Genomic DNA, 64,431 nt, shown 5'->3' on the forward strand with positions numbered 1-64,431 from the left:
ATTAAAACATTACAAATAACAATTAAAATATTTCTTTTACACTGATAAAATAATAAAAAAAAAAAAACATCTTGGTTATCTGAACATAAATAAAGTGCAGAGAATACAAATACTTATTCTATGCAGCATTAGAGTATGCATAAATTTTAACTGCCAACAATACTAGATTCAACATGAAATTTTTAATTATGTTTAATGAATTTGAAAGTTTAATAATTAATATAATACATTTATTATATGAGTAATTTGTTCGAAAGAAGTTAAATACAAAAAAAAAAAAAAAATTGTTCGCTTAGACAATATTTATACTATGTTAAACATATTAGTTAATTTAAATACAAATATGAAATAAAATACTGAATTGGGGCACAAATTTTAACATTAAATAAATAGAACAATTTGATCGATACTGATTTTTTTAATAAAGTCCATTAAATAGTCGTTTGTGATTAATAATTATACAATTTATATTTATTCGATTCATTTAATGTCTTATTAGTACACAGATTTTGAATAAAATGAATTATTAAGCATGCTAATGAGTTTATATAATGAATATTTTTGTAAAACAAAAAATTAAGACAAAATAAAGATTATTTAAGAATTTAACAAAAAAAAAAAAAAATTAGAATAAATACAAAATTAAAAGTAAGTTTTGTGATGATTTTGATTTTTATACATTTATCTAAAACGATAATACTAATATACTGTTATTCATAATTATATTTTTTGATGGCTAACTATTATGTAAATAACTTTTATCACAGGTATACTTAATTTTAAAATATATAAACTATAATACACAAATTGAATAATTCAACAGTAAACATTTTCCTTGGGCAAAAATAAAATAAGATTTCTTGATACTGGTGAACAAACTTATTCTTTCAATAAGTGATGGGTTCATATAGCATCACATAGAGTAGAAGCAGCTTCTTCCACATTCCAGTTACAGTTGTTCAAAGCAGTAACACAAGCTTCTCTGGATGCCATTCCTAACCTGAAAATACCAGTTATAATATAATTCAATAACATTAATTTATTAAACTGTATGCTTAAATGTGTGTCACCATTTTTATAATTAATTTACTTACCTTAAAAGATTATTTATTTTTAGATATTTTATACTCTCTTGGAAATTCCAACATGTAGCTTCTAAAGCATCTAAACATTCTTCTTCGGTTACTGTGTGATTAAAATAACTACAAAGCTGAGATACAGAAGAATCCGACTAAAATATAGTTATTAATAACAACAGAACAATAATTTTTTTTTTTACATGTGATGCCTGCATATGCTATCCCTGTCTAGCAAAGTATGAATTACAAAGTAAATCTACATTAAATAGAATTTATTTAGTATTGTTGGTTTTAATATTGTAGAAAATGTATCTATAATAAAAGTTTATAATATAGTAAGAATATTATCTATTTTCTTATTGATTATATTTTATATTTTAATAACAAGCAAATTTTAAATATGTAAAATAATAAAATTTAAAAACATTTAAAATAAAAAAATAAAATATAATCTACAATAGATGACAAATAAATATGATAACTTTATTTATAAGTCAATTTATTGTTATAGTAAAACTAATATATAATAAATTTAACTGAATAAAAATTATTTTGTTGCAAGTTTGTAAGTTAGAAACAATACAAGCATCACTTCCTTTAATTATTATATTACTATTTACCGTATTTTGCTCTGGAACAATTTGATACATGTTGGGAGTTTGACTATAGTACCTTGACAGATCTACTGGTGGACTATAGTATGGCGAACTATAATTTGAGGCAATAGTTATATTATCAGTCTTGACATTAGAATATACATCATTTCTATGATAATTGGAAGCTAAATTATTTGTATTTTTATGCGATGTTATATCGCTTATACACAACTCTTTGACTTTATTTTCGGCCATATTCAGGTTGGCTGCATACATTGGATCTGAATCATACTTAGAAACGAATAATGACATATCAAGTCCTGTTGTCGAATAATAACTAGATGCATTTGAACCATTAGTGGGATTATTTATGGAGCTTGAAGGTCGAGGAATAGCTGAATTTAAAAGTTCTGTATTTAATTTTTTTGGAGCTGCATAAGGAGGGGCCAACACAATTTGACTGTTAGTGTTGGCAAGTGCTTCTTTTTTACCTAAACTTTTTTCAAGTTCAGCAATAAAGTTCATATCAAGTTTGGGTGTATCAGTCAAAACAGGCTCATTGGATTGTAAAATGTGTGTATCAGAATAAGAAGGACATTTTTGAACAGCATCAGTGGTAGTCTCAAAAATAGAAGTATCAAATGGATCAATAGGTTGTTCAATGGATTTTTCGGAAGAAAATAATCCACTGACATTTGAGTATGTGTGATTATAGTTAAAAGATTCAGAATTATCAGCTGAAAAAAAACCATTCAAATAATTAGACAACAGCTTTGATTTTACTTAAATAATTTAAGAAATACTAACTTTCTGCAACATCAATTGGTTGATCGAGAATAGATAAATTTGAATTGATGGATGAAGAATTACTGGTATTATGGTTTATTGGTGGAGGTGTACATCCGTCTAAATCAACCAAAACATGGTCACCATTAGGAAGTTGAGGAAATGGACCAGGAGGTCTACCAGGAGCTGGTCGTAAACTTCTTTTACGACCATCTGTAAGCTTGGAGTAGTTAAATTGTTTGTTTGATGGAAGTATAGATGTAAGCACAGTGTTTTTAGATTTTTCTGCTTTGGATCGTACATTTTTTTCAACTAGATCTGAATTTTTTCGACTTGGTAGTATAGGAGGACCATTTTCGATAACTTTTAGACGACCTCCTAATAAATCTGGTGGCTCCATAGGGTTGTTCAAATAAACTTGATCAATTTTATCATGAAATCCCCAATTTTTTCCACTGGCATCACCATGATGACCAGTATGAATGAAAGAATTTCGAAGAGGTTTGCTGATATCGTCTGATGCTTTTCGTCTCATTGGATCAACTGATCGTCTATATAAATGTATCAATTTAATGTGAATAAAAATCACTTGTTACTACAAAGATATATTAGATAATAATATAAATTATACTTTACCTAGCAAAGTTCCCAATTTGAAAAGTTCTTAAATTTTGTCCTTTCCACCAGTAATGATCAGGTTGACCATCAATTACAATAATTCTATCACCTACTTCTATTTCTAATTTACTTGAGTCATCACAAATTTCAGTGGATACTGAAGCTGATGTAGCTTTAACAATGTTTGGTGAGTTACTCTTTAAATAATTTCTAATACTTTTAAAACTTGGGCGTTCACCTGGATCCAGAATCCAACACTACAGGTAAAAATGAAAATATTTTATATAAATTTAAAGAAATAATTTAATATTGTCAACTTACCTGCTGCATTAATCTATATAAATTTATTGGACATGCTTCTGGTTGCTCTAAACGCTGACGTTCTCTAACAAGTTTGGATAGTACTTGAGAGGCATCAAGACCAGCCCAAGGTTCTTCACCACCAGTAAACATTTCCCAAAGCACAACACCATACATCCATGTATCAGAAGCATGTGAAAATTGTCTAGTACGTAAACTTTCTGGTGCACACCAAGGAAAAGGTACTCTGCGCCGTTCAGTCATAACATAACAATCTTCTTCCATTGGTAATAATCGCATAAGTCCAAAATCACCAATTTTTACCTAGGTTATACAAAAATGTTATTTGTTAATAGGATTATAATGTTCAAGGTATAAACTATAGTAATAATAAATAAAGAGTACCTGGTGAGGTGTAGTAAGCAGTATATTTCGACATGCTAAGTCTCTATGTATACATCTTTTTTTCTCGAGATATTCCATACCAGTAGCAACTTGTAGAGCATAATCCCATAGATCAGTAATCATAATATGGCCACATTGTTTTCTTAAATAGTCTCTAAGACTACCTAGAGGAGCTAATTCAGTTACCATCATCATTGGCTGAGTTAAAACAATTCCATACAACCTAAACATACAAATTAGATTTAACATTTCATAATGAAATCATACATAAGAATAAATGTATAAAAAAATTAATTATAAAAATAAATATTTATAAATAAATCAGTACAAAATATCAATTAAAATCCATTAAATATAGTTTAAATCAATAAAAGATATTATAAAACAATTTAAATAACAAAGACTCATTGCAGATTTCTTACAATTTTAAACAAACAATTAATGTTAGACACAAAAAGTTCATTGAAATAAATAAAGATAACATTAAATATCAAAAACGAAGAATAATAATTGTCTGTTTTTACAATAATACTCAAACTTTACAGATTATTTAAAAACTGATAATTTATTATTGTGTTACTATTATAGTACTATTGTAACTGAATGAACTATTGCTATACAAGATAAGTATCTATAATATTTTGTGTTCTAGTTACAGTTGCAATAATATTGAAAGTAAAATTATCATCTTAATAGTGGTTTCTATTCAAATATTGTTTATCTGATAAATGCTAATCTAAATCGCAGTGAGTCAACAAGTTAACATTATATCTTTTAGTTAATAGCAACAATTTTAAAAATGTATAATAAGAGGGAACATTTTACTTATATAAAATAATTTTAAATGTATACTATATTGTTATCTAAAAACAAGAACAATTTTGTGGAGTGTAACAAAAATTGTAATGCAAAACAATACACATCAGCGGAGAATATTGGTTTTTAAAAAACAAATGATTGGATAAATCATGAACCAAATAGTATTCAAACATTAAATAAACCAAAAATAAATAACTCTGTACAAAGGAAATAAATTATCATTTTCAGAAAGATAATTTATTAACAAGTGAAGAAAAATGTTAATACTTTGAATAATTTTACAGATAAAGATGTGATACACATAGGTAAATAAATAAAATTATTTCTTATTCAATGAGCTTATAATTTATCATAATTCATAAATAATATAATATATTAATTGTTAATTTTAAAATATATAAAATGCCAATAAAATAACAAAAAAATATTATATAATATATTAAAATGCCTATTTTAATGTCAAACTACTCATTTTAAGGCAAAAATATTAATTGTATTGAATTAGAAAGATTTACACTACATTTTTGGATTAACTTTTCTCCCTCTAGATGAAGTGAAAAATTTGTTTTTGAAATTTATTGTTGTAAAATTTATGAATTCAATAGTTACTGAATTAGTTACTATTAAGTTAATAAGTATATTGACTATGATATTTTTCCAACCTCACACTTGGTAGCTTTTGACAATAATGTTTGAAAAAAGAAAAATGGAAGTGAAGCTTTCAATTCTAAATTTAAAACTGAAAACCAATTATCACACCCCAACATATTTGTATTTTTTTAATGTGTCAGAAAAAAAAACAAACAATATTAACACATTCAAAAATAAATTTAGTAGTCTTGAAAATTAATAAAATCATTTAAAGTATTAGAAAATTGTTAAAAATAATATCTACAGTGGCGAGGCGTGAGTTTTTGGCTTGGGAGACATTGAAAAAAAATGAAACTAATACGCTTGAACTTAATAATAGAAAATAATAAATATATAAATTACTTCTAACTTGACTACCAATAAATCTTTTATATTTTGAATACCACATAAATTGAAATTTTCGAATTGATTTTTTCTCAACTCACAGCTGCCGTTAAATTTAATAAGGAACATGGTCTTTTATTTTTTTAATTCAATTTTTTTTTTTTTTGTATGAGTAATTATAATTCCGTTGTTTAAAGTGTCATTAATTAAATCATAGGCCATGAGGACAAATTACTATATAAAAACAACAAATGTTAGGAAACATGTACCTATCGGCTATCACGATTTGCAGGGTATAATGGCGACGTCTATAATTGAGAAAATAAGAACGGCGAGACAAGTCTCATAGCATTCATAGTAATGTGAGTGGTCACATTAAAATCCCCCCTGTACCCGCTCGCCCATAATTGAGAGACATTGCACTGTAACGTCTCTTTGGTATAATACCTTTTATAACATTTGGAATGACCTGTATAAATACCCGTATCGCGCTCAACTAATTAATTTTAAAAATTCTATAAGATTATAACGTCTATAACATATACAAAGAAAACCGATTTTAACAAATAATAAAACATACATCATATTTATAATATAAATAACGTTCAAATTAGCAAACATTTTATAAAACAAAATTATTTGTCTTGTGTCCTAATTTCTTAGTAGGGAGATAATGTATCATTGTCTCCTATGACGCTTCGCCACTGAATATCTAACAATATTTAAAAAAAGAATTTGATTTAGTTTAAGTGTTTTATAAAATCAGTATAGTTATAAATATTTTATTTTTATTTGTTGAATGTGTGGCTATCAATTTGTATTTTAAATGTAACTATCAATATTTAAAACATAATAATTGTATTTTCAACTGACATTTTGATTTTAATTTTTACATGTTTTGATCCTGATCGCAAATCAGTATCAACTCCAATATATGTTATCTATATTTTTCCCTAATAGTTTACCTCTTAATATAAATAAAAATTAATTTTCACTAAATACAAATTTATTTATAAATTGTAATTCAAGTACTTTATAAGATGCACATGATCTAATGTGTGCATAGCCTGAACTTCTTTGACAAAATCTTCAAACATTTGTGGCAATGATGGTACGTCTTGTTTTAACATCTTGACAGCAACTTGTACAATACGACCAGTTGAAGTGGTCCATTCTCCACGGCTCACAATTCCAAATGAACCATCTCCAATTTTTTCAGATAACCTACACATGATCATTATAATTAATATGTAATAATTCATAGTTAAATAATAAGATAAAATAATATTTATTTACTTTATATCCTTTTCTAAGATTAAACAAGTAAGTGATAGGGCTGTTGGTTGAGTAGATTCAGTTGTAGATGTATTTTTTTTTAGTGTCCCTGTTGAATGTTTGTTAGCTTGTGTTCCACCCAAAATTGATAAAATTTTATGTCTTCGCTCGGCACCTTTACGTTTTTTTACAGCTTCCAATAACCTTCGAGCTGCTGGTTTACTAATACCAATATTTTCCAAATCTTCTGGTTTAACATACTCAAAGTGAGTTAATCTGGTTATCTAAACAGATATTAAAAATACAATAAATATCAACATTATTTAAATAACAATATCCAAAAAATTATTAATATTTTGAAACTTACTTGAAGTTCTTCAATGATTCGATTAAAAAAATGTTCAAGTTGAACATCTAACAAAAGGCTATGAAGCCATTCTTTATCATCTCCATCATCGGTTAGTGCCATTTTTATATACAGTTAATGTCCTTTAAATAAGAAAAAAAATGTTAATTAAATAGTAAATTTTTAATACAACCATAATCTACCAATAATCTTAATGCATGACATGTTTGAGGAAAACACAATCTACAATTAATATGATTGTCATGTTACAAATTTTCTAGGACTGTACAGGCTTTGGATATAATATTTCATCATCCCAATAAAATTATATAGGACAATTAATTATTCCAGTCAAACTTCGATAATTTGTTAAAATGTAGTCTTTTACTGAACATTTCTAGTAGAAAAGTAATATTATTTTGATAGATGATAAAAAATCAAGTTAATTTAATGATAAACTCTAATTTAAACTTAATTTTATAGCTTGGTAACAATAATTATTGACAAATACTTTTTACTTCTGTCATCACTTATCGCTAATTGATTATTTTGTTGGTTACTCATTTTAACTAGTAACATTGAGTAAGTTTTTTTGCATAAACATATGTTGTAGAATGCTGACTATAGAGTGTAGTATTCCAGTAACAAAATAGAATATTAAAACTGGTGGTTGACCCTGGAGAAGTGGTAAGATTCTTTCCATGAAAACAAAACAAAAATGTTCATCCCGGTTTGAGTAAAATAAAATATTACAATACTAACAAGGAGAAAACAATACAAAAAGTATTACACTGTTAGCAACCTGTCATACTACTATTATGGAAACTGGACCATATCTAGCACTTTCCTGCATCTTAATACTAAGCTTTTATATATATATATATAAAAAAAAAAATATTAACTAGAAAGCAATTGCAAGTGTTGTCCATTAATAAGATATGAATTTCAAGTAAAAACCTGAAGTCACCGCTTTGAAATATTTAAAATATAATTTTTGATATCACAACTTAATAATACAAATCAATCATTACCTATTATTAATAATACAGTATAGAATCTTAATAAAATTTATTTTTCTTGGTTCTAGATAGTCAGTACAATATTAAAATAAATTTAATAATATTATGTTTATATAGTAACAAATATGAGGTACCGCATTGAAATTTATTATGTATTAGTAATTTATGAGTTTTTAAAAGAGGATTTTTGGACAAATTGACATATGGCCAACTTCAAAACATTTTTGAAAACCACCTGGTATAGTATTAAATAAAAATATTTTTATTAAAACTACTAATGTATTATTATAAGGTATATACATAATTGTGTCTAAAATGATCATATTAATTATCAATATAACTATATGAAATTGGTAATAATTAAAATAAATAGATCTATTATAAGCTTCTAATTAATACATATAAAATAATTAGAGTTTAGAATTTTGAACTACCTACTTAAATGGTAAAAATATACAAAAAATATAGATATATACTTAAAAATGTAAAACAAATTTAAATAAATATTAATTGAAATGAAATAGTATCCAAGTCTTGTATTTGTATGCTGCACCTAACGTTTAATATGAATTTTAACTATTTCAAAAAAAAAAATGTAATTAAAAGTAAAGCTGCCTTAACTATTTTGTCTACTATTATAACAAATATTTGACCTTGGTATTAAATGACTGATTAATAACTAAATTATATTGTTATGTAAAGAAGTAATTTGATAGTAATGTAAAAAAATAATGTTAAATTTAGATGACATAGCAATTACTAAAAATTCTATAAGACCTATTAGGTATGACTATACATTAAATATTTTTTCCAATAAACTTAGAATCTAACTATATAAAATAAACGGTGATATCAGCAAGGTATGGGTATAATACAAGGAAATGTTTATTAAATAAGCAATATTCCAACAAATAAAAATTAGAATAATCATACCTACATACATTTCATTAAAATTACTTTAATATAAGTAGGTATGATACAAAATGTACCCTATATAAGATAACAATAATACGCTTTAAACATAGGCATCAAATTTAGGGAAGACGGGGCATCGCCCACATATTTAAATTATAACTAAAGGTAAAACATAAAAATAGTATTTTAATTTTGAGTATAAAAATTATTTGAATATTATTAAGGCATTTATAGCTAATGAGTTTTAACATGGAAATGTTCATCAAAACAATTTATTGCCTAAATACGGCTAGAGATAAATACCATCACAATTATAACTTTATAATATAAAAATATAATTAAATTATGTACCTATATAACTAGTAGTTATTGAAATATTGATGATAGTTTTTCCTAGCTTTTCAATATTCAATGCTAATCTATTTGGTAAAAACTGTACATACTTAATCATTTTATTGGAAAAAATTGGAATAAAATCCTTGTACAGTAATTTTTTATTACCTTCGTGCTAAAATCTAAAAGTCGGTGCTTATGCCTTTAAATACTTTAAGATACACAAATACAACAGTTTTTATAATTTATTAGCTTATTTGAATGAATTTTGTATAATATGTATGTAACCATTTATTAAATACTTAGAAAAATACAGTGGTAAGCAATTAAAATAGATACCTTATATAACTCATTTAACAAAATGTATATGGTTACCTTGATGAATAAATTTATCAAAGATTAATACAATAATTTTAAATATTATATTATGTACAATTCTGTGATAAATAATAAGATAACATAAGCAAAACTAAGCTTTTTGATTTTCATTATAAACATGTTCTTTATTTATTATACTATACCAGAAAGTTATTGCTACCTATGATATTCTAATTCAATAACTCAACACTTAAAACGTCAAAACATCAAAAAATCAAAAATATGAAAATAATAATTATTAGGTTTATAGTGTAACATACATAACATTGATAACCCCATTCTAAGTACCAATGATATAGTATGTATTTTTTATTAATATTGTTAAACAATAATTTCCAGAAATAAAACTTATTTATACTTACCAAAAATGTCTAAAAAATATTTGCTCTCAAATATATTGATGTCAGTAGATACCTTAATCAATAACACAAATCTATTCTACAATTCATTTTCAGAATTTCATACAATATTTGTGAACATTAAATATAGTGCTCCGTTAAGTAATTTATATTATAATTGCGTTACTTAACTTAAATTTTTTTTAACTACTTTGAAATGCTAGATCTTTTACATATATGATAATATCAAACATGCTACTTCTATATACATTATTTTCTTTTTAACTATAGTCAGAAAGAACATCTATTAATGTAGATATTATAATTAACGACAACTTAATTTATAACTAATTTTTATAAACTCATAGATTGTAAATTAGATTTGTAATAAACATTTTTTTTTTATTATTATTAATATGGTATAATCCAATTAATCCATGTCACTCGTCTATCTATTTTTTTTCCTGTTTCAAGTGTCCAAAAAGTGCCTTATCTATATAGTTAGTTAGTAAGGTATTTTTTTATTTGTTATAATTTTAATTAGATATACACATGTACTAACCTAAGATATTATAAATTTAATTAATATCCAATTACATAGTTATCTACAGAGGTTTTTCTTTATTGTTTAGATAAATTTAATTTGAAAATAGGTACAAGTAATTTATAAGTAATGATTATGCAATAGGTACCTATAATACCTATAGATAATCTATGCAGACTGTGCTGTTGAGTAAATTAATTTCAATACTTTTACATAGTGTATCTGATGAAAGTACAAATTATTTGTTTAACTAAGACAAAAGACAAAATTTGACGAAAACAAATTAAGAATGATCACAAGCATACACCAACATGATATCATATTATGTATAAAGCCAATACGTACCAGTTTTAGACAATTATTTTTACAGCTATCGGATCATCGTAACAACTTGGATCTGATGAGTCAAACATCCTCAATAGTATTAGTTAAATAACATCATCACAGGACTTTTATTCATATAACTAACAAAAATCGGTAATATTATTACGAAACGGTCACTGACGACGAGAGTATTATTATTGTTGTGGACAGTGATGGAATAGCGGAGTCCGCGTCACGGTCAACGGACAACTCGATTAAAATTAAAATATTATTGTCGATACAGTTATACGGCGTATTTTAGTATCGGTTACTGGAGTCCGCGATAGGTACAATAATAATAATGTTATTGGTATACAATAGGACTTGGACACCAGGAGCAGCAGTAGCAGCAGTTGTAATATCGTGAGCCTGTTGCGAGTGGTATCGGCCGATGGTTGATAGTCGCAGCCTTGCAGGCGACTACTACAACCGATACTGATTAACAATCGAGCGATTTCGATGTTTACTATCGATAGGCGATGGATTACAAACTGTACTGGAATCACGATCTTGGATATCTATACTTTATTCTCCGCTCTATTCTATAATCTATACGGAAGAATAAATAGGACAAGGATAGTCCTCAAGTCGCGCTCGGTAATTGGGAACCTAGAATTAGCCCAAATAATTAATTGTTCGTGTGTTATACACTTATACAATTATATACGAATATTCAGAGTATCAGAGTATACGGCTACGTATTACGTGATAAGTTATTTTCTTTCAATGCGGATGTGCGATGTTGACAAACAGGAAATCGATTATGTGAAGGACGAATTATACTGTTTCGTTTACGCGTATAAACTGTAATATAAACGATAAACACTATAAAACTAACCAGCAGTTGAGAATTTAAGATTATTGAGTGATCAACTGCTACCAGCTGTCAAACGATACGAATATATGATTTACTTTGTTAAATTACGGTTGAAGTTTCAAATAATTAATATGTTTGTGAATAAAAGAAACACACGATTCTTATAAAAATTTCCGCTTAAATTCAAAACGGTGGTTAAAAAACAAAGAAAGAAAGACGCGTAAACACCTGTACGATTGTCGGCTGCATAACTAAATTAATTGTCGTTTGTAAATGGTGAGTAATGTCAAATGTGTACTGCCCGAGTTGTCCTATCGACCTAGCACCCGTAAATTTATATTATCATTTCTACATCAGACCCACTTAAATGTTTTTACCAGATAGGCGATTTATTTCAATTGTCATTAATTGTGCTCAACACTCGTTAAACCAAAATGCCATCCATTTCTCTTTGACACAAAATTAAACTATGAATCGTACCTGATTTGTTTATATTTCGGATTTCCTTACAGAAAATTGTATCCATTTTAAAATTACATAGGAATTCGGGGACTGTTTAAAATAGCATACATATGCAGAATAAATTATGTTTAAACTTCATAAATCATAACTCATAAGTTACAAATATTAAAACATTTTATAAATGCTTTGATATTGTGTTTATCAAAGGGGTAAACATTTTATGTTTTATACTTTTATGCTTTCATTTTGTGATTACCAGTTGGCAGTTACCACATGTTAGAAAGTTAGTGTTATAAAAAAAAAAAAACTGAAACAAATACAATTTTACAGATATCTAAAAAAAAATGGCTTATGGTCACTTAAACTTATTATTTTCTAGAGAAAAGACATATTACAATATGTGTATTCAACTACTACGTTAGAAAAGGTTTGAAAGTCTTCACACAATTTGACATTGGAAGTTACACAAAAACACTAAAAAATAATAAGTTTGTTTATTAAAAAAACTGAGAATTATAAATTATAATTTTAAAAACTATTTTCTTAATTTTCTTAATAATAAGTATTATTTTTTTTTTAGTTATTTATTACCTATTATGTCATAAGTCATGAAAATAAACCATACCGAAGAGGAGGTAAAAATAATAGAGATGTAAAATTTACGTAAATTTTTTTTTGGGGGTAATTTACCGGGAAAAATTTACGTAAATTTACCAAAAATTCTGTAAATTTGGTAAATTTTGATAATTTTAGTATGAAACATCCCTAGGAACTTCTCACTCTTCTTTTCCATGAACTTATAATTATTGTAACGGTTATTTTTATTATTTACTGGATAGTAGGGTGTTTATGTTGTTATAAATTTAATATATAACTTTATACAAGTACCTAAAGTTGTGTATTATTGACTTTTATACCTATATATTTTAAATATTTTTATATGAATATAAATAATAAATATTGAAAATGTACTAGAATAAATTGTAAATTTATCAAATCAGTTTCATCAGATACTTATAATACCAAAAAAAAAAAAAAAAACAGTTTATTTTCTAATCTTTTAATTTTATCTTTTATTTGTCTTCTTCTCTAGTAACAAATAATTAAAATTATAATTTAATAATAAATATAAAAATTAAAATATTAAAATAGATAATAGACCCATGATACTGTGTTATAGACATGGTCATAGTATGGGATCGCGATGTCAATAAAATCAAATTTATTAATAGCACGATTGTAAATAAATATTATATAAAATTATGTCTACAACCGTGCTATTAATATCGATAATATTGGTATGATATGAATATTCGCCTTGTTAAGGCGTTTAATTTAAGGTGCCAGATGCTAATTTTTTCGGTAAAATAATATTTACTTGTAAAAAAATAATTGGTAAATTTACGCGGTAAAAATTTACCGAGCTTACATCTCTAAAAAATAACAATACGTCATAAGTTAATAGCAATTTTTAACTTTCAAAAAATTGCGTTATTCAAAATTAGTTTGAAAAATAAGTATTATTTTATATTAAAGATACTAAATAAATAAATAACTTTTTTACATTTAAATATAATATATTATAGGCAGGGCTTGTAAACGTTATAATAACGTTATACTTGACAAAAACCGATTGAAATTTGTAAACGTAATTATAACGGAAAACGTTAAACATAAATAATTAAATAACACAAAACAAAACATAACAATTAACAAAAAAACATTATATATAGTATATCATAAAAAGAAATAATTAATTTCCAATTGTTTAATAATAGTTATAAATCATAAAATATACTTAACATTTTAACTCTGAATAACGTTAAACGCAAAAATTGAATAACGTTTTAATTCTGAATAACGATAAACTAAAAATGTGTATAACGTTTTAATTGTAAATAATAAATAACGAATAACAAAATATTTTTTTTCAAATTCAAGTCCTGATTATAGGTATATTCAATTAAAACTAGTCTCATTTGTCAAGATTATTTTTGAAAAACAACCTATATGTGAAATAGCGTTACTAAAAAATAATTTTAGCTTCAATAATAAACCTCTATTTGTATCAGGTCAAGATAAAGTTTTATTAAGTAATACATCATGTTATGCAAACTTGTTATTGTCTGTGTTATCTTTTGTTGCGGCAGAAAGTAAACACTATATACATCAATTTTCAATCAATACAACAAAAAGAACTGCTAAATTTTTATTATTTTAGTATCATGATTGATACCTAATAGACTCACTAAAGAGACCTACATAAATATAATTTATTTTTTGACTCTACATTTTGTAAATTAAATAAAACTGTTACATATAATACAGTAGCTTCATTGTGTCAAAAATTGTCTTCATTTCAACAGTTTGATCGGTCGCTGTAAAAAACAATTTATATTTTAATTCGAAAACAAAATCTGAAGGAACTATAATTGTATTTGTTTTCCAGTCATTGATGGGCAAATTGACCTATAACAAGAAATCGAAAGTTTTATGCCTCTAATAAATGTTTATATACTATTATCTATAAGTGGTAATCATGAAAAAAAGAGTAATACTAAAAATAACCAATCATATAACTACAGAATTCTTATTATTACCTAAAGCTTAAAAGTTAATAATTAAAAAAAAAAAAAATTGTCATATGTTCTTGTAGGAACACGTAATAAAAAAATCAATATGGATAAAGATAAAGATAACAACACTAAATTTTATCTAAGTTACAGATAAAAAATAAACAAATCAAATTTATCTAACTAAAAGATAAAAAATATAAATAATTAAGCAATGATCAAAAATCAAAATATATATTATATACATTTATGATCATGCCTGTATTATACGTTTGTTTTTGTCTTAATTTATTACCTACCAATTCTGTATCAGTGAACATCAACTTCAACACATTATATAGGTAAGCAACCAATATGTGACTTACAATTAGCTTTCGACCAAAGAGTAAACACTATAACAATTAACAATGATATAACTTTACTCCGTAGTTCCGAGTTCATATTACGACATCGCGTTCATTGAATTTTAGAAAAAATTAATTCAATAAGATAACGATTGGGGAAAATATTTAATTTAAATATAATATTCCTAAGAATAGATTCTAAAATAACACAAACGCACTTTAAAACTATTGATTAACAACATTGAAAAAATACTTGCGATTGCGAATATTGTGTATACTGGCTATACCAAGGCTTGTGCTAATGTGCAGTAGGTACATCACAAATTGTGCAATTCTAAAATAAAATGTGCAGTTATAAAACGCTAATTGTGCAGTACCTTTGCTATCTTATTCTAGGATTATAAAAAAAATAACTAATATACTTAATACTAGGTAGTAGGTATACCAAAACAATTTGTATTAAAGTTACAATTCATAATAATCAAATATTATATTATCATGATATTATGATACAATCACAGATTATTTAACCTGTGATACAACCAAGTACCAATCTGCATTTTAATATGTTTTCCATGATGTGGATTGATCCATAATAATGATAATAACAAAATGTGTAAACAAGCCAAGTTCAGGTACCTACTTGTGCAGTTCTGAAATGTTCTTAGCACAAACACTGGTCTTTAATATACGTCTATACAGCTGTATATCATGAAATAATGCTTAATATTTTTATAGGTGTACACTGTACACTGTACGTATTAAAAATAGTCTACTAATAGTTCATAAATCCATATTATATATTATTTATAAAACCTGAAATACGTTAATAGCATGTCATGCAATTATAATTTGTTATTTATTTTTATTAATTGGATTTTAATTATAGTTTTTGAATATTAATAAAATTATGGGAAATAACTCAGGTCGTGACAAACAACAGTAATATAAATTAACTAGTTGCATTTTTAACTTTTAAAACATAGATGTCTAGACTCTAGAAATTAGCACATTAATGTTGTGTGTACATACAACTTGATTCTATTTACATAACTTTTAATTTACAATTAATATGTACATTAATCTATTGAAAAAAATAAATAGGAGCACTGTCCTAGTATTGGAGCATTAATTGTTCCAGGCTCGACCAGAAATTAAAGTCTGCAGCGCATGCCTATATTGTTGTTACTGTTATTCATATGGAGTATGGATATGATATAATGTACGTGGATTTTTGATAAAATCTGTAGGTTATAATGAAAAAACTAAAAAAAATCAAATTTAATCAAATTTTAAAACTATATAAACTGCACGTATAGTATTTTATGTTAAATGTTGCAACTACCTGGTGTGCATAGTGTACACTATACATGGGATCCCATTGTGTTTTACATTTTATAATTTTTGTCTCACTTTAAGATACCTATTGTCAATTTATTGTGTCTTTATTGATTGGGAAAAAGAATAATATTATTCATAATAATAGTTGTTGGCAGTAGTCGACAGCTCAGTTTTTCTAAGAAGCAGAAGTATTCAAACGAAAGAATTGTACCTATATTATCATCATGACTATAAATGTTTAGCAAAAAACCGCAATTATTTTCAATATTATGGTTACTGTTACTACTTATTCATTGATACGAGTTAGGATATAAATTCCATTTTATTGTTAATTGAATATTAGGGACCGGTCCTATGTGTGATCTACCGATAAACGGCTGGTCAAATGTGTGATTAACTATTAACTATATATTATATTCATACCACAAAAGTATTTTTTAAATCTGATAAAAAATCATCAAATATTTGAGTTTATACCAGGTGGCATGACCGCCACCATTCTTCTTTAAGTTGGTGGTCTAATAGTAAAGATGCACCATTAACTTTAATATTATACTCAGTCTTGACTAACAATTTTTTTTAAAGTACCATCAGAATGTCTTTTTTTACTGGTCCTTGTTGTTTCACGTAATTGTCTACTACATTCGGTGTTATCAATATTTTTTTTTTGAACAAACTAAACGGTTGTTACTTAAAAGGTTTTTACTTTTTAAATATTCAACGCATTTCAATTCATCAATAATTATATTTCTATTTAAGTATTCCATTGTTGTAGTAGAATTCATTTTAAAATTTAAATCGTTACAAAACTAGTTAAAAAAAAAAAATTGAAAAAATTGACCAACAAACGAAATGACACGAATGAACGCTAAATGGTAACTGAATGTTTAAATGATGTATTTTAAAAATACAATAGTCGTAAAATCCATATCATATCGATAATTATATAGGTATAGCACAATAGTGTAAAATATAGATATTTTTTCAGTAGATCACACATTGGACCGCTCCCGAATATTATTGTCATAATACGAGTATGAATTCTAAAAAAGGCAAAATAAAAACCTAACATTTAATTTGTAATTATTAATATTAGGGCAAGCAATTTTAAATTAAAATATCGTTTTTAAAAAATAAATGTAATTTTATTTTCATTAACCTCATTATGATCTTAATAATTTTTAGTTTCTAGAAATATCGTAAAAAAACTATTTTTGTCTTGTTGATACTATTCTCAATACGGGATACTCGAATTAAAATAATTTAGTTATCTATTATTTATTTAATGAAATTATTGAAATTTAAATATAAAAGTGATAAAAATCTATTTTCATAGTTTATAACTACTGGACTTATAGAAATTCAATTAGTGAATTAAAGATTCTTAGAGTTTAAGAAAACTTTAAAAAAAAAAATGTGTGATTATTTTCAAATAAAAAAAATAAAAGTTACTTTTTTTCACAATATCATATATGTTGGTCATTTTTTCCACTTTTTAATAAACAATAATCAGTGTCAGTACTGTATATAATATAAGTAGGTACAGTTCAGAAGTTAATTTATAAATTAAAATGACTTGTTAGTGGGTTAATAAATCCCTGTTTTACTCTTTCTCTTGCACACTAAGTTAGGGCACTGATACTATGGAAAATAAACATAGAGTAATTAGTATTCTAATTTATCTAACCTTGTAACCAGTAACCAGTACGGCAGTACCACAATTATAATTTTGAGTAGTAAAAAAATATTGAGTATTATTTGTTTAGGCTTTTGCAGTTTTTTCTTGTAGACATAAGCAAAAAATAATTGAAATTTTTTTTATTAACAATTACTAATATAATAATTTATATTTTATAGTATATAAATATAGTCTTCCCACCTAACCTAACCTATACTTAATATATAGTTTTATTCGGTAAAAAAAAAACAAATTGTAATTCTGAATTAGATACGCAATACTTATTTTTATAGGCAGTTCGAACTTTGAATTTTAAAGTACTACTATAACTAATTATTCATTAAAATTTTCATTTATATACATCTACAGTGAATCAAAAATTAATTTTTTTTTTTTATTGGGATAATGAATAAAAAAAACTAAATTATAATCGTAATAGCAATTACATCATTTTTGTAAAGTTAAATAACAATTTTCAATTTTCCAAAATCTATAAATTGTACCCTTAATAGTTAATATTGAAATATTTGAAATTAAATATCTACTAGAAAATTTTATTTTAGTATATTTAAAATCTTAACTACAAAAAAAAAAAAAAAAAAAAATGGATCAGAATAAATGTAATATATTAAGGCATTAAGCTCGTAGTAAGTTGAATGTAGACTACAAAACGTACGCACAATGCCATTATTTTTACTTGGTACGCCTTAGGAAAGAAAATAACACGATAAAACGAGCGCTCATCGTAATAATAGGTTGTAAACTTAGTGATAATGGCATAGAAAAAGACAATATAATATACTATATACAAATGTAGTTCAATTAAAAATTAGAGCCATAATAAGGTCTGGTGGCACCAATGCACCATTAAGAAATAATTAAAATTACGCCATCCTCTTAAAAAATTTATTTTTAATACTTTTTTACACATATTAGTAGAACAATTTATGTGGGATATTTTATTATATTTTCAAGAATTTTGATCTAGCGAAGAAATTTTTATCAAAATATATATAAAAAAAACTTAAAAGTTAAAATATAAAATCAAAAATTTTCTATACTTAATAAATAGCAAAAAAAAAAAATCATTTAAAAAGTAAAATTTACTATTTAGGTATAGAAAATGATACATACGACATTTATAAAAAAAAGATTAAAAGAAAAATATTGAAAACTCCAATTATTTATCAATAGCTTAAAATTAATTATTGATTATTATTTATATTTAAAAACTTTACCACACATAGAAAATGATAATAATACATTCGAAAACATTTAGTGAAAACTTTAAGTTTTTACGATTATTGGTTTTTGAATAATAATAAAATAAAGAAATTTATTTGGTCGAAAATTGGTTATATATAAAAATTCCTGTTTTTTCTTAATTTTAGATCTGAATGGAGTGATTATAAATGTATTGATTTAAAAACGTATTTTTATTTTTATTTATTTTTTTTTTTTATTTGAGGAAAAATACATCATAATTTCGTTATTTTACATAATTCGAAAACGAATTGTAGATACTCGAAATTTTCACCAAACGTTTAAATTATTGTTTTTTATTAACCATAAAATTTCAAAATATTTTAATTTTTTTTTTTTATAAATTTCATTTAAAAATTATTTGCTAGGTAGAAATTCTTGAGAATTTAATACAAATTCTTACAAAAGTTATTCTTATAGTTATATAAAAATATTAAAAATATATAGGCACAATTTTTTTTTTTATGTGAATTTTTACTTAAAATTTTAATGTTATTTGTCAAAATTATAAAAAATTACAAACTATTTTCAATTTTGTAGTTAAAAAATAATTAGAACTTTTTTTTTTGTAACTATAAGTATTGAAAAGTTAATAAAAGATTCTTAATACGTAGATATAAGCTGAAAATTTAGTAACAATAATATAATATGGTACTCGTATATAATATATATTATATATATATATAAGTATATATATAGTTAAATATATTATTGTATTAACAATTAAATTCAAATAATATAATAAATTACTAATAATACTACTATTACTCTAGTTAAATAAAAAAAAAGACTTAAATTCTAGTTTAACACATCCATTGCAGTGATCTTTCTAGACGTCAAACCGTCATGATACTTCACTTGAAACTTATCGTACAATAGAAAAATACTAGTGGATCTCTAAATTTTTTTTTAGGTAGAAACATTAACCATTTCAACTCAATCAATGAAACATGTAAGAAATAAGTTAATGTAATACGAATAAAAAATGAATAAATTAAAAATACGAAATAATATGTTATTTATATTATATTGTATATTTGTATGTGATAACATGATAGCCATAATATAATACAAAAGTAAACAAATAGATATTAATAAACTAAAAACAATATTAAAAATATTTAAAAGCTATAGTAACAGAATTGATAGACAAAAAATGGAGAAGAGAACTGATGGCGTTTGTAAGACTTGAACTATTATGGTCGTTGGTTATCCTATGACCTATATTCACATTATTGCAGTCGCGGTCCAGGGCGGTCGAGTGGCAATGTTGGACATAGGGTTGCAGGAGCTCGACGACCTTGACCGACTGATAGTGACGGCGCGATTGCAACGAACTGCGAGAGCGTCCAGTGCGGTATCTTGCACTTGGATGGCAGCGACGGCGGCGGACGATGACGGTAACTTAGGTGAGTGCGAGTGCACTTTTTGCAATAGAGTGCAACGGTTGGAATGGATGACGGATTCTGGTGAGAAAATCCGGTGGACCATTACACTGGTTTGTATCCGATACGTTGTTTTCGCCCCGGTGCCGTGCACTGATACGCCCAAAAACGCTGCAGCCGGCGGCAAGCACGTCTTACAACCGGTCGTAACGTCACTTGCGTTACAACGTGCCGCGGACATCCGTTCCGCTACCGCACTTACCCGAATCTGTGTCACTGCAACTGCTACCGCCGTCATTGCCAAACATCCGGTATCTGTGGCGCTGTCCGATCCTCGTGTCTGTCTCATCGGCAATCGAAGCGGACTAGTCGGTCAGACGATCTCTATTTTTAATTCTGTCGTCCTGCACCCGCAACCGACGTCCGCAACAACACGTCCGCGTAATACGTGATATAGCTAGATTACACAGTTGTGCATTCTCGGTCTCCTTACCCTTTTTTTATCCACCTCGTCATCTGTCAAGCTCGACTTCTCTAAGCCCGATCTCGGTAGTACGACGTTGCTTAATTGCGACATATGGTCCTGAAGACCCTTCTTAGACTCTTTCGGTGGACCGACAAAAATCAGCGTCTATCTGCTGCGGTTGTATATGCATAAAGATAAATGGCACCATTCGTGATGGTGACCATAAAAATAACGGACATCTCCTTATCGTCCTCAATTATTGTAGACTCGGGTACCATTGTTTCTTAAGTCATCCTGGTCGGCCATCATGTCTATTGTCGGAGGTTCGGTCCGCGCACAGGAATCGATTTTCATGTAGCCAAAGATCTTCATCGTCGTTGTCCATCCCTATGTGTAATCCGTTTACTCATTTGATGTTTTGGTGACCGTTTCCTTTGTTAGGTATATAATCTATCAGACTTTAATTTTTATTTCTTCTTTATTTTTCGCTTGAGGTGTTTGCCGAAACGTTTTTCAAAACGGTTTTATTGACGTTAGGAATGGACATAAAACTTTTGACCATCCGTCTGTAACAGAGTACCTATAAAAAGTTAATAATGGATTAAAGATTGTCTCTATGATATATAAATTGTAATTTAAAGACGAAGAACTGTAGATATTTGAAAATTTTTAAATATTTATATCTCACTATTCATTTTTTATTCATGGTTTAGTTTTCAAAATATTTTGAATTTGTTTGGGTTATTTAAGGCATAAGCATTTTTCAATTTTTTTTTTATTTTTTTATATACCTATGTTGATAAAAAATTATTTAGTAGACAAAACTCTTTAAAATTTAAATAAAGTTCACGATTAATGTTATTCTTCTAGTTGTATAAAAATACTAAAAATATATAATATATTTTATGCATATATTTTTTTTATAAACATTTTAAGTTAAGGCTTTGACGAAATTACTTAAGTTAATAATAATAAACAAAAATAATAATTATTTTAATTTAAAAACATTTGTATGAACTTAAAACTATAAATATTATTTTATTATGTAATTTACTATACGCAATGAAGTTTTTTATTAATTTTAAAATATTATCTATTTATAGTATTTATACTATAAATATTCTTTTCTTTTGCTGTTTTATGGTTTTTACAGAAACATGTTTTTACATTTTAATTTAGATATCTATAGAATATATACCTATATATTATATATTCATATTTAATATTGTCTGTGGTTCATTCGGCTATTGAATTCAGTATCATTGGTTGAGTGACGGAGTGTAGATTCAAGGCCCGTCGGTCGTCATGGAAGATAAAAACAACTGTTCGCCGTTGATCCTTTTCAGAAAATCTACCTATACGGAACGTAAGTTCTTGTAAAAATTGAAAACGAAGTACGATAAATCATGACTTTATTATATATTTAACTTAAAACTCTAAAAGACTGACGAGTTTGACAAACATCACAAATTTACAAAGTCGTGGAGAAAACTACGAGTACATGACGTCCAGTATATCTAGCCATAAATGTTATCAAATTTCTTATCAATCGATAGTTTTCATTCATCCGAAGCTCGTATAAAACACTCGAGACGTACAGCACGTTTTCGAGTTCCGTCTGTCGTGAAGTCACTACCTAGTATTGACTAGTTAATATTAATTCTGTCTACCGTAGTTTGTCACTTGTCAGTCATCACTGTCGCTGTCCGTTTCTTTTTTGGTTCAATAGTCGTCCAGGCCATACGTTCTGTTTGGTGTTTTTTTAATTAAATTTTGGTTTCTAATTTAAACATAACAGTTATTACACTGTTGATTTAGGAGAAATTGTTTTTTAATTGTTTGTTTTGTTTTTATTTTGTTTATAATCGGTTCCTGTTTGAATTTTTTTATTTTATAAATATTTCACATTTCCACGTATTATAATTTAGTAATATACATCATAAATATAGCTCCATATACTTACGTTACTAAGCACTTAATGAAGTAATGGCCGTTTGCAGTTCAGTAGTGAAGACTGTTGTACCTGATTACAGTAATGGTGACTGCATCAAATTGTGCAGTGAACATTATTGGCCACCCAAAGATGAAAACAATCAAGTTTATAGACATTTACCTCCAACTACAGACACAGTGCTGACAAAACCGTTTCCAATTAGAGGTAAATTATCTTTACATATATTTTGTCTTATGATAGCTTTTATCTGTTAAATAGAATTTTACTTAAGTTAATAATTAGGTAATAGGTTAACAAGGTACCTTGTTAGAAAGAACTCTCATATTGATTAATTTGTCTTAAGAACTGATTACATTTTTTGAATTTTAATAAATCCAGGTAAGTAGTTATTATATTGTATTTACTATTTAGGTACCTATGATGGGAAAATTGCTGTTTTAACATTTTTTTTTTTTTATTGATTTATTTAGGTAGGTACTTTAATTATAGTGATAAAGAATATAATATGAAAACAATTTAAAACATAATATTTTACTTAAAATTCAATTTCTCAATGTACCTATAGGTAGTTGGATATCAATAATTTTTTTCTTATTGTTTTTTTTTAATTATCTTTGTAAACTTGAAAAAGTGAAATAAAACTCAAAATAAGAATTTAGTTTGATAGATACTCACTTAAAAATTAAGTCTGGTACATTCTTTTTGTTACCACAAAACATAGTAATTTTTAATAATATTATTTTTACTTTAATGCAGGTTTATAATGTGTATAATTATTTCTTAATATTTCTTATTAGGTTAGTATATAGAACTTCTAATATAAGAAGTCAAAAAGTAATCCAAAATAATAAATACATTTTTTTTTTAAATTTATTACTTAATTTTTTGGAAATTTCTTTCTATGAATTGCTTAACATTTAACTAGATATATGCATTATTTTTTTTTCAATTATTGGTATATTTTACTCACCAATTTACTATATACAGAAATCAATATAGTGTTGTGTATATACCTAATTGTCTTTATTTAGGTAGGTACTTCAAAAAGAACAAAATGCTTCTTAATTTTGTTTTAAGTTTAATTATAAAAATTTATAATAAAAGAAAAATTATCTTGCATTTCCTATGTTAAAATTGATAAAAGTATTACATGCATAGTATTCACAAACATAAAAATAATTTAGGTATTAATGAACTTGTTTATGCTGCTACAAACATGAAAAGACAACTGGAATTTATTTCTATTGTAATTATTATGTTTCATAAGGAAAGGTTAGATTAGAAAAATAACTGAAAACAATTATGAACTATAATAGAATAAGATAAATAGAAAGTTTGGTATACAAAATACACTACCGATTATAGTTAAGGGTTTAAATATTTCCATTCAGTTGAGATGCGTTATCATAACCTAACCATTTGTAACTGTCATTTAATAATAAACCTTTTAATGTCCCTAATGAAAATGGTAAAAAGTCTTCATACATATTCTAGTGTACAACTGTAACAACAACAAGAAAGTAGAATTTCTCGTATACTTATAAGTTATATTACAATCTATGTATGTATAATAAATACATATTGTCTACATATATGTATGTAATGTATATTTATAAATTAATTAAAATTTCTTTTTTAATAATGGTTATTATAAATAAATATTGAATACAGTGTTAGATATTATTAACAATTAGATTGAGTATATACAGAATAATAATAATGTACCAAAGTTTAAATTAATTTAATATTTGCCAAAGAATTTTTATAGTTATATTTTTATACATTATATTGACTGGCATTTCCGAAGTCCAAGCTTATAATAAATATAATTTTTTTTAATAAAATCATTATATAAAATGAATATTGATTATCAAGAAATAAGGAATATTAATCTATGTGAGCCATGCCATTTGTAAAATAACTTAACATATAACTATAATTAATTAGGTTGGCTGGCAATTGAATAATAATATTTTAAATTTTAAATTGAAATTTAATTTGTCATGTTAAAAATTACTATGAAATAAAAGTGGTTTGTGATAGAACTTAGTTAAAATTAGCTTAACTTTTTAATTCATTATTTTTCAGCCTTGAAATTAAATTAAAATTAAAACAATATAATATATACTACGATAAGTTAATAATGACAAAAGTTTAAATTTAAACAAATAAATTGTATTTTCTATCAGAGTAAGTTACCTGTACAATCAATAACCAATAAATTATCTTAGTAGTTAGTGAAATACAAAAATACACTTATGCTTTGTTGACTTCAAGCAAGCAAATTATGGTATTATATTAGAAAAGTTATGGTTAATAATTTTATTGATAATTTGTTAATGTTTACTGTTCATTTTATTTATATTTTTCTTTGATATTTAAAATGTTTTAGTTTATTTTGTGGTTTACTATTATATTTGGTGAACATAAAAACTTAAATATTTTTATAATTGGCAGGTACAAGAAATTTTTAATTAAGCATCTACATAGTAAACTGTTTATAAATACAAGTATACTTATTTATCTTAAATTAATAAATAATAAATTTAACATTATAATATTTACTTAATTCTTAGTGCATTTATTAGAAAACTTTCATAGAACAAAAATTAAATAGTATTTTAAATTTCCCAATATATAATTTAATTTAAGTTAATTTTTATTAAAATATAATACCTGTTTATGTTAAGTAACTATTCCTTTTATTATTACTTATTAGTTATTATCTGTATAACTATATATTTAGTGTAGGTTTCATACGGTTTTTGTTTTTATGTTGTTACAATTTTAAATTTATACTGTATTAACTATTCAGTGCACTTTGATGCCCATACAAAATTCATCCATGTTAAATTTGGTTACCTTTTGCTAATATTAAGCATAACATATGTGGAATGTGTGGATTATTAATATTTTTTATTTTCTGACTTAGTGATAGATGATATTTCTGACTTATCCACTTTACATAGTTTTCCCATTCAGTGTTGTTTTTTTGACCATTTAACAGCAAAATTTTTTTAAATGACCTAAATTTGGTTTTTCTTTAATTCTAAACCCACAACCAATAGCTCGTAAAGTTTCAATAGTGTGAACCAAAAACAACGAAAAAGTTTTGTAGTATTATACTACATCAACTATTCATTAAAATACTAATTTCTAATAATAACTAATAATTGATAATTCGGATTAAAAAAAATAATCTTTATATGTTTATTTTCCAATTATTTATAAAAATTAATAACTCAATTTTTCATTAACTTTAACATCAGAAATAGGTTTAAAACCTATTTCTAAAGTAAATAAAATCAAGATATTTAGATGAATAGTTTCGGAGAACATGTGTTATTAAGATTTCCATTTTCACATGTATATATAGTTAGATAGTTCCTCGGATAGTTCTACCTTCGGTATAGCTTCCTTTTAATAGAAATATCTAAATATTCTCATGTCTTAAATAATTTTAATATATATATATATATATATATATATATATATATTATATACGTTTATTATCAAAAAATAATATTTTACATAAAGATAACAAAACTAAAATAAAACAATATTTTATTGTTAATTAAAAATGACTATTTATTGTTTATTAAAAATATTTTAATGACGCCGCAGCATAGCTGGTGGGTGTAGCAAGTTCAATTAAATATTAACATATAGAGCTAAATAATTTTAAAAATTAATCTTGAGCATTATTTTCATTCTAAATTTCATAGAAATAATCTAAAATATACTTAATTATAATATACTAATAGATACTAAATTGTATAGAAAACCCCCAAAAATGTATTTGTTTTTATTTTACATGTTTCATATGATCTTGAACTATTTAGTTTATTTTAAGTATAATTCTTGACTTATAAAAAGTTATTAAAATTATATTTTTTCAATTGAAATATTTTAAATTAAGATGCTTAATAATATAATAGTTAATTTTTTCACTTGGTATGTATTAATTATATGCTCTCAGTATATTATATTATGTGTGATTTCATTTATTTAATCATAATTATTTTTAAAGTATTTAAAATGTATTTTAATTACTAATATAAGATACCTTATTATTACTATAATTAACTTTATTTTAGCGATTAAAAATGATGTGTGTCAATAATTGTAAATATTATATTTAATATCTGTAATTAAAATTAGTTCACTTAATACTTAAAAATAGTTATTTTCTCTTATATATATTTTTTTTCTTCAACTACTGAGCATTAATGACGTTTTAAATTAAATTAGTAATAGAATTGATTCACGATAAGTAGGCACTATATGCAAATATGTTTGTTAATGTAAATCTTAGAAGATGAATAAATTATGATTTTAAATTTAACATTCCTTTGTATATAGTTTGCAAATTTTAGTACTGAACACTAAGAATACTTTATTTTATGTTCCTATACTGTATAGTCAATATTACAGACTAAACACTTTTGTTCAATTTAAACAAATTTAATTATTTTAATGAATAAATAAATAATGGTTAGAATGTATTTGGTATGTTTTTATTGAAATTCACTATTTTTGATCATGAAAACCATCTAAATGAATATTTTGTAATAATGATTATAGTTATATTTTATGAGTTGAACTAATAAATTAAATAAATCCTTTTGTAGTTTTAAAGTTAATTTTTTTGTAAACTATGTTACATTTTTATTTTATATTTTAATATACATTAAGGGTCGTGAGCACCACCCAAACCCCAAAAAAAAATTTAAGCTGCAAAGCCAGTCATGCATATTTTGTTAATTGCAGTTATAGAAAGTTAGTAAAATTACATAAATTAAGATTTTTTTTTCATAATTAATTAATATTCATTTAATGTATATCAATACGTTTATTGTAAGGTCTTTATTTTCTTGTCTATTATAACACCATGTTCAAAAAAAAATGTAAAAAATATATTTGTGTAAGTAAAATTATTTAAGGAACAAAATGTAGAATTTTAATAATTATCACTTAGAAAACTATAATATACCCACCATAAATCAAACAATAAAAACAAGTAATTCAATTCAAGTACCCATTATTTATTAATTTACTAATATTTTAATGTAAAATGTTTTCTAATTGAATTATCATTATTCTCAGAATACATGAAATTATCTTTCATGTCTGTAAACATTTAGCTTTCTACAATTATCACTGTAGTAGGTAGCGTGTCTATAACTTATTGCGAAATCATTTTTTTCCAATAAGCTAACCTCAAAGTTAACCTATGTTACGTATATAATATCAGATAGATAAAATAGACAGATGTGTAGTGTGCTTGTTAGTATATACAAGTGTTATAGAAAAGTAAAAAATAATTTATTATTACAAAATTATGGTTTATTACAAATTAAATATTTAAACTTATAAATTAATAATGGGAGGTTTAGATTTTATTAAACAGTAAAAAAAAAATAGATAATATAAAAAACACTGCCCCAGTAGGTAGTAGTGCTCTTGTTATTTTTAAGAAGATAAATTAAATACAAGTTATATGTGTACTCACTTTTGATATATTAATTATAAATAATAAACATTAATTTTAGGTGATTTTTTTTGCTGAAGTCCTTGTTTTAAACAACATTATAATATCATATTTTTATGTAATTATATTAATTCATATTACTTTTGAATACATTTTACTGAACTTATGTGATTAAAATTAAACATACAATCTAAGTATTTATTAATACATCTCTTAATATATAATTTATTTTTAATATCTTGTAATATAGTAAGTAATAATTAATAATTAAAGCTTGGTAATTTAATTTTAATTTACAGAAAAAAAGTGATTCTCATTTAAAAATAATGCGTTTGTTTCACTGTTGAATACTCTTAAAATAATTTAAAAATCTAATTGAAAATTTCATATGATCTTTCAGTATACTTACAATTTGAATACATTTATTATTAAAGAAAAAAATTGAGGCAATTATGAATTATTATGTATATAATCAAATCATTTTATTAAGGTAAAGTAAGAAGCGATTCTAAAATACTGTAATTCTACTTAAAATTCAATTTTATGTACTCCTATGATATTAGGGTACTGGACATTTTCTACTTTTGGCATCTTAAAAATTAAAGTACCAATTACATTAAATTTGCTACCAGAAATCATCCTCAATATTAAAGAATTAAATCTAAGACGAAAAACAAATGAAAATTATAAATAAATATTAATATTTTAAAAAGTATCGTGGTGTTAGTACTTTTTGAAGTATTTAAATAAGAGTAAAGGTTAGAGGAACGAGAGTTCTCTATTATATACTACTTCACACATCTTACTGTTCTCATCTCTTATCTTTTTAAATTACAAAGATTTCAAATACACCGGCTCATTTAATCATATGATACATCATAGTTGTTCAATGTTATTGTATTTACAACTTGATTATATTATTTTTATTTTTTATTTAATTACGCAGTTTTTATCAAGGTCATAAAACATATATTACATTACTGCTAAATATTAAATACTAATACAAATCAAATATAAAATTGTATCTAGGTAGGTATATAATTATATTATATTTATAAAATGTAGTTTATATGTTTGTATTGAATTTGAATTAATATTATTTATTAAAAAACGAGTCAAACGCAATTAGAATTTTTAAATATCTGTATGATTAAGGTTTTCACGGACGTTTTTTTTTCTTGACTCATATAGGCTAAATGAAAGATTATAGTTTAATATAAATGACGCAATTAAATAACTCATCGTATATGACGTTTATGCTATTGCGTCTGTATTAGCGTATACTTGTGATTATTTCGGAACTTTTGAATTTGTATAACTGTTGTAAACGTTATTCAAATAATACTTAAAATAATTGCGAATGAATGCTATTTAAGCATAGTTAAATTAACGTATATTTTAAACTACTTCAAAATTAATTTATGAAAAATACCTCATTGAATTTTTTTGTATTTTTAAATAAATTTATTTCGTATGACAAGTTAGAGCAATAGAATAAATTGTATAGAATACAATTTAACTTGAAATAAATATTAATAAATAAATTAACTAAATAAAAATTACAACAATTAAGTAAATAATTAGGATAGTATTTAAGACTTGCATGATCTATATATGTATAACTACTATAGCTTGGAGATGTATGAAACTAAATTAATGTCTAGGTTCGAAAATATACCAAGTACCTACTATAGCAGTGTTTCCCAAAGAATGTGTCTCGGCACATTGGTGATCCAAGCCCCTAGACATATTATTTTTCAAATTTTTTTTATAATTCTACAGATCCTGATATTACTTTATTTCAAATCACATAATATATGTCTGATAATATAATATATTATATAGATTATAAGAAAAAGCGAAAACGTAAATAGACGTTTATTATTTTATTTATAAATGTTATATTATATTAAATAATCATTAATTTATTTATTACATTGATTACTTACTATTATGACAAACATTTTAAATTATGAATTAAATACCTATAAAAAAAAATGGTTTGCTTCCTCTCCCCTAGATTATTACTCTGGATCCGTGCCCGCATTGGTGTGCCACGAAAATTTAAACTTTATATACATAAAATATAAACCATTTATATATATAACATTTTTTTTTTTGAAAAGTAGATAATATTTAATATTTATCCAAAGTATGACTTATAATTAATGTACTGCGATGGAAAAAAGTTTGGGAACCACTATGTATTATAGGTATTTAATCTGTCACCCACAGATTGCTTATTTCGTTCGAATTAGTTCATAAAGCTAGGTATAATACCGATGCTGATTTTCCCGCGAATTTAGGTATACTAAAAGTCTAAAACCGAGGTATACCGATGTAGTAATATATTTTTTGTTCGTTCATTTCCAGTAAAGTCAGATTTACAGTTAGTTTAATTAACTACATAGATATACCATACATACAAATTATGTATTTATCTATCTATTTTATATTACACATTTATACAATTTACATAGGTAACATTTAACATAATATACAACTAGGATATAAATATTAAAATATAAATACTATAGGTGTTATCTACTTATTAAAATGTAGGATATTTTTCAATTATAGCATAATATATTCAATATTTATGTCATTAAACATATATTTACTGTATGATGAGAAATGTACAATATGCGAATTTCAAAAGTTTATTTCACATACTACGTAACTACTATATATATTAAATGCGTAATTACAGCTGTAGATTTTAATTTTGTTTCAAATTAAACAGTTGTATGCTATAATATATAATTTTAAAGGACATCACAACATTCACAACACTAATTTTTTTTATTTTATTTTAAGTTTATTGGTATATTATTGTAGTCAACACAATGAAAAACGTTTTGGTAAAAATTCGAAGTTAAAAAAAAATGATTATTCAACGAGATAATGAGAGCTGATGAATAGCCGTGTGACATCGTAGAGCTGACGAGTGAGCAGCCGCCTATGTTTTACATGTATAAGTAGTTTGATTTACATAATGATTTTAGTGACTTAAAATAGTATTTCAGAATTTTTTTTTCATAATCCTAAGTATATTTATGTGTTTAAAACGATGGCATGATTTAAAATTGAATATATCTTATTGTTGCATACATATTATAAATTATAATTTAGTAAAATTACTGAGTTCGCGATTCGTGTCGTATACTCGTAGGTATAGTTACCAAATTTTACGAAATTGACTACCTATAATAGTCTTATCTACTATAAAAAAAACTAGAAAGTATATCAAAATTATAATCAAACCAGTGTCATGAACACAAAAGATACTTAAGGTTGCATAAAAAAATTTAAAAGTATTATATTTAATGATTGAAATCGTGTTAATCTATAGACACTTGCACGTAAGACATGTGCCGCTGTCCTGACTTTGGCTCTATGACGTCACATATTTTCAAACGCCTGTATCTCATTGAATAATTAGTGTCTAAGTGTGAGACCTACACTATATTTCTTAAAGACATATTTTAAATCTAAGCAAACTTGTTTTTAGTGTTTTGATGTCCTTTAAGTTAAGCTTTTTATTTTTTTTTTTTGTTATTTAGTTGAGATAATTTTAACCAAGTCTATAAACCTTAATTATTATCTGTAATAAAAATTAATACTATCGAAGAAATCTTTGATTCTATGCCTTACACAAGATTTGCTTTATGTTGTGATACGCTAGTAATGATTATGATTTATGAATAATTTGACTTCAAGTGAAAATACCATTGGAAATCCCTTTGCCATGTTCGTATAATATAGTATATCATGTTTTGAGCGAAGCTCATTATTGAGTAGGTCATTGTAATGAATATTCATTAAATTTGAATTCAATGATAAATCATTGTTTATGAAAATGATTATGAGTAACAGGTGTATTCGTCTTTATTTCTAAGGATATATATATATATTTTTTTTTAAATTCATACCTACTTAGTAAAACTCAGATAATTAAGTTACATTTTCATTAAATCTTCTGTAAAATGTAAAGTAACTCATGCAGTGTCTCCTAATTTAACATATTTAATTAAAATTCATACTAAGGTCATGGTTTTATTTTTTCTCATTTGTTAATTAATACTTTTATGTTTAAAGTTTCTTAATTGTTATTTCAAAAATTCAATTAAACTAGAATTATATTATTTCTATGTATGTTGTTTGTTAAAATGCTGTCTTATTGCACTTTCATTCAATAAAATAAAATTAATACTACTATTAAGACAGAAAATATCGCTAGATATTGTATACCTATAATTCATTATTGTATTATTTTATCATATAATATTATTAATTTCTAGGTAAATACCAACGAACTAGTATTATGCCATAAAATAGTGTGAATAGGTTTTATGGTATAAATAGCTTAAAATTTGTTTAAATATTTTGAAAATTTCAAAATGTGCTTATAGAAAATAATATATGTAATAGCCAAAAGTTATCCGATTTAAATTTTTAAGTTATTACAAAATAACTATCGTAAGTTTTTATTTAAATATTAGATTTTGTTAATATTTATATTTCAAATGATGTAAATTTACCAACATAAATTGAAAATGTCATCAAACACATAAATATTATTAAAAGAGTTAAAATATTTTGAAAATTGTATCAGTGTTATAGAAACACACACATACACATATATATTTAAAGTACTTAATTATTTGAAGTTATTTGTTTTCGAACTACAACAAAAAATAAAATCAATTTTGTCCAAAACTAGTATTTTAATCGAAGCTAAATTAAATTTGATACCAGAAATAACTCTATAAATTTAAAATAGATCATTTTTTTCTGTTTCTGACGTTAGACAATTATATAAAAACATTGTAAATTCTATATATTCATCGCTCCGCTTAAAATCTAAAATTATAATTACTACAAACTATTATATTTTGTTCAGGAAAGATTAACTTGTTTAATTCTTTTAGTATACCTCATTATATCAACTAATTAAATTAATTAGTAAATATTTTAAAAAAAAATACCTTCATGTTGAAATTTTAAAATGACAAAAAAGCGCACTTACATTATATTTATAAATAAATGTGTACATTATACCTGCGAACACCAAAAATAATTTAGATGTATTATCTTTATTTAATTTATTTAATTTGGTTATTTTAACATATTAATTAGTGTGTAATAATATTATTTATACATATATTTATAAATGCAACTTATATAAACCATGTAATTTGATAAAGTAACTTCCTCGTAGTATTTCTATAGAGTTTTACTATTAGTTCGTTAAATCACATTGGTTTTCTTATAATAAGCAATTCTATAAATGTTTCTAAAAATACGTTTTTTAGTACTAAGTTTAGTTATAATTTTTTTTAAAGTTTTTCATGACAAATATTTTTTATTTGATATTTTAAAGTAGAATATTTTTCAGTTTATTTCGATATTTATATAAAAATTTAAATTTGGACCAGTAATTTATGAGTTGTAACCTATAAGTATTAGTTATAAAGTTTTAATGAGCGAAGTGGTAAGGCACGGGTAACCATGATGTATATTATGTGGGCTTAATTTATTTTTCTAAATTATTTCCAGTTGAAATAAAACAAAATTTTTTAATTTAATATATAATGTGACTGAGTAGTTTATGATTGCTATTTGGATGAAATTTTATTTTGTTTGTTTAGCAAATACAAAGAAAAAAAATTAACATAGAATTTTAAGTGAAATATAAACGTAAAGCGCATTCATACACTATATCATAGGTATTATTATCATACGAAGAGGAGTGGTGTATTATATAATACGTATTATTCTTATTCGTGTATATCAATAAATAAAAAAAATTTTAAATTGTATAAATATAATCGGTTGTGTGCGCGCAGCTGTGCTAGCCGTTTCGGCACAGTGCGGCGGTGGTGGATTCTGCAATATTGGACCGGTTTGATAGTGGTGGAGTTTCCGTCCGCGTACGCATCGCATTCTCCGTCAACCATGCATAATAACCGGGACTGTGGGTCGCAGTTCGTAGCGCTCGCCTCTAGATACTTGATTAAAAAGACTGGGATCACGTCTAAAATTCACATCGATGGTGAGTATTACGCGTCGCGTTTCGTTTCCCTGTCGAATTGTGTATAGCTAAGGAACAGCAGGTGTCGAGTGTGTATGTACTACCTCGTCATTACGTAGGCTAATTAAATGAAATGGATGTGTTAAATTTGATTTAATCGATAAACTATTGTTTAGATAGGAAAAGCGATTTTATGCTGAGACCGTCTGTTACTAACTACTAAGTATATAATTTATTATGTATTTATTTATTTTTACTATACTGATTTATTATACTATTAATATTACGGTTAACGTTAAATGGTATACACATAGGCAATAACTTAAAATTAATTTTATAATAGAATACAACGAAATAATTAAAATTTTTATTTTTACTAAATATCCAATTTCATCAAAATTTGAACTACAAAAGCTTATAAAAGTTTTTCTTGTATATATTGTAAATGTATTTCTTGTGTGTTTTTAATAAGTTCTTAAAAATATTTTTAGTATAAAAAATAACGGTTTAAGTAATAATGAAGTATTTTAAGTTTTTATGAATTATATATTTCTTTTAATAAATTACATTGAAAACAAATATCATGTTTAAGTGTGAATATCAAAGTTTGTCGAAACTATTAACAAAATATTTATTTTAACGAAATTCTAATATAAAAATGCTCTTATAAAAGTATTCTATGTTTATGTTCTAATATTTTTTAATTCCAGTATGAGGAATATTGTATTACATTTTCAAGCTTTTTGACTGAGGGAACATTTTTTTATCGTTATTTACAGAAAAAAATAAAGATTATGTTTATTTTAGTATTTTATATACTAATAAAAACACAAACATTTAATGAATATACGTTTATTCGTTTTTAAAATACAGTAAAATAAAAAAATCGATTTTTTCCGATGAATTTTGGATTTTAATTAAGCACCAATTATATTCATTTTTCTAAAAGAAAAAGTAACTTGAATATTGAAGCATTTTTTCTATTATAATAGTTAACAAATGTTTTTAAACATAATATATTTTTACAATTTAATAGGTAGTAGATAGGCTAGATTGGTATTATAAATTATCATATTAATCTATAGTTTATTTACTATTATTACATTATTAATACAATCAAAATAATAATCACGTAGTATTCTTGTGTTGTTTTGTTTGCAAATAAGATATTTATATAACACAATCATTATTATTTTTACTCACATTATGAAAGTTTTTATAGGTATATTATATTAGGTAATTTCTGTCATAGGATTACCTATTTATGCCATACATATGTCCAAGGTTTTAAATGATTTATTATATTTTAACTACTATCTTGAAATTTACTCAGTAATTATATTTATAGTATACTTAGGTAGTATCTGTTATAATTCATTAGAGTACAATTTATTTTTGGATAATATAGACAATTTTTTTATTTTTCATAATATATAAAATCTATTACTTTAAAAATTAGTATTAAATTACGATTTTAGAAAGTTTTTTTCTTGATATCTTCGGCATTAGTGGTTACATGGTTTAAATTTACGAAATGTAAACAAAATTTAAATTACACAACGTAACGTAATTCATTCTTATTAATTTATTATGTATTTAAATGTTAAACAAGAATATTATATCATCATAAATACTGATAATAGTAACACTGTATTTTATACTGGAAATAAGCTTCGATAGTAACTCCTGGGGTGATAGCTGCTAATGGATGTGAATGGTGGACTAAACATTAGGAATTGTTTGTTACACAATTCAATTGACTTATTATGACATCAAAATGAAAAATTCAATACATCTATTAAATTATTTATTTGTTTTTATTTGTATTAAATGTGTGTAGTTTAGTTAGTTGTACGAAGTCATGTTAAGAAGTACTTGAATTGTTTTTTAACTTTTATACTTTGATAATTAAAATGTATCTACTTAACATTTAAAAGGTAGAGAAATAATAAACAGGTACTTTGTACTATGTTCAAATTACAATAAATTATAATTTGCTTCTTATTAATAACCTTAATTAATAACATATTTTTAGGTTTTATGTTTAGTTCAGAGTATGTTATTTGGTATGGTGAAGTGGAAGGGGGAACGAATTGTAAATAAATAACGTAAATGGATGATGCTCCAAAAATAATTTATTATTTGGTATGGGTACTCAAAAGAAAATATTTAGTATATAATATAATTATTATATGATGTAACAAATAACATTAATTTTTATATGTGTACCTAATCTAGATACAATAACAATCATACAAAACAAATTTGAACATTGAACCAATATACTTTTGATACTTTTTGTTATTGGTCTATATCTATACTATTGTGTTGATAGTAAATATCTGAAAAAATTCCAGCATTAATTTTTCGGGTAGAACAAAATAAAGAACCTAGGCCACTGTAGGTAATCTATGAAAGCAAAAAGTTTAAAGAGACGAATAAGAAGATAAAGTTTTAAAAATTAAAAGAATAAGTTGGGTAAGACATATAATATAACGCGCACAAGAACACATGATTTGAGAAGTGGTAAAATGAGTTCTAACGAGTAAGAGACCGCTGGGTACCCAATACCAGATGGTTGGACTGAATACAGAAGTTTAATATGCTGAAAATAAAAAAATAGTGAATAAATGCAACAAATAGGAATGAATGGTGAGGAGTGGTAGTTGGGGAGAATAACCTATTGTTAATAATTATCTTAAATTTAAGAAAAATCCTGTTTCAATTTAAAATTTCATACCTTGACCTTTTTTAAAATTGTTTTTTTTTTATTGAGCAATCAAAGTTAATAAACGATTTTGAGATATAAATAATATAATGTTTAATAATGATAGATATATTTTAGATTCTGAGTGTAGCAATGTGTTATTTTATGTGTACATGTTTTATAGTAAAAAAAATGTTTTGATTTTTATCTTCAATATATTTTTGTGAATCCACTTTTGGAAGATATTTAAATTAAAAAAATAATTAGGGAAATACGAAAGTTTTTACGCAAAACTAGTTGCAGAAATTCGATTTTTCTTATCTTATTGTAATTAAAAAAAGAATAACTTTACATAAATGAAATTTTCACTTAGTGTTTATGTATAATATATATGTATATAGTATAATTCTCAAAATATTTCAAATCGTTTTGATTTATTTGTAAACATTTGAAATCATTTTTTTTTTACGAATGTCGATAAAGAATTTTATAATTAAGCATTTATAAAATATTAAATAAGTTTATTTTTATAGTTAAAGTTTGTGAATTAAATAGGTTCAAGGTTCCTCTTAAGTATTTTTTTCTAAAATCAAATTTAAAAAATATAAACAATTAAAAAAAAATTATATTTTTTAAGTTAAAATTTGGACGAAATTAGATATTTAAACAAAAAATAACAATTTTAATTATTTTTTTAAATAATCATAATTCAAAAATTATTTGTGGATAATTGAAATTTTACATAGATTTATTATTATATTTTATTTATACAATGAAATTTTCAAAACATTTAGATAAATTTTATGTTATTATCTATTTATATCATAATCATATCATTCACAATATTCTACGGTAAGTTATCGACTCAAAAATTATTAACAATATATCTATAATTATTAGTTCTATTTATAATTGTGAAATGAGTTTTTTCGCTAACAGCTTTTCTGTTTATCTTAGAAACTATTGGTTAATTTCAATAAAAGTTATGTCAATTGAGACTCTCGGGGTGCTTTACCGCCATCGCTTACAACTGTTTTTTGTATGCATATTATATTGTGGACAGATTTAACACATATATCTATTTATTTTTTTTATAACTTATTTAATGACGGGACACACTTAATACTTAAAATTTTACAGAAATTATCTACTTTCCCCTTTTTAATATTCATATTCGTGCCTAAAGTTTGAACATTTTTTACTCAGTTCTTTAAGTTTTAACGATTTTAGTTTTTTTGTTTTAACCTTGAAATATTCTACTATTACTTAAATTATAATTTTCTATGAATTCTTATATACTTTTTTGTTAGTATTTTTTAAGCGTATGATTATGCATATATATTATGATTTAGATAAAAATTAAAAAATTTGTTTGGCTCTTTTTTTGGATTGTTGATGAAATTATTTGTTTCCATGTTAAAAAGCTTGATTTAGCATTATAAAGTTTCTTATAATTTATTTTTACAGCAATTTAAATATATCACTATTCAGTAAGAAAAATTTTCACAGTTTTTTTTTATGAATATTTTCTACAAATCTCAATTTTTAACTAAACTATTTTCATCTTAAATGACTAGTAATTTTCTTTTTTGATTGTTAGTTTCAAATTTAATTTTTTAGAATTGGCTTCATACAATAATCCGAATGATAATATGTTTTGGTATTTAATACTTAATAGAATTTTGTAAACTTGTTAATAAAGATGATGAGTTTTTTTAAATACGTTTACCCTGATAGATATAAAATATTCATTCATTAATATTACTAAATAGATAAAAAGCGTTTTATTGTAATATTAAAAGATAAAACTCTCAATAGTGATTATTTGAATAATTTGACTTATTAGTTGAGGTAACATTTGTAAAAAATAAACTTAGGTATTAAATATAACTTCATAAATATTTAAAAATAAAACTTTTATACGCAATTAAACGTTGAATTTTGAACAGTATGCAATTTTTGTAGCAAAGGTTAAAAACTATTTGTTTCGTGTACATTAAGATTTTTGACTTGTTGCCCGTTTTAAAATTTACACGCATTAATATAATATTTTTATCCAGCTTCTATTTATAAAAATTAAATTTAATAGTTTAATTTACTTTTATTTAATTTTATCATACTAATGAGTAATATTGTGTATTCATCAATTGTCTTGTATCTACTATAACATCGTTAGTACTGTATGTTAACTACTAAAAAATTATTATCTATAAATAATAGATACTATAGTAGCGTAAATAATAGTTTGCTAACAAAGCAAAGATCCATATTTTTACCATTGATATTATTACTTAGCTATTCAATATTATTAGAATACGGCTAATGAACTCGTTAGGTTTAGGATTTTATGGAAAATCAATGTTAAAATTAGAGATAATGTTATCCAAAATAATTTTATTTTTATTTGGTAGATAATAGATAATAGATATACTTGGTTGCATTCAACATTTGTGATGACTAATGACTAATAACTAATAAATAATAACTAATAACTAATTGTTTTATATTAATGTAAAACTTATTAATTTTCCTTATTATAGAATAATATGTTACACAATATACTTAGTGAATGTGGTTTTGCCATATCTTATATATTTTAAGGAGTATGATGATAAAACAATAAACTTTTCTTTATTGAGTACTTAGTACTTCCTTAGTATTTTCATTTAGTCAGTACTTATACTTAAAATCATACATTTAGATATCTTATATTTTTGTATTCTTTTTGTTGATTTGATTATAAAGAGATAAATATTATTCGTTATATTATTATATACTATATATCTTTCTATTACTTAAATGAAAAAGTTTTGAATGTTTTTTAACATAATATAATTGATACGGAAAATTAAAAATAAATAAATAGTATGTATTATTTATTAAATACTTAAAATTTTCTAATAATTAAAAAAAGTCGTATTTATCATATTTTTAAATATTTTAAGATATAGATAGTTAATTTCAAGATGCAAATAGGGTGACCCTTAGGTCGCAGATGCAAAACATATAATAATAATGTGGTTCTGAGTACAGCTTGATGGGTCATTAACATATCTGTAATTGGTCATTTATTTACAATTTAAGGTATTTAATTTGTTTTAATGTTAAGCTTTCGAATGTATTGTTAGATATTTTGCCTCGTGTTATTGGTCACATTTAACTGAAAGTTGAACGCTTCATGTCATATTTGTAAGAATATGAGACATCAAGTGACCGTAGGTGAGTCTAGTATGATCTATTCTTAATTTATTGATCATACTTTCTTATTTTTCTGTGACATTGAAAGTTTTTTAATTTTTTATATAAGTGTTACGCAGATGTTTTTACTAGGTATCAATCAACTTAGTATTTTTATTACTTACATTTTAACTTAATATTTAAATTTTAGTTACGTACAAGATACTTTCCATTCTTGTATAATGACATTAAATAGTATTACTGCATTATTTGATAAGTAAGAGATTTAAAAAAATTCAATATAGTTTTATAAAATTTATAGACTATTGTATACCCCAAAAAATAATAAGTACATAACTAAATTTTTAACAAAAAAAATTTCTATACAATATTACCTACAAAAATTTTGGTTTCAAAAGTTCAGATTTTGGTATTTTATTTAAATATCATTAAATTAGAATGGCTATTTTAAATAATTATACGTATGTGCATTAGAAAAACAAGATATGTTTTATCACATACATCATATTTTAGTTAATTTAACTTATTTTAATTTCAATTCAACACTTTTTATCATAAATAATTATATATTGTTATATTTTAATAAAAATACTTATTAATGTACAATTTACATATTTATTTATTTATGTTTTTTTTTTTGAATTTCATTATTATTTTTTAATCAATTTAATAACAGTTACAATTTAATTTATTTTTAATTTATAATTTTACTATTATCGTATTTGATAATCAAATTTAGCCATTTATTATAATAATTCATGATGACCAATACACAGTAATTGTTTGTTGTGAATGTTTCGGTATTCCGGTCCGTTTTTGAACATTCTCAAGAATACCTGCCAATTTGCGTTGTCTAAATTTCTCAATCCTTACACTGACGCGCCGGAGACGTCTTTACTTTAAATCGTTCTTAATACCTATATGTAAGGATTTATCAATTATTGTTGATTTAAAATTACCCAGTGATTAATTAAAGTGATCAATAATGAATTACGCTATAGAAACTTACTCGAAAGTTAGCATTGTTTCTTTTCGATCTCCAAGTTCGCAGATAAAATTTTACAGTCACTGTATTCGTCACGATTTTTTATACTAACAAATAACAATCGATACCTGGCGCACACATACGTGGTTGTTGGCGTGCGACTCCGTCCGGTTCCTTCCGGTCCGCGGCAATTGGGTCGACGCGGCCTCGACGTCTTCGCTGGTCGCGTCGGAGACGCGCTCACGAGAATAGATCGACAGGCCGCCGTCTCGTGGCGTTTGCTGTATATCCCTCCGACGTCTACTATTTATAAACGCTTCGCTGCCACGAAGAACGCGTACGTCACACAATGGGCTGAAAATACGATTGTTGGGCTTGGGTACGTGTGTGAATAGAGAAAAGCGTATTTAGCTATAGCGCATGTACGTATAGTATTATTATAGGTCGTTACGCAGTGCAATTTTTTTTTTCTAACAAATACTCTCCACCGTCCCGGTGTGTGTTCGATGACGACGTGACGCGACTTGGCGACGGCGGCGGCGGCGCCTTAACGATTTTGTTCGACCTCCATCCACCCCGACTCGTACCTACCTATACAAACGCATACGAGTAGTTGCAGGTACCTATATATATATATATACACACACACACACACACACTAATACAAAGTATTATTATAATCGCCTAAGTGTGGTTTTCGTACTCACATACATACACCGCTCGATTCTAAACTACTTGTACTATATGGCTAGTGGCTGTGTATTATTGCCATCGCGTTCATTCGACTGCGGCATTTGTCGGTCGGTCGGGTCCGTCCGTTATCGCCGCGAGATAAATAATAATACTCATTGCGACATAGGTGCGTATATATACATATATATATATTATATATAATACCTGATGATGCACGTGACATCATCGTCATCGTCGATTTAATATTATATGACTGCGTCCGGATTTGTACGTTTTCCAAAATAAATCTTTTCGCGCGTCTACTAGTCGTGTCCGCGTTGTCGTTCTCCTCGTCGCGCTTCGTCGTCGTCATCGTCGTCATTATTGTTACCGTCCGATACTTGTCAAACCTATGTTCCCCCGGCGGCAGTCGCTTTTTGAGCGACAAGAGTTCATAATGATCGGTGAGTTGGCCAAAAAGCAAAAACATACGCACGAAACTTTTTGACCTTGAGAAAACCATAATCGTTTCATTTTCGTTTACGAGTTTTCATCTTACATAACGTATATGTATACACAAAGTAGTAATCCTATCAGTCTATCAATTGCGTAAACAAGTTATCTACCTTCTAAAATCTACTGTGCCCTCGAAAAGTACGAGATTAAAAATAATTACCTCTGTAACTGCTGCATTTCTTTATTTTGACATGTGTTTACGGCACACATTTTTTTAAATATATATTTTTTATCACACCAAATTCGAATTTTTTATGAGTGTACATTTTACACTCATAAAATAGTTTCTGAGTTTGTTGTAGTGAAAAAAAAAATATTAGTCGGTCACTCGGTATTTAAACACAATATAATCCATTCAGTAATTCTGTAAACTTAGCAGTATTAATGTCTACCTATCATGCGGATATATGTAATCATGACGTATTCAATGTATATTCATATGGATCAAAGTATCATACCGATTAAAATATGTAATAATCACTAATATCGTAATACACCTTTTAGTATAATTTTATTTTTATCTTAAATTTATTAATCCTATAGTGATAAGAGTTTTTAATGTGTATGTAGAAGAAGTTTTTAAATCTTGCGGCTATATTTAAGGTATATACTATAGTTATAGATATACATATGAATAATACATTATATACATCAGACACATAATGAAAATTGATTGATTTAAAAAGCATTCATTTATATATTATTAAATTTAATAAATAAAATAATGTATCGTTTAAATGATTAATTTAACATGATATCGTATACTTATTAAGATACAAATTAAATTTAAATACTAATTGTAATATATTTTTTATTTGATTTTTGATTTTGAATAGTTTTTTTGTATTATTTATTATTATTTCACCTTGACATGGTTAGTTTAAAATGTGACAAAGAGATGTTGGATACTTAGCACTGTTTATATTATCTGCAACTGTTAGTCTCAACATGTGATTATTTGATAAAAGTTTTTAAAACATTAGTAAATTAATAACGTTTTAAGTATTGTTAGCAATAAATATTTATAAACTAATGTATTTGCATTTAAACGGTTAGGTTAGATACTATAACAATTCATTTAAATTATATATTAATATAATACAATATGATATGATATTTTCTGATGAATAGTTCCTAGATTCTGGGTTATAATTATGCACAACTTTTATATTTATTTTAAAATTAAAAAAAAAAAATTATTGTTTATATGATATATTGTTATATAGGTTGTCGTTTACGTTAGATTTATAGTGAACAACGATTATAAAACTGTGATATTTATTTCTGATAATATTGAGCTTAACTATTTATTAGTGACTTTTTAGTTCTATGATTAGTACAAGTTTTTTCGAGTAGGCAGTGCTCGATTGAGACTTTTCGGCCCACCGAGATTTTGAATTTCTATTGGTCCATTCATAGGTGGAAATTTGATTGTATTATATATGATAAGCAACGAAGACTTCAATCCTAATATTTAATAAATTAGGGGTTTTTGAAAATGTCCGTTCCCCACCCCCGACCTATGGTCCATTTGATAAAAATGTTTTATCTCTTATTTTATTTGCACTCCAAGCAAAAAAGATTTTTTTTATTCACTTGAAGTCAGTGTGTATCATTTCATGATAGTTTCTCTATAGCAAGTTTACAAATTACCCAACATACATTGTATTAAGTTATTCCTTATATAAACAGAAGCAATTTTTTTTCACTTATCTTTATACTGCTTATAGTAAAAATATCAATTAGAAATATGAACACATATATTTATAAAATGCCTAAATTTGGTTTATCATCAATAAGTAAGTTTAGAACTGTAAATATGCAATAATATATATGCTAATACATTATATCTTTATTTTAAAATAAAAGCTTTTAGCTTAAGCTTAATCATGATCATAACCGGTCCACCGAGATTTTTTCGGTAGCTCGCCGGTTCGATCCTGGCCTGTGAGTAGGTATATATATAATTTCAAACATTTACATTGCACATTTATATATGCGTTTAATATAGTATTAAAATTTGATTTTAAAGTATTGACTATAGGTACTATTACTATACATATACGAAACGGTACTTCTTGATTTTGAGCTATACAATAATGTATTTGATTTATTTATATTTTTCATTTTGAAAAAACACTATTTGTATAATCAAAATTTGTATGAGGCTATTTTAATTATAAATCAGTACCTATAGAATTACTATGATTTGGAAAAATAAAACATTTTTTATAAATTCAATTTAATCATTACTTATTGTTTAACTGTAATATAACTAATAAGTATGTTAAGTATGTTAATGATAACGCAACTAAGTAAAATATGTTCTTCGAATAATTGTTATGTCTTATTTTACATCGAATTTCATCACTGATTATAAAAGTAATTTTTTTAATTATAAATTACACTAAATGACTTATCGTCTAATTGTATATTTGTTCATGTATAAATGTATAATATTAGTATGTTTTATATCTAGAAGCCTAAACAAATTTGTATAACAAAAAAAATATGTTTTTTGATGTACTAAGAGGGGATTTGTGCAGGAAACTAAGCAACGATAGTTATGATAGACTACACGTATTATTTCGTAAGGTAAAAACTAACGTAGTGACATGTTCTCAAATACACATTTTAATATTTCCATGCTGAGTATTTATAATCACAAACATTTTGTACTTTTCTTATCATTTACTATTACTTACAATATTACTTTTTGATACAAATAAATTAATCTCAAGATCAAGGCATACGATCAATAATTATTGATCTTATGAGAACGCCGCACCTGCATGTGTTATCTCTGTCTACATTCATACAACATAGCAAATTTTCGTTCAACAGAATCCATTTAATGTTGCTATGTTGTATGTATGTAAGACTTGCGGGTGCGGCGTCCTTTTATGTTTTTCTTAAAAAAGGATAAAACTATAGCTTTAAAAAAGAAAACGGGTATCTAAACCTTTTTTTATGTATAATGACAATCTTTAATGAGATTTTTTAAAGAAGGATAATTTAATTGAATAAATCCAATGATTAATATATTATTATTATGTTACTATAGGTTTTCTTTCTTTTTCATAATTTACTGTCTTCAAAATTATGCTGACAGGCGTATACCATACCATCTTTATTTTACAAAATATTTAGTATAGGTTAATATTATTGATATAGTTTTTAATTTTAAAGTTAATGATATAATTTTTGTAAGCTATTGTCTTCAATAGATGTTGATAAATTTTTTTTCTCGGTCAACTTCTCGGGAACTTTCATAGTACTTTTTTTAAGAAATTAAAAGTATTTTTTGTGGTGTTTTAATTGATGATATTTAGTTGTTCCTACATCTAATCAATTTTACAAATTTATTTAGTTACACATTATTTATCTTCTTATTAGTTTAATATTATTATAAGTTCATAACTGTCTTATTTCAAGTTTTTTAAATTAAAATGCGTGATATTCATTTCGTACTAAATTTTTTTAGGTGAACGTCTTAACTATGTTAACACACCGCATGTCATTGCCATGGTCGGACTGCCGGCGCGAGGGAAAACTTACATATCTAAAAAACTTTCCCGGTACCTTAACTGGATCGGTATCAACACAAAAGGTGGGTATAAAGAAAATAACAATACTTAAGTGTGGTACATTTGGTATTGAATATATTAAGTTAATAACAATTGTATTATATGAATATGTTCAAATATTTCAGTTTTCAATCTCGGAGAATACCGGCGTCATGCTACTACGGCGTATAAGTGCCACGAGTTCTTCCGTCCCGATAACGTTGAAGCGATGGCAATTCGAACACAATGCGCTATCGACGCGCTCGATGATGTCTGTACGTGGCTTGATAACGGCGGTGAAGTCGCTGTAAGTATATCATAAATAATATTAAAATTCGGTGATTTTTTTTTATGGCATATACATATTTTATCAAAAAGTATTTTTGTAAATATATTATTCTTTCTAAATTGAGATCATTACGTAATAACGTTTTTGATAAAATTGAATTTTTTATAGTGTTTCATTTTTTGACCTTAAATGAGTTCATACATTCAGGAGAGGACTAGGTCAGCGGGATACCGAAAAGATTCCCAATGGGTTTCTGCCCAAAAACTATTTATTATTATTATTAGTATTACTCGTATGTAGGTACATAATAATTTGGCTATAACCAATAGATTAACAAACTGCGGTCATTATTTATAACTAAAAACTGGATTAATATGCATTTTAAATTGTAAAATATGCATGCAAACATGCACTAAAAAAAGGCAAATTATGCAAGAAAAAAATGCATAACATGCAAAATAAAATCTCAATTTTTATTAAATTTTATATTTGATTTTAATTTTGCAGTGATAATTATTTATTATTTTGATTTAAATTTTTATAAACAAAAGGTATAAGATCTATAATAAAGCAAATATACAATACAAAAATATAATTTATTAAATTTTCCCCATTTAGTATAACAACATAATTATAATTTATTGATTTTAAATTTAATAAGTACCTAGATTTTTAAACAAATCAACTGTATTATAACTTTTAATGTTATAGAAATTGTTTAACTTCAAATATAGTTACCTAATTGATTAATCGTTAGAAATTTGATTTATGCACTTAAAAGTTCTCAGAAAATATTCTGTTTAGTGAAATATGATATAGTAAAAATGTATGTTTTTATTTAATAAGGCGAAAACGTAATAAATAATAATTATAAAAATATTGATCTTTAAAAGTATATATTTCAATAATTTCAAATTATATGAAAAAATATTTTCACAAACGTTAATACTTTTCGAAAGAATCAGTTTTTACTCTTAAAAATACCACTGTGTTAAAAAATATTAGATGCATGAAATTTAATCACATAATAATTATATAACTATGATTTATAGGTGTTTGACGCCACCAACTCGACCATTGAGCGCCGGCAATTGATATTGGATATCGTCGTAAAAAAACGAGGTTTTAAGTTGTTTTTCGTCGAATCGGTGTGTGATGACCCAAAAATAGTCGAACAGAACATAATGGTAAATTTTATAAATATATAATAGTATATTATAATGTCAAATAGGATATTTAATGTGTATATTATATAATATGTTGATTTTGTATTTATGACCTATGTACCTATTACATTATGTCGATTGTATATTTATATGTAACGTAGTGGTCTTCAATTTCTTTTGGCTCACAATCTATTTTTGTGAAAGCTGGGTGAAACTATAGATTAAAGACTAGTAGCAAAATAAATATTTATAATCGAAAAGTTTTAAATTGTATATTCCTACTATTATATAGAAGTATTTTGCACTGTTTTGTTGTGCAGGAAGTGAAGATCAACAGCCCGGACTACCAGAGCATGGGTGCTGATGTGGCACTTAGGGACTTTTTGCAACGGATAGAGCACTATCAGGAACGGTACGAACCATTAGACGAGGTGAAAGAGTCTGAATTGAGTTTCATGAAGATATTCAACACTGGGGAAAAGGTGTTGGTGCGCAAGCACGAAGGTCATATACAGTCACGCATAGTTTACTACCTAATGAACATTCATATCATTCCGAGAACCATTTATCTTACTAGAGTAAGTGCATCAATATGAAATAAACTGTGCTTATTTTGTCTTGGCAAAAATAGTTTTTTTTTCGTATAATTTAAAAACCTGAGTTACTAATTTTGAAAGCTTTATTTATTTTTTGTGAAAGTTGTAAATACCTTGGGTATTTTATTGTCCTACTTACCTACGAATCGAAGATGCAATAATATAAATTTAACTACGTACTTTTTGTAGCACGGCGAGAGCGAATGGAACAAGGAAGGAAAAATCGGCGGAGATTCTCAACTATCCCCCAACGGTGTCAAGTATGCCATCGCATTAGCCAATTATATAAACGGTCAGAATATCAAAAACCTTCGGGTGTGGACGTCATGGCATTACAGGACTATTCAGACCGCGAGCGGCGTTCAGGCCCCGCAAGAACGATGGAAGTCGTTGAACGAAATTGATGCTGTAAGAAACACGATACTTATTTAGATAAATATGATATAGTGTATGCGCTTTCCGCCCATTACAAGCGATTTTTTTGTGATATAATTACATTAGGTGAATGCCTGTTTACTTATTTGTTATTAATCTTTTAATATTTTAGGGTGTATGTGACGGTAAAACGTACGCGATGATCAAACGCGAGTATCCTGATCAGTTCGCAGCCCGTGACAAGGATAAGTTTGCGTACCGTTATCCGAGAGGTGAGTCGTACGAAGACCTGGTTGCCAGGCTAGAACCCGTGATTATGGAGCTGGAAAGACAGGGAAACGTTCTAGTAGTCAGCCATCAGGCTGTGTTCCGGTGTTTGTTGGCATATTTCTTGGATAAGAACTCAGGTCTGTTTGTGCTTATAGGAAATTTTATATTAATAGTTAATATTTTCACTGTTTTTTTTCTTTACCGTTTACCATATAACTAGAAAATCAATTAATAGTATAAATATTTTTTATTTTGTAGAAGAGTTACCGTACTTAGAAGTGCCCTTGCATTCGTTGATAAAACTCACGCCTGTGGCGTACGGTTGTAAAATGGAGCAAATCAACTTTCCTATCGAGGCTGTCAACACGCATCGTCCTAAGCCTCAGGTTAGTTAGTTTAACAAAATTGAAAAAAGTAGCATACAATAAGTGTTTAACTTACACAAAGATCTGAAATGTTATTTTTTTTTTTTTTTTTAATTCACTTAATTATGTTTGTTTAAAAATTAATGTTTACATTTTCACGTGTAAATAAAATCACATTATATAACCAATGATATTCATAATAAACAGAAGTGCGCCAGCATTACAGGATATTCTCAACTCTTAAAAATGGAAAAAAATTGTTTGAATTTCATTGTTTGTTTTTGTGTTTTTACTAAACTAATAATTACTAATATAGCGTGAGCATACGAAAAGTTTTTCACTAAATGTTGAAATATACAGAATGTATTATTGTATATTGAACATTTTCTTGATATTTTGGTCGACATTATAGTGGAGTGGTTAATACGAATTGATTTGTTTTCACTATTTCCGATAACTTATAGAAGTGATTTATTATGATTTGTGATGTTCAGTTTATGTAGTTATACTTGAATGAACCTTAAATTGTTTTACACGTTTATGTGTGACCAAAATTCAATATATTTTCATGTCTTGATTGAAAAATAATCTGCACATTCGCGCATCTAAAATATTTTAAACTATTGTATTGATTTAAACATAATTATATAATACATGTCCACGCCTATATCCTACTTGCGTGACCATTTGAAAAAATGAATTATGTAGAACATCAAAGTTTATAACATTTTGCTGTACAATGTAAATATCATTGAAATGTATTAAGCATAGTTAGAAAATATAATATTTTTATGTACGAGTATAAATTAATATTATTGAAAAAATTTAAATTGAATTTAGTTTCAATATCACTCATCGATCTTTAATTTCTGATTTCATATTTTTACAGTTTTATTTATCATTAACGGTATGGTGTAGCTAAATTTAAGTTTTTTACATACATTAACAGAAATAAGAGTCAGGTTAGCTTTCAGAAGTCACATTGGCTAAAGTTTTCGTCAAAATGTCCAGTGTTATCAATCCTAAATTCACCTATTATTTCATAGTTTTTACAAATAATAAATGCTCCTCCCGTATAATTTCCCTTTTACGGTATAGCTGATAATTCTTTCAGCTTCTGCCCTATTTATTTCGTAAAACAGGTCTGTAATTTATTTATGAAATCTGTCTACAAAATAGTATGTAAAATTTTAATATTTACAACAATAATAAACTATACAAAAAAATTACAGAATTTTATACTTAGGTATGTATAATAGTAATTAATAAGTATATTCAATTTAAAAACTTTTTTCTTTTGAGAAAACAGTCTGTATGGCCAATCTTAAAATGTTTAACGTCTGCACAATATATTTTAAAAAACTAAGCAAAGATAAATTTTCTTGAAAGGACGCCATTGAGAATTATTATTGGAAATTATTATTATATTTCAATGTATCATTATTTTAATTAATAAGTAATGTATCAAATTATTTGTACATACACGTTTTGTTTTGTGCAATTTTATATTATATGAATTTAAAATTATAAAAATTGATTTACATGTTTTTAAATATTACATATTCTTAATTATTGGTACACGTTTTTTAGATTTAGTTATCATATTATGATAGTTAAATAACAGTTATAAGGTGGGCCCGATTGGCATGCATCCTGATGACACCATTCACACCTGAGTCTTTGTTCAGTAGATGTCTTGAAGCACTTGTGTCTGTGAGTTATAAATATTGAAAGAGTCTTGATTGCCTTGATTCTCAGTATTTATTCTATATTATTATGAATCAAAGTATGTTATTAAAGACTAAAGTTTAATTTATCATTTCAATATAGGTATTTATTTTGTAAAAAGGTTTATTTTTACTCGCATGCTCAATAAATTATATTATATGTTAATTTATTTATATCAGTATAAGAATTAAAAAAATTTCGTGTTTAATAATCCTTAGATATTATATATGCTTAAAAATAGCTTCTATTTTAATAATTCCTGAAATAAGAACTGTAAGAAATGATTTTTAAAAAACGGTTATAGGTATGTATTCATTTCGAAAAATTATTGTTTTTGCATGTAAACACATATTGTGTTTGTTTCTCAAAATTAAATTTATAAAATATGTTTATATTTTTGAATAATTTTTTCTAGAATTCGCTAAATATAAATGACAGAGTAATTATTTCCAAAGTAAGTCTACGAATATATTTGATTTTACACATTTTTGCTTGATATGAAAACAAGGGTTGGTAATATTATTAACAAATACATTTAATTTTTAAAACGTTATATTTTATAATAATGTACATAAAACAAACGATGACTAATAGTGTTGGCTTCATTTATATATTGTAACACCGCTTATTAATGATTAATAAGTAATAACAATAATTGATAATTAATATTTTACATATATTTACATTTTTATGAAAAGTATTTAATATATTTAACAAATATGTTTAAAAAATAAAAATATGTATGTACAATAATAAGATCCATTAAAGTGTCTACAATCATTATTTCGATTTTTTTACTTAAAGGAAAAAATATTCTTACATAATTTTGGTATTTCTAAATGTTTAACAAAAAAATGTATAGTTTGATTTTTAAGTTTTTTTATATTTTGTTTGAAATTGTGCCTACGTTTTTAATTTCATACGATGAACAATAATATTTTTTGGAGTATTTGGATACGTAAAAATTTAATTTTTGACTATTAATTAATTAGTTATAACTTATAAATATTTAAAATTTATATGAGCAGTGTACAGATAGTATTGAGATGCTTCGCAAAATGTTGGTAATCTAAGAAAGTAAAGTTTTATTTTGTTGTGTGAAATAAAATTATGTAAAAATAAGGAGTATAGTAATTTAAATGTTTTACATTCTTTATATAAAACAAAGTTTATTATTAAACTATATATTATATCCTTATTGGTATTTAATATTTGCATATCAATTGTGGTTAATTTATAATATGATCATAATATTATTTATTCCTTGGTTTTTTTGTTAATTTTATAGTGGTATATTTAAATTTTTTTAATTAAAAAAAATATTTATTCTCGTGTTTCGAGTAATATTTCAAAATATTGGCTCATCATTAAAATATAATATTTAATATGTCTCCGTGTAAGAATTAATGCCGTACATGTGATTTATAATTTTTAGGTATACCGCTGATACTAAATATCGTTTGTTTCTCGTTGTCAATATCTTAAAAAAACTAGAAAATATTGTGGTTCTATCGTACAATATCGACTTAAATTATCTCAGTTCTTAGTATAGTAGAGTTTTTCTTTATAGTACCTAATTAAATTATGAACCAAGTCAAAAGAATTTTATTATGTTATAACCTCTCTAGTTTTTTCTTTGAAATGAGTATTAAATTTCGTGTATTACGTATTTTGTATACGTATACTTGTACTGCGCTTATAAATTAATTTAAATACTTTGAGGTTATTTTATATTATTTAGTAAACTTGAAAAAATTATTTTTTTACAATTTACACATAAGCACAATTATGAATAAATAATATACAATACTATACAGTAAGTATCTATATTATCTATGTACCATGATTTATGACGTACAAATGGATTTTGAAATTTGAACATAAATATTTTAACGTTTATCGGAAATTCGCAAGTTCTTACATCAAACCCGGGGTATATCTCGTGTATAGATTCTATTTTTTGTGAGGAAAACTGACAATAAGTATATTCAATTACAAAAACAATTTATATTTACGGCACTAAACATTGCTTATGACGGGCTTTACTATTTTCTGTTGCGGGCAAACTTAAACACCAATAACTATACATATGCATGCCCTAATCAATTGTACATACAAATAAAGATAGTTCATTCTGCTAATCTTATCCTTACAGAATAAAAAATTAAAAAATAACATAATTAAATTCTGTCTACGCAGTGTTTATTATGAAGCTTAATAATATGTTCGTAGTGGGTAGGATCTAAGTAAAATATGCTAAAAAAGTTCTCGGCTGTATTAAAATATGAGTGCGTGCTGTGCAAGCACTCAACATTAAGAGTTTTAAAAATTTTCACGATATGTTTGTTGGGGAAAAAAAAAATATACTCGCATTGCGTAAGCAATGTTTACCGACTTGATTGTTCTGTTACTCAAGAATAATTTTTTTTCTTTTATTTTTTAGTATATTGATGATTATGCCAATTGGATTTCCCGCTGTTATGTAAAAAAAAAAAGTTTTAAGTACAAATAATATTCTCTATTTACTTTGTATACCTTGACAATATTTATAACGATTGATGTACAATGTACATAGTTCTAATTCTTGATAAGTCAAAAAACATTTCAACGTTATTGTGAAGGTTACGCCTCGACGCATTCCGAAATATAATCCTGAATTATGGGTAAACCTCATTTAAAATGAATATAGTTTGTTAATTTGTCGGGAAAAATGCCTAGTTTCTCGATTGCATCATAAAATTAATTGTCGAGATTTGTTGTATGTGAGAATTATTTTTTTTAATATTTGAGAGATTGTATATAGTGGTTAAAACATTTCGGATGACTATTATTTACTATAAATTGTATTGTGTATTGTGTAGTGTACAATCAAACCAAACATAACGTGGTTATAAATGATGTCGTTGAAAGCTTGCCAACTTTTGTTTTAGAGTAGGTGTAAAACGGGGGGATTTGCATGTACAGTCTTTTTAAAATCGTTATGGTGCTGTATGGGGAGGGGAAGCCATTTTTAGTTGCAAATTGTAACGATATATGCTATAACAAACTTAACGAGTCACCGGCAATAATATATATTAATTATCCTTGTATTGTTTTTATTATTGTATCATATATTTGTCGTAACTGACCGTGCGTTTAACCACAGAATTTTTTTTTTTTGATCTTGACAAATTTGCCAACTGGTTATTGTATTAATACTTAGTATAATATATCAAATAAGAACGTCAAATTGATACAAAATGAAATTTAACTTCTTCGCTATACTATAAGATATAGTGAGATTCAGAGAGAGGGGTGAAAGAGCTTTTTATTTAGTTCGTGGTGTATAGTTAATTAGTTTGAAGTATAATATTATTATCGTGTTCGTTTAAATGTTGGATCTAATTGCCGAATCTTGGTTTTATTTATTTTTTTAACTCAATTTTCATTTGACAATTTAAGAATATAGATTACATATATTTATTAAACAAAACTTAAAGTATTTTGTACAGTCGTAAATAGAAAGTATATTCGTTGGTATTTATGTTTGATAATATATTAATCGCCGAATTTTGAATAGGTAGTATTTATATTTTGACTACCTGATTACCTACTTTATGAAAATGTATGATATCATTTTTGTATTTTGTTTTTAAAGGATATGCCTACTATCTCCGGTAGCATGGACACAAAATCTACTAATACGGTTTGTGTTCTTGGTAATAATAATAATTAATAAAGTTATAACTAGTGTTCGGATTTTTATGTTTTTGCACATTTTTTTTGAAGTATACGCTATTTTTGACGGAAGTAAAAAATGAAAATGATACATAGCATAAAACAGGTGTCATACAAAATAGTTTTTTTGCTTACTCGAAATTATTTTAAAGTATATTTAGCACCTTCAGTATATTTTAAGTTTAAGGGTGTATAAACTTTTTTTTAATCATTGACCATCTATAGTATTTTTAGATTCTGAGTAGAGCGATGAATATATTCATTTTACAATAATTAATCATTTATTATTATTTTTGTATTTAAAGACAATTTTTCTACTAAAAAAAAAATGAACCTATTGTCGATTTCGAAGGAGGTTTCTGGTAAAAAATTGGATTAAGTTTGAACTTTAGTTGGTCAAAAGTAGATATTTCTGAGCAAGGTTTGAAACCGTAAACATTTTTTCTAATTTCGATTACCGGTTTTATTATTATTATTATTATTATTTTTTATTTTAATTTCGTTTTCGAATTCCAATATTAATTTTTTCGATTACAATTTTAGTTTCAAATACCGGTATTGATTTTTTAAGATTATATACTTATTTTTAATTTTTAGTATTGAATTTTTTCTGATTTCAGTTTCAAATTTCATATGGTTTTTGGTTTTTAACGGATTAAACCGGTGTTAAATTCCAATTTCAAGCCATGTTTTTGACTAGATATTTCTTACACTAATTAGCAAAAAATTATATGAAAAATTTTGATCATCTCTGCTCAGTATCGTTTTTCATCGTAAACAATGATTTATCAAATTTAATATATATTGTAATGGAACTACTTATTGACGGTATACACTTAAGCTCTTTACATTTAGGTACTGTACTGTAGAGCAATTAACTCCTTTACGAATTTTTTTTTGGATGTAATTTCGTTTGAAAATAGTTTTTATTATTTTTAGTTGATCTTATTAATTATGTTTCCAATAATATTTTACACACTCAATGATAATACTATCAAGTCACTGTGTCGTTTTTCTTGTGTATCTTTTAGTTATTTTCTTTAATTTGCGCATTAAAGCATGACATTTTAATTTTCTTTGACTATTTTTGCATATTTTTCTCGTTTTTGGGGGGAATATGATTTAAAGGAGGATAGCTGTAGGGTTTTTGGAATGTATTAGCATCATATTTTAAGATTTTAAACATACAAATCTGGACTCTAGTTATAACGCTGTGGCATGTTTGGATTTTCGTTTTGGACTTTTTAATTTCATTGTATTATATAAATACATAACTTAATGTAAATATTACGCACATATAAAAGTAGGATAATAATATAGTGTCTTATTATATTTTGTTAATTTTTTTTTTTCTGTGCACAATTGTGTAAATTAAATTGTTATTATTATTATTTTATACTATATGCAAGTTATCTTATATTAGCAAATATATTTGTAAATTTTATTGATTTTTTGACCTATAAAATTTATGGATATATGCAGTGGTATATGCAGAAATAACAATATAAAATTGATCAGTGATACGATATTGCTTTAAGTTCACTAATAATGTATGTTTTATCTTCTAGGAACCGGGATATCTGGAAGATCGATTCAAAGACGATTTGAGTGACGACGTCGGAGGTGGTAATAATATGAATAGCAAAAAAGCGAACAACGGCGACGCTACACTGCCCACTTAACTAACGATCCACCGTCATACGGCCACGATCACAATTATATTACTATACTATTACTATATTGGAGATACCGCACCACCTTCTCTGTATCTGCGCACGCCGTTTAAAAACGACTGCGTTTCTGCAGCGGAGGTCGTGATGAAGAAGCCATCGTCCACGCACTAAAAATAAATATAAATTACCCATTATTATTATTTATTGTTTCCATAAAGGGGGAAGGGGAAGAATGGTGATTTTGATTTTTTTTTTATGTATAATTTAATATTTAAGATATATATTTGTGTTTGTGTGTGTATGTGTGTGTGTGTGTGTGTGTATGTGTGGTTGATATCAATATATTGTAATATATCACGCGACAGAGATTAACTATCCGAATTCGACTAATATATACCCATATGTATATATTTTATTTTAATAATATATATATATATATATATATATATATATATATATACATATATATGTGTGTATATATATGCATATGTACATTTTTCTTTTCATTTTTTAATATTTTTAAACCGTTACTTCATTTTTAGACGATATTGTAAATACAATTTTACTCATTACAGTCATATTTATATTATATAATAATAATATAAGAAAGTATCATGCATACGTCATAAACCACACATTACCATAATATTTATGGACATAGATAACTTAAAAAATTACTTAATTGTTTGTTTTAATTTTGTAGAATTTACTTTTAGGTGTTTTTTTTTTTTTTAATTTCATCATTATTATAAGGAAACTATCCGTCTTATCGTAAAAGCTTGTCCTATACATTTATAATACAATCATAATTGTTCAAAATCATTCTTCAAATGAATAAACCACCTAAACTCTAGTATATATTATCGCTTTAAACCAATTTTATTGTGATATTAACGAAAAATAACTGTGCATTTTTCGTCTTTTTTTTGTATACCTACCAAATGTTCTTCAGAATAAAGAAATTTATTTTTTGTTCTTTATCTATTTGTTGTAGTAATAAATAATGGTTAAATGCATACAATAATTTTACACTGTATACCTATTTGAAGGGTAGTTTGATGCAATGGTCATATAGTTGACCATAGCATACGCAAATTTTTGGTTTGAACCACGGCACAGTACCTACAAAATATATTACTTTCGTAAATTGTATTCGTTCCGGTTGCTTACTCTGCAATCTTCGACAGGCCCAATCCATTGGAAGTGACGTCCACACACGTGTACATTTTTTTTAGCTAGATACACTTTTTTTCTCTCAAGTGATAAAGCATTTATAAAAAGACCTGATAAATTCGTTTTTATTAATACAAATAATGAAAAAATAAAAAATGAAATACTTATATACCTATATGTATAGTTTATAAGTTATACAACAATCAACTTTTAACAGGCTCTACAAAATCTCAACCGTTATTCAAAAACTCGACATTGACAAACGCGTCATCAAGAAAATTTTAAAAATATTTTTTAATTCTGTTTACGTTTTTGACTTATTAGTTATTATTTTCGTGGAAGACTTGTTTATTTTGTATTTAAGGCGCTTTACTTTAGCAGGACATTATTGCATACTCAAAATATTTCGGACGAATCAGGTGCTCTCGATAAGCCAATATATAAACGATTAAACGATACCATACCTATAGATTAAACATACCATCTGTGTCTAATTATTACAAACTGCGTGTAAATTTCATTTCGAGTTGAAAAAATTCTTTCAAATATTACTCGTGTACAGTAGTTGCACAATAATATTGTATGCGATGGAAACGAAAGTAATTTAATAATTGAATCCCTCATCGGCGCCCGCCATCGTACATAACTAATAGCGTCGTTGGTCCATCGCTTTTAATGGTGTCTGCGCACCGTCAGATATCACTCATTTGTTTGCGACGGCAGTAAAACGTAAATAATTAGTTGCAGTCGCCACTGGTATAATAATATTATACCTATTTTTTAAATTTGTAATTTTTTTTATTGTAGTTGGGAGAGTTTGTTTACTATCCGTGACACACTCGTATAATATTTTTCTGCTTGTGTCTGCCTTGAGAAACTTATAGAAAAGGTAATCAATAATTCAGATGTGTTCGTATAACAAAACAATAATATATTTTACGATTATTCAGACTCTACGGCTGTTCGCCAGAATTATTTTCCGACGTATGATGGTAAAATTGTTTAAAAAGTATACAAATAAATAAGAAATTATAACAAAGAACTCGTATTGTTGTTTTTGACATTTAAGCGGTGTACAGGCGTTTAAGTGGTGATCAGTATACCAGGCAGGATCGATACTCCGATTGCAAGAATGTAACCGCCGTGATCGTGACAATAGCAGACGAATTTTGGAGTAATCATACTTGTATTATTATATTTACCTATATTTATTCTATTATCAATAAATGATGATAAGTAAAACATCACGAATAATGATTCGTTTAATATGATTATAATATGACAATTAATATTAATCGCATTTTGATTGAAAAATTATGATGACACGGCGTTGTAGACAATCTACCAAAGGTACATTACCGTTGTCGGTCAATCTTTACGGTTATGATGACTTTTAATAATATGAAATTTTTCTAAAGGTATGGTTCTAAGGCGTGAAATGTCTCTGCGAAAAGTCGTCAATATCCGTTTATAAAGTTTGATCGTTGCGACCTGTCACGTCTTGCAAACCAGTGTACACCATTTTCGTATAACTGGATATTGACAACTTTCGCAGCAACTTTAAGGAATTGCAAACGGACACTATTTTTTTTCCATGACATAAACCCATCATAATATTTGTCTATAGTAACATTCAAACATAAATTTCCGAAAACTGAAATAAATATCCCATCAAGTTAACCTGAGAGTCAAGATTAACTTTCTTATTTTTTTAACATAACATTTAATCACTCATACATTTTATTTTAAAATCTTGAAATTTAAGAAATTTAATATAATAATATAATTTATATTTATATAAATTAAACTATAAAAATAAATAAATGGAAAATATTTAAAAGTAAGACTAATAATAAATTAATATCTATTTTAGAAGTCTTCCAATGAATAGATCTGTTGACAGCTAATAAACAACGAACAAAAAGTACAAAAAGTTACAGAAAACAAAATATGCTCTTGCTGGTTACAGCGCTCTTAGTGATAATTCAATTAATAATCGTTATAAATATTATGTCTCTATACCCTAATAAATGTATACTGCACGAAATCATAGCACTTACTTGTAGTCCTTCTCTAAACACATCCCGTTTAAAGATATATATTGATAGTTAAAAATAATGTGTATGATGTAATTATACCATACAATAATATACACAAATAAAGACAAATAAATTATGTGAGATGACGTCCTATGTTTTGTTCAATATTCATTCTGAATAAATATTGTTTATACTCTACACAAAAAATAACGTTAACAAGGATTTTTTAACAAACGCGATGAACAGAAAGAGTAAATACTCGTTGAACGGTATATAAATATAAAATTTCATAAATATTATTATTATTTAAGCGGAATATGGACAGGAGTCTCCGGGTTTTTGGCTCGCGCCTACCGCCATTCGTCCGTGCCTTAGCGCTGAGCGCTACTTACGAACGAAGGTGGAACTAGCGCGACGACAGCGGTCGTCGTCTGACTAGGGTCTTCTGAGGAACACCAGCACCGGGCCCAAGGGCCCGTACCTTAGCGAGGTCCGGGATGACTCAGTTAAGTGCCACCTGGGTACCAGACCTCCCACTAGGTGTAGTGGTTTGTTTACTATCTAGCGCTGGTCCCACCGCCACCACGTTCCAGCCGAGGTAGGCTCCTCAACCTTGAGGGGCATCGCCACCGGAGGACTTGCCGTCCGGTTGCAATGGGGCTCCCCTCTCCCGTGGCACCGACTTGGTTTTAAGTTGACGTCGGTTGGTCAACCCGGTCGCCTTCGCTACCTCCCACTATTCTGGCACCCCTGCCGGCTAGTGGTGGGCCAGCGGAATATGGACAGATGCGATTTTTTTATTAAAAAAATCAAAAGTCGTGGGAGAATACAGTGCGATCTACGTAACTGCAGAAAATAAGCGCTGACACGATTAACGGATGCAGGACTTTGGCAAGTATAATAATAGTATAATGGTGCTGCCAATCCATTAGATTTGCGAAAAAAAAATGTTATTCCTTATTCGATTATCGACGTACCCGACATTTGTACAAAATAATTAATAATATTTCACAAATAATAAACAGACAATTTGCGTTCTTTTGTTAGATTTCCTATTTATACCTATACAATTATGTATGAATTATTTTTTCATATAGCCTACGATTTATAAACATTTAACATTTTCATGAGTGGGATGAATAGTTTGAAAATTCTGGGAGTGTTTCTTGTAATAACTTATTACAAATACAATATAATAAACTGTAATCTATTAGAAGCCAATTTTTAATATTTAAATATTAAAATGTTCAATATATGAAATTAAGATAATAGGGTTGTTATAAATTTAAAATAACTAAAATACTTGAAACATTATTTACTATGGTAAAAAGTAGTAAAACATATTTTTGCACAATGTTGTATTTTTAATATACTTAGAATTGTATAATACACTTAAAAAGTACATAAAATATTTACTCATAATACAAATACACTCACACGTACATTGACAACTATAATGATATCATTGATGATGTGTACACAAGTATTCCATTGATTGAATAAATTATTACTTTTTAACCAAGCTGGTCCATTAAATCTTTAAAATGGTTATTTCATAATACTGAAATTACTTTCTAGTTTCTAAACTAAAATTTATTTATCTGCTACAAAAAATAAACTAAGTTTCTTTTAATTCTTTCTTTTGGTTAATTATTAAAAAATTGTTTTATTTTTCAAAAATATTTCTTATTTTAGGGTTTTGATATTAAAATTAAGAAATGTATATTCTATACAATATAAATTCTTTATCAATACAACAAATCAATCCGCCCTTTAGCCAGAAACTGTAGTGCAAGTCAACTTTACTGTCCATAATAATTTAAAACGGACTGATTTTCAGTATAAAATAATAATAAATTATAAAGTGTGAAGTTTTTTTTAAATTAATATTTTGACACGTATATTTGACCCCAACAACAACAAAAACTTTAGAATAAATAAATAAATTACTAGCATATTCATAATAACATGAAATATACAGAGTATTTGATCAAATATTTAAAAAATTTCCAAAAAAATGTGTGCTTGTCTTATTCAGTAGTTATAAACTTGATTGTACTATTATTATTACATATTACAATGTTACATTACAATATATTACTATATATCTATGTATTATATCAATGACGTAAAATTGCATACTCGCGGTGATTAATTAAATATTATATTTTATATTATATTGTATACTATTTATTTTACAACATGTCTTACGTAGGTACATTGTAGATATTAGTATACTACCTATACAATTAAACGGCAAATTTGTATTCGTTATAAGGTTAACCATGTATCGTGATATTGAGAAGAGTGTATGGTTTTGAATAGTAAAACAATGCATGTACTATGTGCTATTTGATATCAAAGGATCAATGACGTTGACTAGTAAAACAATAGGTTTCAAATAATAAATCACGGTTTGCTTGGTAACGAGGTCGAGTGTATTTTATCTTACGCCTAATCATAATAATATGTCAATTACGCTTTGAAAACATCTCGGTACGGCTAAATAATCATAAGAGCAATTTCAGTTTTGAAATTTGAGATGACAATTTGAAGTAAAATAGTCCTGTAGCCCGCGGAAAACCATAAATTAAACCCTACACAATTTTCTTCAACTCTGTGAGTCTTATACTTATTTTATTAAACTAATATGGAAATAATGCAATTTATTTCTTAGATAATATTTCATAAAAAATATTAAGATGTTTTTTTTAAAATATTTATTTTAAAATTTATTAATAGTAACTTATTATTTTCACATGAAAGTTTATTAAAAAAAAAAAAAAAATTACATATATTTTTATTAAAATTCTAAATATTCTGGTATGTGTATTTATATTATACTTAAAAATACACTGAACTATTTTAAATTGGTAAATACTACGTATACATTTTAGGACACTTTAAACTACTGATCATTTTTTGTTAGGAATAGCTATTATTATACCCCATTTTTTTACTATTTTATACTTATAAATAAATATTATATTTATATTACTTTTATGTTAAGCAGGAGTATATTATAATAGTATTCTCGGGGTTTTAATTATTATAATTTATAAATTAAAAATAGGGAACTTCAAAAAAAAAAAAAAACAATACAAAAAATTTAAGTTATTTTTATTTTTAACGGCCAACTTTTTATGATAATTTTGATATTTTTAAACACGCAGTTGTGTTTGAACAAAATTTTTATTTTATTTTTCATTAATTAATTCTAGTAATTTAATTCATTAATTGATTCTGAAAATGTTTTTTTGAAAATATCAGTTCATACTTTATTGTGTACGGTCTTTTAAATTTAATTAACTCAATGATAATTTTTTTTATTTACAAAAAAATGTAATACTTTTAATTTATTTGAAAAGATAGATATTTTTTTAATTTAAATTATGTACAAAAAAAAAAAAAAAAAGAATAGTTACCAAACATATCTAATTAATTATTTTTAATTTTAACTTTCAGCAATAAAATATATTATATTATAATGTTATATATTTATTTTTCTCGCAGTAATATTGCTTTCATAGAATAGCTTGATTTTAAATACTTACCTAATTAAGTGGCTTAGGGTGTTGAGGTAATCGTAATTCATAGTAGTATTCGATTTAAATATATAATAACATTTGGAATTTGGACATCATTTAACACATTTTACACACACCTACTAAAATATTGAATGAAAACAATTATAAAAAATAACCGGGCAAGTAAATGTTCACGATTTCACGTACGTATTATCTATACTATGAGTAATATTTATTGGTATTGAACATAGTCCGATGAATTCCGCTGTTCGGCCTATCGCCAAAAACGTTGAATACTTTGGGAGTATATACGGTTCGGAGGAGTAGGTACACGCGGAAAGCTCAGAGTACCACGCAAATCAACCGCGGTATAACGACAGTCGACCAGTTCTGGTCGCGGTCACATTACAAAATCGGCAAAAGCGTACACGTGAAGTGAACGCGAGCGACGGACGAGGGCGCCGTTGCAGTGGTCGCCGCCGATCTCGTTGTTCGCGCCGCCGACATCCGTGCCGCCCAGCAGAATCCTGCGATATCGCGCGCGCAACAGGCGGTCGATCCCCGGCCCGTCGCACACGCCAGATTCGATAAACGGCGCGCAACGCGTGTGAACGCTGTCGGTCTCAGTCGCACTCGCCGCCGCCGCCGATCGGTCCGGCTGCTGACTGGACGCACATCTGCACGGGCGCCGGCCCATTGTATTGCGCTCGCGGGCGTGTCGGACACGCGTTGACCGCGTACTGCGCGCGGCGGCCAAGTCCCGATGTGCGACACGGTTTGGGCCGGATGACCGGACGCGGCGCGACCGGATTCTCGTCCGGCGCTCAAAACGCACCCGCATCCGCACCCATCTGCCGGCCACGCAACCGTCCGGGGCGCGCGACACCGGCGTAATCCTGTACGACTCGCCGGCGACGGATGTGCGCTGTGGCGTTGTTGTGATCTACATACATACATATATATGCAATATTC

At 26.0% G+C, this 64,431-nt stretch overlaps 2 protein-coding genes and 1 long non-coding RNA gene across 7 annotated transcripts; 1 reads left to right on the plus strand and 2 right to left on the minus strand.

Annotated features, from left to right (window-relative positions):
* Positions 1–787: 787 nt before the first annotated feature.
* On the minus strand, positions 788–11,469 carry LOC112597173 (activated CDC42 kinase 1). Its single transcript, XM_025343111.1, has 11 exons — positions 11,072–11,469; positions 7,221–7,342; positions 6,875–7,137; positions 6,611–6,802; positions 3,785–4,007; positions 3,401–3,703; positions 3,098–3,336; positions 2,483–3,012; positions 1,700–2,412; positions 1,095–1,231; positions 788–1,000 (listed from the first exon to the last, which is right to left on the minus strand). Exons 2-11 carry the CDS (start codon positions 7,320–7,322, stop codon positions 904–906), a joined length of 2,799 nt encoding a protein of 932 aa, XP_025198896.1. The 5' UTR covers positions 7,323–7,342; positions 11,072–11,469; the 3' UTR covers positions 788–903.
* Positions 11,470–22,977: 11,508 nt separating this feature from the next.
* On the plus strand, positions 22,978–57,162 carry LOC112597176 (6-phosphofructo-2-kinase/fructose-2,6-bisphosphatase). 5 transcript variants are annotated; one of them, XM_025343113.1, is made up of 10 exons: positions 22,978–23,576; positions 46,460–46,585; positions 46,688–46,848; positions 47,883–48,017; positions 48,317–48,574; positions 48,782–49,000; positions 49,140–49,374; positions 49,496–49,623; positions 54,968–55,015; positions 56,616–57,162. In XM_025343113.1, the coding sequence occupies exons 1-10, from the start codon at positions 23,405–23,407 to the stop codon at positions 56,727–56,729; spliced, it is 1,596 nt and encodes a 531-aa protein (XP_025198898.1). In that variant the 5' UTR covers positions 22,978–23,404; the 3' UTR covers positions 56,730–57,162. The 5 variants fall into 5 exon arrangements, with proteins under 5 accessions (XP_025198898.1, XP_025198899.1, XP_025198900.1 ...); XM_025343114.1 differs by lacking the exon at positions 54,968–55,015 and adding an exon at positions 51,746–51,784 and having other exon boundaries at positions 56,616–57,161; XM_025343116.1 differs by lacking the exon at positions 22,978–23,576 and adding an exon at positions 34,774–34,918.
* Positions 41,516–42,509, minus strand: LOC112597177. The gene is made up of 3 exons (XR_003114824.1): positions 42,495–42,509; positions 41,812–42,378; positions 41,516–41,719 (listed from the first exon to the last, which is right to left on the minus strand). It is a non-coding gene; the product is annotated as an uncharacterized LOC112597177 (long non-coding RNA).
* Positions 57,163–64,431: the final 7,269 nt, after the last annotated feature.

The sequence above is a fragment of the Melanaphis sacchari genome, unplaced genomic scaffold, assembly GCF_002803265.2.
Source record: "Melanaphis sacchari strain LSU unplaced genomic scaffold, SCAv2.0 Contig393_pilon_pilon, whole genome shotgun sequence".
Lineage (NCBI taxonomy): Eukaryota > Metazoa > Arthropoda > Insecta > Hemiptera > Aphididae > Melanaphis > Melanaphis sacchari.

What these genes read in the sequence shown, in the direction of transcription:
- LOC112597173 (XM_025343111.1), bottom strand. Translation starts at nt 7,322, where the DNA reads ATGGCACTAACCGATGATGGAGATGATAAAGAATGGCTTCATAGCCTT. An exon ending in ATCTTAGAAAAGGATATAAA is followed by an intron (nt 6,803 to 6,874) that starts GTAAATAAATAT and finishes GATCATGTGTAG; the next exon opens with GTTATCTGAAAAAATTGGAG. An exon ending in CAAATTGGGAACTTTGCTAG is followed by an intron (nt 3,013 to 3,097) that starts GTAAAGTATAAT and finishes ACATTTATATAG; the next exon opens with ACGATCAGTTGATCCAATGA.
- LOC112597176 (XM_025343113.1), top strand. Translation starts at nt 23,405, where the DNA reads ATGGCCGTTTGCAGTTCAGTAGTGAAGACTGTTGTACCTGATTACAGT. An exon ending in GATCGGTATCAACACAAAAG is followed by an intron (nt 46,586 to 46,687) that starts GTGGGTATAAAG and finishes CAAATATTTCAG; the next exon opens with TTTTCAATCTCGGAGAATAC. An exon ending in TTTCTTGGATAAGAACTCAG is followed by an intron (nt 49,375 to 49,495) that starts GTCTGTTTGTGC and finishes TTTATTTTGTAG; the next exon opens with AAGAGTTACCGTACTTAGAA.